Source organism: Rhinichthys klamathensis, unplaced genomic scaffold, assembly GCF_029890125.1.
Source record: "Rhinichthys klamathensis goyatoka isolate OS25496 unplaced genomic scaffold, OSU_Roscu_1.1 h1tg000275l_1, whole genome shotgun sequence".
Lineage (NCBI taxonomy): Eukaryota > Metazoa > Chordata > Actinopteri > Cypriniformes > Leuciscidae > Rhinichthys > Rhinichthys klamathensis.
In genome coordinates, this window is record NW_026606794.1 from 2264177 (window position 1) to 2325124 (window position 60948).

A 60948-nucleotide genomic window follows, 5' to 3' on the forward strand; every position below is an offset into this window, starting at 1 on the left:
TTTCATCATTCAATATTCCAGGTATTCCTCAATTAACTTGTTTTAGATCATTACAAATCCTTATTTAAATTTTTCCTTTCTTACTTTTCGAATAAAAATAATTTTTGTTTCACTACCCTTCTAATGCGCAACATGGGTCTAAAAAGACCCGTATTCATGTTTCTTTGCTGAATATTTGAAATAAATATATTTTATCATTTATTAATCCAGGTATTCATTAAATATCTTGTTTTTGATTTCCACAAATCATTATTTTTATTTTCTTTATTCTCTATTATTCTTACTTTATAAACAAACACGGTTTTTGTATTTCTACATCAATTTTACACACATGGGTCAAAAATGACCCATATAGGAACCTTTGATATTTATAAATAGTATAAATATATTTACTGCAGAAAACTATTCACCTGCCACACATTTCACAATTCAACATGGCTGCTTTTGTATATTTCATGCGTGTAAGTTTTATTTAATACATTTTTTGTCACAGAAAATATTTGATATTTTGTGAGACATCTAGATATAGCCTAAAATTTGAACGTTTTTAGGCTAAGGTTACCTTGACCTTGAAATCCATTACTAGTGCAAAAGAGAAACATGTCCAATACTATTAGCTAGCTTGCGGTCGACATATTTTATTTTATCTAATGTTAGCTAGGTCAACAAAATAAAAGTTGCAATAGAAAGTTATATATACAAGTATATATTGGTGCTGTTGGGCAGAAACCTTACCTGGGCAGTACCTCCATATTAATTTTTATTTGTGGTCATAAATCAATGCTATCGGTCACATAAGCCGTCGTGTGGTGGCGTTCTGGTGCACTATGGCTGCTGTCGCATCATCCGGGTGGATGCTGCACATTGGTGGTGGGGAGATCCCACAGTTGCACTATACACTACAGTTCAATTTCAGTGTTATCGGTTATATGTGTGTTATGCGTGACAAAGTGGCCAATAAACATATTTCAAGTGTTACAGTAAATGTGTTGATCTAAACAACTGTGACAATGGTTATTTTAACAAAAAGTTTTCTTTATTCTTTTGTTTTATCACACTTGCATAGATAGGTCATTTTTAGATTCATTTTAGATTTTGATGTACACACAAAACCTAGGAAATATTAAAATATGAATTTGTGATAATTGAAAACAAGATATTTTGAATATTCATAAATCATGAAATGTATAGATCATGAAATATAAAATGCTCAAATAAAGTGATTTCAAAAGGTGAAACAAAAAAAAAGGCCGAGCCATGCATGAAATAACATAGGAAATGAATACGGGTCTTTTTAGACCCATGTTGTGCATTAGAGGGGGTATCCAAAGCTTGTGCATCAAAGAGTAAACGCAATAGATAACAAAAAATACTTTTCCAAGCATTTATTATCTTGATCAATGCTCATTTTTACATACTGTTCAAAAGTTTAAGGTCTCCAAGATTTTTTAATGTTTTTGAAAGATGTTTCTAATGCTCACAAAAGCTGCATTTATTTGATCAAAAATACAGTAAAACAGTAATATTGTGACCTATTATTACAATTTAACATAACCGTTTTCTATTTCAATATATTCTAAAATGTAACTTAATCCTTTGATGGCATGAATTTGCAGCATCATTGCTCCAGACTTCAGTGTCCATTGATCCTTCAGAAGTTATTCTAATATGCGGATGTGATGGTCAAGACATTTTTCTTATTATTAGCAATGATGAAACCAATTTAAAAACTTAATTTTTGGTGGAAACTGGTATACAGTATCTAAAGAGATTTTAAAGAGATAAAGTTCAAAAGAACAACATTCATTTGAAATTCAAATCTTTTGTAACATTATAAATGTCTTTACTGTCACTTTTAATCAATTTAACGCATTCTCTCTGAATAAGTTCATTTCTTTCAAAAAAAAATTTCTGACTCCAAACCTTTGAACAGTGTATTCAATTAAATTTCTAACATCTCAATTGGTACAATGAACACTAGTTCATGTATTATGTAAAAACATGGATTAGCAACAAACAACAGTATATAAATGAATAACCTAGATTTATAAATGCTGTAAAAATAGTTAATTTTTTTTTTTTACACCTAACACATTTACAAATTTGAACAAAGTTAAACATTATTGTAAAGTGTAACTCAATCTAGATTTGAATCAAATCACACCCACTGTGCATGTACAGGCATGAATACAAGCAGTACAGTAAGTTTGTTAAATCTTTTCCCGCACCTGTGTGACTTCCTTGTGTGACTGTAAGACCGTAATCCCATTAAGTTCCAAGGCCTTTGCAATCAAAATGATGCATCAGCTTTTTGCAAACAGACGCAAAAGTTTCAGTTGCAAAATAACACTTCACATTTTGACATTTGGGAAGAACAAACAAAGCACCAAACCAAACTAAATCCCTTTATTAATGCAAGTGTCTTTAAGCACACAGATTTACACACACACACACACACACACACACACACACACACACAAACCTTTTCAGGTTTTGTTTATAAATTACACAAAACTACTACTTTTAATCTGAATGCTGCATACCACATACAGATGATTCAGTAACACTTTACAATATAAAGTCATTACCTAATATGATATAGCACTTTACAGATCAGTATGTACATTCAGATCTGTTAAACATTATATAACATAATGTTGTTTTTTATAGGCGTACTAATCAAAGTATACAACAATTCTTGTGTATCTGATAACTGAATGATCCATTACAATATGGATTACAATAATGAAGTGTGTGAAGAAAAAAGGTGATCTTTTTTTAATTGTAAGTTTAGCCTGGACAAAATACTTTAGCGTACTTAAGAGAGAGTTGACCTTGAATCATCAAGCTTTAGTGGCTCACGTTGATGGGCTGAACCTGATTCGAATCGTCATTTTCAGGGCGCCTCTTTTTACAGGCATCATAAAAGTACAGTGCATGCGTTATCAGAGAACATGGGTGGATTCTAGTGATTCCCATCAGTTCTTGTCACATGCAGGACAGAATTAATTTAGCATCAGAAGTAATACTTGTGAGCACTGATTCGTTTTCCTCAAGTGTCATTATCTCAGTGGTTTTGTTAGTTACTAACTTGCTTCATAACTGGACGACTGAAAAAAAATTCAATTATTACTTCAGTTATTTTGTGAATGTCATAGCAATACAGTAAAAGAAAACTAAACTTGTTTATGTGTCTATTTTTTTTTTTTTTTCAAAATATAACAACAATATAGTCACATGAGGTTTCCGTTTTACCTGTATTAGTGTTTACACGACAACGATGTAGCTAAAAACGGAAAAGTTTTTCCTTTGCGTTGTTCACATAGACGACAATGTTGTCAAAACAATCACTGTTCACACGATCCGCGGAAATGACTAAGGTTGGTTATTATTGTCACATATAAAGTCCAATGAAGAAACTGAGATGCAAATGCTTGATCAAAGTGCATCATATTTATTAAAGTATAAAATCCAATACGAGCTGTAATTAAAAAAAATTTTTCTGTAATCAGTTACTTCTGTAATTGCATTAAATAGGCTATATAGACGATTTTATATAAAACAATAGTGGATTAAACATACAAAAAATAACATATAATGTTAAAATGTATGTTTTTAATGTAACCTTTCAAGTTCAACAATAATTTATGCATTTTTATATTATTTATTTGAATGGATTAAAGGAGCAGTTTCATGTCTATCTTTGTATTGTTCAATTGGTCGAAGATTATATGGGATTTAGAAAGTAAAGTAATGCAATACTTTTTTAGAGAGAGTAGTAAGTAGCCTACAGCAATCCAATTACACTGTTGAAGATGTAATTAACTATTAATTAATTTATTTATTTTCTTTAGAGTAGCCTACTTATACCCAACACTGAATAGCAAATACAACAAAACAGCATGCAGAGCACAATACCAGACATGGAACAGAACAAACTGAGCGACTTGAATACACAGGATAATGAACTAAACACGTGTGGGTACTGCGTTATTATTTTAGTATAAACCCCCAAAAGTCGAATTTGTGAAAACAGTGACGTCATGAGCACGCGTCTTAGTTCCCGTCTCCGCTTTGTCCCTGTTCATTTGTTGTCATGGGCTGTGTCCGAAATCGCACCCTATACCCTTAAACGTGGCACTATAATTGAGAGGACAGCCAATCGTAGTGGTGTCCGTTATCGAGTGCACTCATTCAATCTCATTATGCACAGCAATAACGAGTGTAAATCCGGTGTGCGCTAGACTAGAGAATACCCATAATGCACCGTGAGGGTCGTGTCGAATGAATGGGCTATATGCTATGGCTATATGCACGCATAACTTCCGCGTTTGACGCAAGGATGCTCGTGCGTTTCCGGTTGGGGAGATTTAAAGCGGAGGAAAACCAAGGAAAACGGGATTATGGGAGAGTCTTCAAAATGTACTGTCCTCTCGTCTTTGAAACGAAACTTTAATACGTTTAGATTTTATTTTATATATAGTTATGTTTATTTAATATAATAAGAAGCATAAACAAAATGAGGAGTGTCTGTTTTGTCTGTTTTTGTGACTAACGTTTCTTTAGTATAGCAATAGAGTATAAAAACCAATATAAATTCTCGGTATAGCATTGGACTCTACGATCGGCGGAAGTAATCCAGCATCCTTAGACCTTCACCGGAAATACCGCCGTGCATAGAGCCCATTCCTGTCTCACCCATTTTTTACAGTCTCACCCATAGGTCTCACCAGAAGATGCCACCTAGCTGCGGCTGAATAATCCATTCATCCATTTCCCAAACCGCTGTTCCAGTCAGTGCAGCTACAGTCAGCGTAATATCATACAGGTATACATTTCTTTTTAATTGATTATTAAATAGTTTAATTAAGGTATAAATTATAAGTTAAATTTCCATGACAGAGTTCAAGATCTCTTCAGTGGAGCTGCCAGTTTGCTAAGTTTCAAATGATTATTAAACGGCAAGCACAAACTATGCAAAGCGGCAACCCTTCCAGCACACTCAGTTTCCTTATTCGTTCACTTGTTTTCAAACACTCCTTTAGCTGGACTTTATTAATGGACTAACGTAGGGAATAGTGAATGAGGAAATAAGTGGCGATTTCAAACACAGCAATGGTTTCTACTAGGCATGCTCCCATTCGTTTTTGTGGTTACTCATTTGTTCATTTATTAATCCCACTTGTTCCTTGTTTTCTCCCTTCACTGAGTCTATTATTTATAGCCTTCATTTTTTGTTGTTTCTTTGTCCATTCTCATCAATGTTAAGTTGGTTGTGTTACTCCTGCATGTTTGTTATTTTGTTTGTGTTGTTAAATAATGTGACTGCTCCGATTAGATCCAGTCTGACAGCTCTCATAGCCTACAACCGACCGTGACAATAATTAAGCTTTCTACACACATGCTAATTCTATAAACAATCTATATACAATTTAAACTTTTTTTATATTTTCAATATCTTGAATTTGGAAAAAAACAAATGTTTAATTCATATCAGAGCTTAATGATATCAGTAATGAACTCCTACACTCTCTGAATAAAATGTTCTATGTATTGAAGAACCTTAAAGGGTTCTGTCAGGCACTTCATGTATAGAACCTTTATAGGGGTAAGGTTTATTCCATCAATTTATGAATTTGGTTTTAATTAAAAGATTGAATTCATTTTTAATTTTAATAATTTTTTTATGAATTAAACAGCTTGTTGAAAAGTTTAAATAATTCCTTAAACATGAAAACATTAGGCAATCATTTAAGACATTTCTCCTTATATATCCTTTTTGGCATAAAGCATTCTTTAAAATTGAGTCAAGAACCCTTGGGCTCTATATACAACCCCATTAAACCTAAGAGTGCGGTGCTATTCAGAGTCAGACTAGTAAAAAAAAAACATCGTAAAAAATTTGTGATAAACCACATGGGGGATTCCTGCTTTGACAGTTCAATTCAAAGGTCTATGTACTGTATGAGCTGAAATTCACTGCATCTTCTGATAAACGTTTCAACCCATAACACCTAAGAAAACAGGGGGAACACACCCTGGTCATAATCACAAACAGTTACTGATTCACTAATCTGGTTTTGCAATGAGCTATGTAAAAGAATATTCATGAAAGTGATAAAAACTGATACACACCTTCTCATGCCCTGCCCCACCGACCCTACATCGACCGACCGTTTATAAACTCACAGATCTTTCTCGCTTCTGTCTTTGTGAACCTAACACCGTCCATTAATCCAGACATGGGACATCTGGAGTTAATACTAGTAGTAATATGGATAACAGGTTGCTTTACCATAGACAACAACGAGAATAGGTGAGATTCTCATAATTATTTAGTAATTTGGTATAATTTCAGCAGTAATGTGAATTTAAACCTAATTTTGGTTTTAAGTATAGATTCAGTAAAAGATGATTATTGTATGTACTGGCGGAAATAATACAAATATATGCATATTCTAAATATTAATGTCTATACAATGAACATGATTTATCCAATACTTGTTAATCATTTGCAGTATGCATTTAAATAGAGCAACACATTACTAACAATTAAATTAGGAAAACAGGCAAAGACCCCCAAAATTGTACGGGGAAATGCTCGATAACACATCAGAGTTTTGCTATTTCTTAATTTTGTGCACAACATTAATGCATTATTGTCACTTTCTTACAGTCTTAGTTTACATGCAATTAAGCATTTACCATCTCATTTAAAAAGCAACTTTGATTTTAGACATTAATCATAATGATGGGAACAGATGATAAATGTTATGGTGATGACTACTATTATGTAACTGAATTACACTACTTTTCTACCTGTGTATAAGAAATTCTTAAATGATTATCCAGTTAATTTAACATGAATATTAAAATATAGCCAGCTCTTTTGTCTTTTTCTGGTATTAGTTAACTCAGACTCAATTATTTCATGTTTTTATAGATATGACGTGACAGAGAGAGATGCTGGTAAGTAAATCATCATATAAAATGTTAAAAAGGACAATGATTAACTAGAGAATTAGCGCTATTGGAAAATTTCCTGACTTTATTTTGTTCTGTCACATAAAAAAAACACACAAAATGTTCACACTTGCAATCAAGCAAGGACACATATGATTACAAAATGACTTGAGAACTGGTTGTAAATGGGTGGAGTACGGTAGGCCTCCATAAAGCATATCTAAGGTCCATGTCCATTACCAACACATTATGAACATAAATAACATTTATGGCATTGTAGTACAACTGGAAAACAATACAAAAAAGATTAGCATGATTCATTCCTCATTTAAGGACTGTTTATGACGTAACACCATATCCTTAAATAATTCTAAATTAACTAGAATTCCATGTGAAGTCAATTTTAGACAATTTCTACCACTGAAAACTAAAATGTCATGGTTTTCTATCTTTTAAGTAGTTTTGGCCTCCTGTGACTTCAACAAAAATGAAGAACCTTTCTGCAACTTCCAACAAGACATCACAGATAACGGTGATTGGACACGCCATACTGGACCCACCCCAACTCCAGAAACAGGACCTGATGGAGACTATCCAGATGGCTGTGAGTATGAGCGCCAAACCAACAAACATTAATCCAATGATCAGTCACTAAAGATGCACATTCATTGCCGAATGTTTTTCAGCAGCACTTTTTGAAAAATACTAAAATTACAGCAACCACAAATGTTTACAAAATTACAGTGCACTAATTATGTTACACTAATTAATTAAATATGTTTTGTCAGGTAACCTATGAAATGGTAAAGCACTTTTTTGTTACTGTTCCTTGCTCTCATTCATTGTTAAATTGATCCCCTTTCCCCCATAGCTGGCTTTTACATATATCATGAGGCTGACAACAGCATAAATGGACAGAAAGTACGCCTCCTCAGCCCAGTTATTAGTAATGGACCTGCTGAGATCTGTGTACAGTTCTACTACTACATGTATGGCAGTGATGGCAGTAACACTCTGACTGTGCTGGCCAAACATTCTGGCTCTGAGGAACAACTGTGGCAAAAAACTGGGATTCAGAGCCCGTCATGGCTTGGAGCTTCTGTCACAGTTCCCATACCAGCCGGGCAGACTCAGGTACGTGGGTCTGCTTAAAAACAGCAAAAGATTGCTAGTAGTGCTAATTCAAGTGTTCATGTAAGGCTCTAGAATTATTCAAAGGCTCTAACATGCATTTTTAAATGAAATGGGTGCCGTCCTGCCATACCTGACCAAACTGCCAAAAGGATCGAGACCTTTGTAGAAGATTTTAGCTGTTACATGTCAGTGGGGTCACTGTGCTTGTGGCTACAAGGCTTATGCATTACAGATTGTCTAATCTATATGGTCTTTATCTTCATCATCAGTTATAAAAAAAAGTTAGACACAGCTAAAGCATTTACTGACAGAACAACTCCCACAGCATGACAGAAAATTCCTTTTCAGCCTGCTTTAATGTTATTGTTCTCTTCTAGATTGTTTTTCAAGCAATGCGTGGGCTCTCTTCATCATGTGACACTGCCCTGGATAACATTGTCATCAACGAGGGAGCATGTGCTGGTACTTTATTCTACCCTTATTGCAGGTTACAAAGATACACATTTCGTATTAATATAATAATAATAATAATAAAAAAATATATATATTTTTTTTTTACAGGCTGTATAGCTGGGTGTGATTTTGATGATAAAGACTATTGTGGCTGGATGAATGAGGTATCAAATGACGATATCTATGGTTGGGAGACTTGGACTGGACCGACAGAGACACCAGGCACTGGCCCTGATGATGATTACTCCAAACCAGGACGTGAGTCCAACATTCCACCCTGTGACTTTGTTCAAGACAACAATGATTTTAAGGACTTCCCTATTTCCCAAAATTCCCTATTTTCTCAAACTGTTTCTTTCCAATGCAGTGGGGTCATACTTGTTATTGGACTCCAGCTATAGCATTGAATCAGAATCCGCTCAGCTCTGGAGTCCCTCTACCTCAGTCTCTGGTTGCCTGCAGCTGGACTTTCATTACTACATGTATGGCAGTGCTGCCAACATGGAACTTAATGTCCATGCAGTCACCACTGGTAAGAGTCATTCTATAGAGTGAAGATTAAGAGTTTATTTAAACATCTTTAAGTTCAAAAGACAATTATATTACAATATCATGAGGATCATATGCACATATTAAAGCAATGAATCAACTTTTAAAAACTGAATGATCAATGGTTTCTGAAAATTTTACAATACAGATTAACTACTGAGATTTTAGCTCAGATTTGTTTATTATTATTTTGTTTTAGGTGGGGCACTTGGAGTCCCTATTTTCAGCCTCACAGGGAATCAAGGTCAAGACTGGAAGCCTGCAAGTGTTCGTTACATTGGCACAGCTGGTACAGTGCAGGTCAGTTTTATTCTCTTAGTTAGGAATTTGTGACAGAGCTTCTTTATATTTTTTTAAAGAATATATATTGCCAAAGGAGCATGTGTTTACATTGTAATTCATTTTTTTTTATTTCAGTTTGTAATTGTTGGTGTTTATGGTGAAACAGACAAGACAGATATTGCTATTGATAGTGTCTGCATTACCAGTTGTACAGGTAGGTGGCAGACTGTATCATTTTAAGGTTATATGTAGCGATTGTCAAAAAATGTCCAAAAATATGGAGAAACCACCAGTCTATTGATTGTTTTCTTGCTTGATTTTAGCAACTCCAACAACACCTAAGCCATCCCCACCCCAACCCACTACACCTAAACCAACAACACAGGGTCCATCAACTCCTAAACCATCTACACCCCAACCCACTACACCTAAACCAACAACACAGGGTCCATCAACTCCTAAACCATCTACACCCCAACCCACTACACCTAAACCAACAACACCAGGCCCATCAACTCCTAAACCATCTACAGCCCAACCCACTACACCTAATCCAACAACACAGGGTCCATCAACTCCTAGACCATCTACACCCCAACCTACTACACCTAAACCAACAACACAGGGTCCATCAACTCCTAAACCATCTACACCCCAACCCACTACTCCTAAACCAACAACACCAGGTCCATCAACTCCTAAACCAACTACACCTAAGCCAACTACTCCAAAACCAACACCACCAGGTAAGTTAAACTTGTTCTATTTTCCTTATAAAAGTCTATCAAGAAATTACAACATTTGTATAGCTAAATAACTCTTCATGTGTTCCAACAGTGAACTGCCCTCCAGACTCTGAATACATTGATTGCGGCCCAGCCTGTATTCCTACCTGCGCAGAACCCTCCACCAACTGCTCTGGTTCTTGTATCAGCGGCTGCTTCTGTAAACCAGGATTTGTTTTCCGTGGCCGGCGCTGTGTTCCTATTGAGCAGTGTGGGTGCCTGGATGAAGAAAACAATTACTTTGAGGTACAAGAGTTGTCGTTGATGTGAGGCTGTATTTTTATCCATTTCTGGGACCTAAGCCTTTGCTCTAAACTTGTTCTGTATTTACACTCAGCCTGGTGAGATCATTTTTGGAAATGGCTGTTCCAAGTTGTGTCGCTGTGCTGGCAACTACACTTTCGACTGTGTGGACAACACCTGTGACTCTGTGACAGAAGAATGTCGGGAGGTTGGTGGAGTGCATGGCTGCTACCCTAAAGGTAATGGACAAAACAACAACATTATTTCCTCTATTTTTTTAAATATATATCTTTGACATCAAAATATTTTTCACTCACAGGAACTTCCACCTGTATTTCTTCTGGTGACCCCCATTACACCACCTTTGATAAGCGGCGCTACGACTTCATGGGAAACTGTTCTTACCTGATGTCTGAACTTTGTAACAGCACAGATGTGCCTTACTTTGCTGTATACACAGACAATGAGAATCGCTACAACAATCCTTATATCAGCTATGTAAAAGCTGTTCATGTCCATGCGCTGGGAGTGATAGTGTCCATTCTGAAAGGAGGAACTGTGCAGGTAAGAGAAAAGAACATTAATTTCAATATTACTGCTAATGTACATATACTGTAGACATCTTATTTAGAGGCACATTCAAATGGACAGTTATGTTTTCTGACTTTTCTCAGGTCAATGGTACCAAAGTGAACATTCCTCTGACTCCTGTCAGTGGTGTTGACATTTTTATGTCTGGCAAGCACTACACAGTGGTCTTGAACTTTGGAGTTACTGTACGTTACGATGGAAACCACTTTATGGACATTAAAGTTATCAAGGAGTGAGTAGGGTTCTTATAAAAGTCTTTTTAATAACTATTACAACTTGATCCACTTTTAAATGTTTCTACATGCTTGTGATCATTTTACAGCTATGAGGACAAACTTTGTGGACTGTGTGGGGACTACAACGGAGACCCTAAGGATGACTTCCAGACCCCGACTGGTGAACTGGTCCAAAACCCCAATGACTTTGGCCACAGCTGGAACACAGACCCTGAGTAAGGCAATATGCAATGCACATACTGTTAGTCCTAAAAGACTCATCTACAGTATGCTATCTATTAATTCATATCATAGATGACTTAACTTTGATTCTGCATTTCAGGTGTAACAAGCCAGAGGTCAACCCAACCCCAGGATGTACAGATGCTGAGCAGGATTTGTATGAAGGGCCTGCTTACTGTGGTCTCATATTGGACACCAATGGCCCATTTGCTGCTTGCCATCCAAAAGTCAACCCAAATGTGAGTGAAGTCAAGTCAGATTATTTGAAATGCTTTAGTGTGTAATTTTAACCATATAAAAGATACTTACAGATCTTAACCCTGTGTGTATAGGGTTTCTTCCAAGACTGTTTGTTTGATGTGTGTGAGCTGGATGGAGCTCATTCTGCATTGTGTGAAGCAATAGAGTCGTACGTCAACGAATGTCAGGACCGTGGCGTCACAATTGGACCCTGGAGAAACAGCACCTTCTGTCGTATGTCTGAAAAATACATATTCCTCAACCATAAACTCTAACATACTGTCAGATAGAGTGAAGTTTATGACAAGCACTAATACACATTCTTCCTCTCCAGCTCTGAAATGCCCACCCAACAGTCATTTTGAGTCATGCGCCCCAATTTGCCAACCTTCCTGTAACCCAATTCCACCAAATCAGTGCACTGGGCCTTGTTCTGAAGGATGTGTTTGTGACCCTGGATACATCCTCAGTGCTGGTCAGTGCGTGAAAGAAGACACATGTGGCTGCAGGCATAATGGACATTATTATCAGGTGAGGAAACTGTATGTGGTATCATTTAGGACAGCGATGGTTTGTTATAGTCAATCAAGTAGTATTTTTTATCAAACTAACATATTTCTTCTCTGCATGGATTTAGCCAGGTGAAGAGTTCTACACCAAGGACTGTGAGCTACTGTGTAAGTGTAACCCCCCATTCGTTTCCTGTAGTGCTGCTGACTGTCCACCAAAGGAACAATGTGGAGTACAGGATGGTGTAATCGGGTGTTACCCAGAAGGTGAGTACCATAGTTAGGTAAACTCAGTAAGTGTCTTAAAAAATAAAATAAATAAAAAATTCCGACTTAAAATCATACTAGTCCAATTTTGCAATGTTGAGCTAACAAATTTAGATGTAATTATAGCTCGGCTTTGTCCAGCATGTATATGCATTAATAAGAAAAAAACTGGTCTTGGTTTGCAAGACAGATGCTGTTTGTAATTAATCCTTCTTAATATTTGATTACACATTGTATCATGTATATTTGGCTATAGAAATGGAGACTGTAGCTTGACTATTCGTGTGAACTTACTTTCATATAATAGCATACCTTTGTAGTAGGATGTTGTATTACATGCAAACAGATTATTACATCACAAACTTTTTAATGTTTACAAACTGAGTCCAACAATATACTATTGCACTTTATGCAAACTTTAGTGCTTAAAAAATGGTTGATGTAATTAAAAATACTTAATCATTCTCTTTTCACAATCCCCCAGGATCTCAAGACTGTATTATCTCTGGTGACCCTCATTATAACACCTTTGATGGCAAATACTACAGCTTCATGGGCACTTGCACCTACACTCTGGCCCGCACCTGTAAAAACAACACTGGTAAGCAATGTCCAAAACCATGTTAAAACCATCCACAAACAGCAGTGACATTAGAATGCTTTGGTCGTTAGTAGGTGTTATGGAGAAACACAAAATCCTGACATTCCTAATATTGATTCAATGTACATTAAATGTTCCCAAAATTTACTTAAAAACTGAAGTTTAAATAAGATTCTAAGTGTACAGCTTTAAAATAACTACTTAACTATGTCCTGGGTCTACAGGCCCCTGGTTCTCCATAGAGGGTAAGAATGAAGAGAGAGGAATTTCTGGTGTTTCTTACCTGAGGAAACTGTACGTGACTGTTGATGGTGTCACTGTGACAATGATGAAAAACAGGAGAACTCTGGTCAGTATCCACAGCAGCTGCCATCATTAAACCACCACTGAAGTCATTCTGTAATCTTGAAATGAAGAATTGAGAAATATGATTTAGTCTCTCTTAGATTATGGCATTAAGTAAATAAAGACAATAGTTTTGAGACACTCCTCTTAAGACACTCCTCTTATCCAAAATATTTTGTTTCAGTTGTTCCTAATCTGTTCATAATTACATTTCTTCTAGTCAAAGATAACATTAGTCTTCAATCCATCTCTATTGTTTATCTCTTTTTCACACATCCAGGTAAATGGACTCAGGGTGTCCCTCCCCCACTCGCCATCTCCGCTCATTTCTCTGTCTCTTGCTGGCCAATATGTAATCCTCACAACTTCGTTCGGCCTAGAGGTGAAGTGGGACGGCAACCATTACGCCAAGATCTCTGTTCCTAGGTACTAAAACTCTGAAAACAGCCTCATTGAAATACACAGTACATAACTCTGACCTGAAGTATTGGTCAGGAAACACTAAGATCCACCATGATTATTAAGGGTTATAGGACTTGAGTAAATCCTGCAAAAGAAAAAACAAAAAGTGTCTCTAGGGAAACGAACATCTTTACATTAATCTCTCTCTCTTTTTTCCTCTCTCTCTCTCATTTTATCAGTTCCTACTATGACCAGATGTGTGGCCTGTGTGGGGACTACGATGGAAACCCTAATAATGACTTCACTAAGCCAGATGGCTCCCAATCTGACAGCTCACATCAGTTTGGCGACAGCTGGCAAACTGATGAGGACGAGGATGCAACGTCAGTATCTCTTTCTCTTCTTCATTTTATCAACTGCACATGCAGGTGTAATGGACTTAGGCCAGTAAGAGCTGTGCATGTAAACCTCACTCCCCTAGCCTCAAGAGGCATGTTAGCGACTGATGCTAGGCTGCTGCCGTTAGCGTCCTTGTTAGTGCGCCCGCCTCCCACACCGGTTCGAATCCCCCTCGGAGCGGGTCGAGTAGGACAGGTTACATTTGGTGCAGTTGAAACGGATAAGAGTGAGGTTTAGGGGAGCGAATGTAACGCATGTAGGCCAGTGAGAGCTGTGTGTGTAAACCTCACTCCACTGGCCTCAAGAGGCGCACTAGTGACTGATCATAGAGTCTGCGATCTTAAGTGTCCTTGTTAGCACGCCCCCCTCTCACACCAGAGACCCCAGTTCAAATCCCGCTCGAAGCGGGTTGAATAGGACCGGTCACACAGGCAGCACAATGTTTTGAGGATTAGGTCGATTTCATATGTTCGATGATGTTGTGTTTTCAGGTGCAAGCCTGACCCTGGACCTCAACCACCCTGTGATCCTGTGCTGGAGGGTGTGGTGTCAAACCCAGAGAACTGTGGGAGAATAACTGACACAAATGGACCTTTTAGGTTAGGATTTACCAAACTATGACATTTCCAAATACTGTTAATAAACAATGATGAAAAACTTTTAGTGCTTAAACATTGTACACTTTCTCTTACATTTGCTCCTCACAGGGACTGTATAAGTGTGGTGGACCCGTTGCCGTTCTTCCAGAGCTGTGTGTTTGATATGTGCCGTTATCAAGGGCTGCAGCAGGTCCTTTGTGACCAGCTTCAAGCTTACACTGATGCTTGCCTGAGTGCAGGTGCACCTGTCCATCAGTGGAGGGAGCCAGACTTCTGCCGTGAGTCATACTCTCTTATAGGTTGTATCGCATCGCACAGTGTATAACGTTTTAAACATATACTAAAGAAGTACAATTTGGCAACTTACATCCATGCAAGAATAACATTTCACATTCCCAGTGACAAGCCTTCTTTAAGCTTTCTCTAATGCACAATATTAATTATTGTCATGGAGTTTAGGAGGTTGGAAAAAGACAGCTAGAGTCGATTACTTATGTTAGCTTTAGTCTTTTTGCTTTAATTATTTATTAGACTTCTATGACAGGAATGCCGTCACTGAGGGAAGAGGACATGAGACTGGGAAACTACATACTCCACATTGCATCCTCACTTCAGCCATAATTTCACAGTCATTTACTGATGCTTTACCCCTTTTTTCTACAGCTCTGGTATGCCCTCCGAACAGCCATTACTCCATATGTGTGAGCTCCTGTCCGGAGACATGTCTGGGTATCAATGGACCACCGGGCTGCAGTGAGAAGTGTGTAGAGGGCTGTGAGTGCGACCCTGGCTTCATCCTCAGTGACAACAAATGTGTTCCTGCTAAAGACTGTGGCTGTGTGGACCCCTCAGGCTCCTACCACCCAGTGAGTTTAAAACCAGGGCCGCCCCGTGGGCTTCTGGTGCCATGGACGAGATTATGAAAATAAGATCCAAAACTTTGATTTCAACATTCATGAAACCACTCCAGAAATGACAGACATTCCTCTCACTGTGGCCATGTTTAGGTGAATGAGAGCTGGTATCTGGAGGGCTGTAAGCAGAAGTGTACATGTGAGGGTGGAGGAACTATTCAGTGTTACGACACCAGCTGTCTTCCTACTGAGAGTTGCCAACTTGAAGATGGAGACTATGTCTGCAAACCAAGTGGTAACAATTATAGTACTGGTTTATACATAATAATGTTATGAACACATGGGTACATTTATTTACACATATTAACATATCCTGAATATACACACATGCAGTTATACACAAACCAATTGAAACTTCTGACAGATCTGGAACTTATATTTCTAAATTCATTTTTATCTTTCTCTTTAGATATAAGAATTTGTTTTGTCTTTATTGACCCTCATTGCCTCCTCTGATAATAAAGTAGATCACTTCATGAGTACCTGCTCCTGCTCTATCAGGAAATTACAACATTTGTATAGCTAAATAACTCTTCATGTGTTCCAACAGTGAACTGCCCTCCAGACTCTGAATACATTGATTGCGGCCCAGCCTGTATTCCTACCTGCGCAGAACCCTCCACCAACTGCTCTGGTTCTTGTATCAGCGGCTGCTTCTGTAAACCAGGATTTGTTTTCCGTGGCCGGCGCTGTGTTCCTATTGAGCAGTGTGGGTGCCTGGATGAAGAAAACAATTACTTTGAGGTACAAGAGTTGTCGTTGATGTGAGGCTGTATTTTTATCCATTTCTGGGACCTAAGCCTTTGCTCTAAACTTGTTCTGTATTTACACTCAGCCTGGTGAGATCATTTTTGGAAATGGCTGTTCCAAGTTGTGTCGCTGTGCTGGCAACTACACTTTCGACTGTGTGGACAACACCTGTGACTCTGTGACAGAAGAATGTCGGGAGGTTGGTGGAGTGCATGGCTGCTACCCTAAAGGTAATGGACAAAACAACAACAACAACATTATTTCCTCTATTTTTTTTAAATATATATCTTTGACATCAAAATATTTTTCACTCACAGGAACTTCCACCTGTATTTCTTCTGGTGACCCCCATTACACCACCTTTGATAAGCGGCGCTACGACTTCATGGGAAACTGTTCTTACCTGATGTCTGAACTTTGTAACAGCACAGATGTGCCTTACTTTGCTGTATACACAGACAATGAGAATCGCTACAACAATCCTTATATCAGCTATGTAAAAGCTGTTCATGTCCATGCGCTGGGAGTGATAGTGTCCATTCTGAAAGGAGGAACTGTGCAGGTAAGAGAAAAGAACATTAATTTCAATATTACTGCTAATGTACATATACTGTAGACATCTTATATAGAGGCACATTCAAATGGACAGTTATGTTTTCTGACTTTTCTCAGGTCAATGGTACCAAAGTGAACATTCCTCTGACTCCTGTCAGTGGTGTTGACATTTTTATGTCTGGCAAGCACTACACAGTGGTCTTGAACTTTGGAGTTACTGTACGTTACGATGGAAACCACTTTATGGACATTAAAGTTATCAAGGAGTGAGTAGGGTTCTTATAAAAGTCTTTTTAATAACTATTACAACTTGATCCACTTTTAAATGTTTCTACATGCTTGTGATCATTTTACAGCTATGAGGACAAACTTTGTGGACTGTGTGGGGACTACAACGGAGACCCTAAGGATGACTTCCAGACCCCGACTGGTGAACTGGTCCAAAACCCCAATGACTTTGGCCACAGCTGGAACACAGACCCTGAGTAAGGCAATATGCAATGCACATACTGTTAGTCCTAAAAGACTCATCTACAGTATGCTATCTATTAATTCATATCATAGATGACTTAACTTTGATTCTGCATTTCAGGTGTAACAAGCCAGAGGTCAACCCAACCCCAGGATGTACAGATGCTGAGCAGGATTTGTATGAAGGGCCTGCTTACTGTGGTCTCATATTGGACACCAATGGCCCATTTGCTGCTTGCCATCCAAAAGTCAACCCAAATGTGAGTGAAGTCAAGTCAGATTATTTGAAATGCTTTAGTGTGTAATTTTAACCATATAAAAGATACTTACAGATCTTAACCCTGTGTGTATAGGGTTTCTTCCAAGACTGTTTGTTTGATGTGTGTGAGCTGGATGGAGCTCATTCTGCATTGTGTGAAGCAATAGAGTCGTACGTCAACGAATGTCAGGACCGTGGCGTCACAATTGGACCCTGGAGAAACAGCACCTTCTGTCGTATGTCTGAAAAATACATATTCCTCAACCATAAACTCTAACATACTGTCAGATAGAGTGAAGTTTATGACAAGCACTAATACACATTCTTCCTCTCCAGCTCTGAAATGCCCACCCAACAGTCATTTTGAGTCATGCGCCCCAATTTGCCAACCTTCCTGTAACCCAATTCCACCAAATCAGTGCACTGGGCCTTGTTCTGAAGGATGTGTTTGTGACCCTGGATACATCCTCAGTGCTGGTCAGTGCGTGAAAGAAGACACATGTGGCTGCAGGCATAATGGACATTATTATCAGGTGAGGAAACTGTATGTGGGATCATTTAGGACAGCGATGGTTTGTTATAGTCAATCAAGTAGTATTTTTCATCAAACTAACATATTTCTTCTCTGCATGGATTTAGCCAGGTGAAGAGTTCTACACCAAGGACTGTGAGCTACTGTGTAAGTGTAACCCCCCATTCGTTTCCTGTAGTGCTGCTGACTGTCCACCAAAGGAACAATGTGGAGTACAGGATGGTGTAATTGGGTGTTACCCAGAAGGTGAGTACTTTGGTTAACTCCGTAAGTGTGTTTCTATTCACATTAAAATAGGATTTCAGTCAGACTAAAGCAATAATATGTCTTTTTAACATGTGAACAATTTAATCTGAAATAATTTTTTGCATAATTTTGTTATCAAATCATACATGTGATTGTAGCTTAACTTTGTCTAGCCTGTACTTGTTAATCAGACTACAACTGGTCTCAGTGCTGTGTGCATGCTTTGAAAGATGTGACATGCAATGTGTATTTAATTCTTCAAATACTCGATTACGTATTGTGTCATGCATACTTGGACAAAGAGAGGTAAAATGTGGCTTGACTATGCATGTTAACTGTACATGTAAATGTACTTTTTGTAATAGTATACTGTGGTCAGGTCATAGCACCACATACTTTATTTTTATTTTATTATTCTTCCTCTTCTTTTTTTATTCTTTTTATTATAAATAATGCACTATATACAATATTACATTATTATACAATATCCTAAACCAAACTGCATATTCTTTAGCCCTTAACAAATGGTTGATTCATTTATAAAAAACTTAATTTCTTTTCACAATCCCCCAGGATCTCAAGACTGTATTATCTCTGGTGACCCTCATTATAACACCTTTGATGGCAAATACTACAGCTTCATGGGCACTTGCACCTACACTCTGGCCCGCACTTGTAAAAACAACACTGGTAAGCAATGGCCAAGACAGGGTACAAAGATCCAAAACTAGCAATGAGTTAACAGTGCTTTGGTTATCAGTAGTTGTTATGGAGTAGCACAAAAATCCTATTCCGATTCAATGTACATGAAATATTCCTGAAACAAAATTCAAAAGTTTTAATAGTTTAAACTGTAAAGTATAATACACTTTTAAAACAACTTTGCTTTCCTCTCTCCTGGGTCTACAGGCCCCTGGTTCTCAATAGAGGGTAAGAATGAAGAGAGAGGAATTTCTGGTGTTTCTTACCTGAGGAAACTGTACGTGACTGTTGATGGTGTCACTGTGACAATGATGAAAAACAGGAGAACTCTGGTCAGTATCCACAGCAGCTGCCATCATTAAACCACCACTGAAGTCATTCTGTAAACTTGAGATCAACAATTGAGATTTTAAGTCAACAGCTAAACTATATTTTAGTTTTTCTGAAATTTTCATTTCTGAGATTAAGTAAATGGACTATGGACATAATAGTTTTCATCTTAAATATTTTCTTTCAGTTGTTCCTAATCTGTGTTCATAATCACAATATCTCTGTCCATTTTTCATTTCTTCAATAATATTTCCTTTACAACAAAAGAAAAAAAATCTCACAGTTATTCTAGTCAAAGATAACATTAGTCTTCAATCCATCTCTATTGTTTATCTCTTTTTCACACATCCAGGTAAATGGACTCAGGGTGTCCCTCCCCCACTCGCCATCTCCGCTCATTTCTCTGTCTCTTGCTGGCCAATATGTAATCCTCACAACTTCGTTCGGCCTAGAGGTGAAGTGGGACGGCAACCATTACGCCAAGATCTCTGTTCCTAGGTACTAAAACTCTGAAAACAGCCTCATTGAAATACACAGTACATAACTCTGACCTGAAGTATTGGTCAGGAAACACTAAGATCCACCATGATTATTAAGGGTTATAGGACTTGAGTAAATCCTGCAAAAGAAAAAACAAAAAGTGTCTCTAGGGAAACGAACATCTTTACATTAATCTCTCTCTCTCTCTCTCTCTCTCTCTCTCTCTCTCTCTCTCTCTCTCTCTCTCTCTCTCTCTCTCTCTCTCTCTCTCTCTCTCTCTCTCTCTCTCTCTCTCTCTCTCTCTCTCTCTCTCTCTCTCTCTCTCTCTCTCTCTCTCTCTCTCTCTCTCTCTCTCTCTCTCTCTCTCTCATTTTATCAGTTCCTACTATGACCAGATGTGTGGCCTGTGTGGGGACTACGATGGAAACCCTAATAATGACTTCACTAAGCCAGATGGCTCCCAATCTGACAGCTCACATCAGTTTGGCGACAGCTGGCAAACTGATGAGGACGAGGATGCAACGTCAGTACCTCTTTCTCTTCTTCATTTTATCAACTGCACATGCAGGTGTAATGGACTTAGGCCAGTAAGAGCTGTGCATGTAAACCTCACTCCCCTAGCCTCAAGAGGCATGTTAGCGACTGATGCTAGGCTGCTGCCGTTAGCGTCCTTGTTAGTGCGCCCGCCTCCCACACCGGTTCGAATCCCCCTCGGAGCGGGTCGAGTAGGACAGGTTACATTTGGTGCAGTTGAAACGGATAAGAGTGAGGTTTAGGGGAGCGAATGTAACGCATGTAGGCCAGTAAGAGCTGTGTGTGTAAACCTCACTCCACTGGCCTCAAGAGGCGCACTAGTGACAGATCATAGAGTCTGCGATCTTAAGTGTCCTTGTTAGCACGCCCGCCTCTCACACCAGAGACCCCAGTTCAAATCCCGCTCGAAGCGGGTTGAATAGGACCGGTCACACAGGCAGCACAATGTTTTGAGGATTAGGTCGATTTCATATGTTCGATGATGTTGTGTTTTCAGGTGCAAGCCTGACCCTGGACCTCAACCACCCTGTGATCCTGTGCTGGAGGGTGTGGTGTCAAACCCAGAGAACTGTGGGAGAATAACTGACACAAATGGACCTTTTAGGTTAGGATTTACCAAACTATGACATTTCCAAATACTGTTAATAAACAATGATGAAAAACTTTTAGTGCTTAAACATTGTACACTTTCTCTTACATTTGCTCCTCACAGGGACTGTATAAGTGTGGTGGACCCGTTGCCGTTCTTCCAGAGCTGTGTGTTTGATATGTGCCGTTATCAAGGGCTGCAGCAGGTCCTTTGTGACCAGCTTCAAGCTTACACTGATGCTTGCCTGAGTGCAGGTGCACCTGTCCATCAGTGGAGGGAGCCAGACTTCTGCCGTGAGTCATACTCTCTTATAGGTTGTATCGTATCGCACAGTGTATAACGTTTTAAACATATACTAAAGAAGTACAATTTGGCAACTTACATCCATGCAAGAATAACATTTCACATTCCCAGTGACAAGCCTGCTTTAAGCTTTCTCTAATGCACAATATTAATTATTGACATGGAGTTCAGGAGGTTGGAAAAAGACAGCTAGAGTCTTTTTGCTTTTATTATTTATTAGACTTCTATGACAGGAATGCCATCACTGAGGGAAGAAGACATGAGACTGGGAAACTACATACTCCACATTGCATCCTCACTTCAGCCTTAATTTCACAGTCATTTACTGATGCTTTACCCCTTTTTTCTACAGCTCTGGTATGTCCTCCGAACAGCCATTACTCCATATGTGTGAGCTCCTGTCCGGAGACATGTCTGGGTATCAATGGACCACCGGGCTGCAGTGAGAAGTGTGTAGAGGGCTGTGAGTGCGACCCTGGCTTCATCCTCAGTGACAACAAATGTGTTCCTGCTAAAGACTGTGGCTGTGTGGACCCCTCAGGCTCCTACCACCCAGTGAGTTTAAAACCAGGGCCGCCCCGTGGGCTTCTGGTGCCATGGACGAGATTATGAAAATAAGATCCAAAACTTTGATTTCAACATTCATGAAACCACTCCAGAAATGACAGACATTCCTCTCACTGTGGCCATGTTTAGGTGAATGAGAGCTGGTATCTGGAGGGCTGTAAGCAGAAGTGTACATGTGAGGGTGGAGGAACTATTCAGTGTTACGACACCAGCTGTCTTCCTACTGAGAGTTGCCAACTTGAAGATGGAGACTATGTCTGCAAACCAAGTGGTAACAATTATAGTACTGGTTTATACATAATAATGTTATGAACACATGGGTACATTTATTTACACATATTAACATATCCTGAATATACACACATGCAGTTATACACAAACCAATTGAAACTTCTGACAGATCTGGAACTTATATTTCTAAATTCATTTTTATCTTTCTCTTTAGATATAAGAATTTGTTTTGTCTTTATTGACCCTCATTGCCTCCTCTGATAATAAAGTAGATCACTTCATGAGTACCTGCTCCTGCTCTATCAGGAAATTACAACATTTGTATAGCTAAATAACTCTTCATGTGTTCCAACAGTGAACTGCCCTCCAGACTCTGAATACATTGATTGCGGCCCAGCCTGTATTCCTACCTGCGCAGAACCCTCCACCAACTGCTCTGGTTCTTGTATCAGCGGCTGCTTCTGTAAACCAGGATTTGTTTTCCGTGGCCGGCGCTGTGTTCCTATTGAGCAGTGTGGGTGCCTGGATGAAGAAAACAATTACTTTGAGGTACAAGAGTTGTCGTTGATGTGAGGCTGTATTTTTATCCATTTCTGGGACCTAAGCCTTTGCTCTAAACTTGTTCTGTATTTACACTCAGCCTGGTGAGATCATTTTTGGAAATGGCTGTTCCAAGTTGTGTCGCTGTGCTGGCAACTACACTTTCGACTGTGTGGACAACACCTGTGACTCTGTGACAGAAGAATGTCGGGAGGTTGGTGGAGTGCATGGCTGCTACCCTAAAGGTAATGGACAAAACAACAACAACAACATTATTTCCTCTATTTTTTTAAATATATATCTTTGACATCAAAATATTTTTCACTCACAGGAACTTCCACCTGTATTTCTTCTGGTGACCCCCATTACACCACCTTTGATAAGCGGCGCTACGACTTCATGGGAAACTGTTCTTACCTGATGTCTGAACTTTGTAACAGCACAGATGTGCCTTACTTTGCTGTATACACAGACAATGAGAATCGCTACAACAATCCTTATATCAGCTATGTAAAAGCTGTTCATGTCCATGCGCTGGGAGTGATAGTGTCCATTCTGAAAGGAGGAACTGTGCAGGTAAGAGAAAAGAACATTAATTTCAATATTACTGCTAATGTACATATACTGTAGACATCTTATATAGAGGCACATTCAAATGGACAGTTATGTTTTCTGACTTTTCTCAGGTCAATGGTACCAAAGTGAACATTCCTCTGACTCCTGTCAGTGGTGTTGACATTTTTATGTCTGGCAAGCACTACACAGTGGTCTTGAACTTTGGAGTTACTGTACGTTACGATGGAAACCACTTTATGGACATTAAAGTTATCAAGGAGTGAGTAGGGTTCTTATAAAAGTCTTTTTAATAACTATTACAACTTGATCCACTTTTAAATGTTTCTACATGCTTGTGATCATTTTACAGCTATGAGGACAAACTTTGTGGACTGTGTGGGGACTACAACGGAGACCCTAAGGATGACTTCCAGACCCCGACTGGTGAACTGGTCCAAAACCCCAATGACTTTGGCCACAGCTGGAACACAGACCCTGAGTAAGGCAATATGCAATGCACATACTGTTAGTCCTAAAAGACTCATCTACAGTATGCTATCTATTAATTCATATCATAGATGACTTAACTTTGATTCTGCATTTCAGGTGTAACAAGCCAGAGGTCAACCCAACCCCAGGATGTACAGATGCTGAGCAGGATTTGTATGAAGGGCCTGCTTACTGTGGTCTCATATTGGACACCAATGGCCCATTTGCTGCTTGCCATCCAAAAGTCAACCCAAATGTGAGTGAAGTCAAGTCAGATTATTTGAAATGCTTTAGTGTGTAATTTTAACCATATAAAAGATACTTACAGATCTTAACCCTGTGTGTATAGGGTTTCTTCCAAGACTGTTTGTTTGATGTGTGTGAGCTGGATGGAGCTCATTCTGCATTGTGTGAAGCAATAGAGTCGTACGTCAACGAATGTCAGGACCGTGGCGTCACAATTGGACCCTGGAGAAACAGCACCTTCTGTCGTATGTCTGAAAAATACATATTCCTCAACCATAAACTCTAACATACTGTCAGATAGAGTGAAGTTTATGACAAGCACTAATACACATTCTTCCTCTCCAGCTCTGAAATGCCCACCCAACAGTCATTTTGAGTCATGCGCCCCAATTTGCCAACCTTCCTGTAACCCAATTCCACCAAATCAGTGCACTGGGCCTTGTTCTGAAGGATGTGTTTGTGACCCTGGATACATCCTCAGTGCTGGTCAGTGCGTGAAAGAAGACACATGTGGCTGCAGGCATAATGGACATTATTATCAGGTGAGGAAACTGTATGTGGTATCATTTAGGACAGCGATGGTTTGTTATAGTCAATCAAGTAGTATTTTTCATCAAACTAACATATTTCTTCTCTGCATGGATTTAGCCAGGTGAAGAGTTCTACACCAAGGACTGTGAGCTACTGTGTAAGTGTAACCCCCCATTCGTTTCCTGTAGTGCTGCTGACTGTCCACCAAAGGAACAATGTGGAGTACAGGATGGTGTAATCGGGTGTTACCCAGAAGGTGAGTACCATAGTTAGGTAAACTCAGTAAGTGTCTTTAAAAAAATATATAAAAAAAGTCTGACTTAAAATCATACTAGTCCAGTTTTGCAATGTTGAGCTAACAAATTTAGATGTAATTATAGCTCGGCTTTGTCCAGCATGTATATGCATTAATAAGAAAAAAACTGGTCTTGGTTTGCAAGACAGATGCTGTTTGTAATTAATCCTTCTTAATATTTGATTACACATTGTATCATGTATATTTGGCTATAGAAATGGAGACTGTAGCTTGACTATTCGTGTGAACTTACTTTCATATAATAGCATACCTTTGTAGTAGGATGTTGTATTACATGCAAACAGATTATTACATCACAAACTTTTTAATGTTTACAAACTGAGTCCAACAATATACTATTGCACTTTATGCAAACTTTAGTGCTTAAAAAATGGTTGATGTAATTAAAAATACTTAATCATTCTCTTTTCACAATCCCCCAGGATCTCAAGACTGTATTATCTCTGGTGACCCTCATTATAACACCTTTGATGGCAAATACTACAGCTTCATGGGCACTTGCACCTACACTCTGGCCCGCACCTGTAAAAACAACACTGGTAAGCAATGTCCAAAACCATGTTAAAACCATCCACAAACAGCAGTGACATTAGAATGCTTTGGTCGTTAGTAGGTGTTATGGAGAAACAAAAAATCCTGACATTCCTAATATTGATTCAATGTACATTAAATGTTCCCAAAATTAACTTAAAAACTGAAGTTTAAATAAGATTCTAAGTGTACAACTTTAAAATAACTATTTTCCTCTCTCCTGGGTCTACAGGCCCCTGGTTCTCAATAGAGGGTAAGAATGAAGAGAGAGGAATTTCTGGTGTTTCTTACCTGAGGAAACTGTACGTGACTGTTGATGGTGTCACTGTGACAATGATGAAAAACAGGAGAACTCTGGTCAGTATCCACAGCAGCTGCCATCATTAAACCACCACTGAAGTCATTCTGTAATCTTGAAATGAAGAATTGAGACAGCTAAAATATTTTTTAGTCTCTTTTAGATTATGGAATTAAGTAAATAAAGACAATAGTTTTAAGACACTCCTCTTAAAACACTCCTCTTATCCAAAATATTTTCTTTCAGTTGTTCCTAATCTGTTCATAATCACATTTCTTCTAGTCAAAGATAACATTAGTCTTCAATCCATCTCTATTGTTTATCTCTTTTTCACACATCCAGGTAAATGGACTCAGGGTGTCCCTCCCCCACTCGCCATCTCCGCTCATTTCTCTGTCTCTTGCTGGCCAATATGTAATCCTCACAACTTCGTTCGGCCTGGAGGTGAAGTGGGACGGCAACCATTACGCCAAGATCTCTGTTCCCAGGTACTAAAACTCTAAAAACAGCCTGATTGAAATATATACACAGTACATAACCCTGACCTGAAGTATGATCCACTATGAAACACTAAGATCCACCATGATTCTTAGTTAACCCCAAAATTAAAATTCTGTCATTCATTTCTCACCATCATGTCGTTCCAAACCCGTAACACTTTTGTTTATCTTCAGAACACAAATAAAGATCTTTTTAATTAAATCTGAGAGCTTTCTGTCCCTCTATTGACAGCCTACACACAATTACCGCCTTCAAGTTCCAGAAAGGTAGTAAAGTAATCCATGTGACCCCAGTGGATTAACCTGGTTATGAAGTGACGTGAGTGCTTTCTTTGCACCAAAAAACTTAATTTACCACTCTATTTATAAAAAATGAATGTCTAACGCATGGTCATGTAACAACGTCAGCTCTCGCGTCAACACGAATGCGTCATTGTGCTCTCGTGAACACGGGTTGGAGATTTATATTTTGTAAATAAAGTGGTAAATTGTGTTTTTTTGCTCAAACAAAGCACTCACGTCACTTCATAAAATTGAGGCTAAACCTCTGGAGTCACATGGATTACTCTAATGATGTCTTTACTATCTTTCTGGGGGTTTAAAGTTGCGTAGACTGTCAATGGAGGGACAGAAAGCTCTCAGGTTTCATTAAAAGATGTTCATTTGTGTTTCGAAGATGAACGAAAGTCTTACGAGTTTCAAACGACATGATGGTGAGAAATTAATGACAGAATTTTCATTTTTGGGTGAACTAACCCTTTAAAGGTTATAGGATTTGAGTAAATCCCACAAAAAAAAAAAAGAAAAGAAAAAACCATCTCTGGGGAAATGAACATCTTAATATTAATCCCTCTCGCTTTGTTCTTCTCTTTCTCATCAGTTCCTACTATGACCAGATGTGTGGCCTGTGTGGGGACTACGATGGAAACCCTAATAATGACTTCACTAAGCCAGATGGCTCCCAATCTGACAGCTCACATCAGTTTGGCGACAGCTGGCAAACTGATGAGGACGAGGATGCAACGTCAGTACCTCTTTCTCTTCTTCATTTTATCAACTGCACATGCAGGTGTAATGGACTTAGGCCAGTAAGAGCTGTGCATGTAAACCTCACTCCCCTAGCCTCAAGAGGCATGTTAGCGACTGATGCTAGGCTTCTGCCGTTAGCGTCCTTGTTAGTGACTGATGATAGAGTCTGCGATCTTAAGTGTCCTTGTTAGCACGCCCGCCTCTCACACCAGAGACCCCGGTTCAAATCCCGCTCGAAGCGGGTTGAATAGGACCGGTCACACAGGCAGCACAATGTTTTAAAGGATTAGGTCGATTTCATATGTTCGATGATGTTGTGTTTTCAGGTGCAAGCCTGACCCTGGACCTCAACCACCCTGTGATCCTGTGCTGGAGGGTGTGGTGTCAAACCCAGAGAACTGTGGGAGAATAACTGACACAAATGGACCTTTTAGGTTAGGACTTGCCAACTATGAAATTTCCAAATACTGCTAATAAGCAATGTTTGAAAAACTTTTAGTGCTTAAACATTGTACACTTTCTCTTACATTTGCTCCTCACAGGGACTGTATAAGTGTGGTGGACCCGTTGCCGTTCTTCCAGAGCTGTGTGTTTGATATGTGCCGTTATCAAGGGCTGCAGCAGGTCCTTTGTGACCAGCTTCAAGCTTACACTGATGCTTGCCTGAGTGCAGGTGCACCTGTCCATCAGTGGAGGGAGCCAGACTTCTGCCGTGAGTCATACTCTCATATTGCATTAAGTGTTGAATGGATTGAGAATATGATAAAGCAGCAAAATTTGGCAACATGCATCCGTGCAAGAATAACATTTCATACTCCCAGTGAAGCTAGCTTGCTCTCTCTAATGCACAAAATAAATTATTGAAGTAAATGCAGTTCAAGGGGTTTTAAATAGGACAGCTAGTTGAACTCTTACGTTAACTTTAGCCTGATTGTTTTTATTATTTATGAAGCTTTTATGCCTTTAAAGGCCAGAGTGGTAGAGACAGGAATGCTGTCACATGGGGATGGGGACATGAGACTGGGAAACTACATACTCCACAAACAATGCATCCGCACTTTAACCTTATTTTCACCATCAGTTCATGATGTTTTTCCTCATTTTTCTCCAGCTCTGGTATGTCCTCCAAACAGCCATTACTCCATATGTGTGAGCTCCTGTCCAGAGACATGTCTGGGTATCAATGGACCACCGGGCTGCAGTGAGAAGTGTGTAGAGGGCTGTGAGTGCGACCCTGGCTTCATCCTCAGTGACAACAAATGTGTTCCTGCTAAAGACTGTGGCTGTGTGGACCCCTCAGGCTCCTACCACCCAGTGAGTTTAAAACCAGGGCCGACCCGTGGGCTTCTGGGGCCATGGACGAGATTATGAAAATAATTGTCATAATTTTGATCAAAACATCCACAAAACCACTGCAACCATGACAAGTTATTTAAAAATGTCCCATGTTCTCGGATCATCCATGATGTTATTGATGTATTTCTCTGTTAATGAGGTCTTATAGAATAAATAAATATTCAGACCTCTTGAAGAGCAGATATTCATAGAAACTATAGTTTGCATATTAATTGCTCGTTTTTTTCACTCTATGACATTTTGTTTTTCATAGTTTTTCAAGTGTGTCATATTATTCTTCAGAAAACGTGACAAACACATTGTGTCTGTCATTAAAAATGCTTTAAACACTAAACAGCAAGAGCACCAACTCAAAAAGCCACACTATAAAAACTATTCATGACTTACCTTCTGTATGTCTGTCCAATCTGAGCACATTTGAAACAATACTGTGATTAATGCGATGCGCAAGTTCCCAGCCATGCACTGCGACGTGAATAAATTATGCACATCAATACTTTAATGGAGATTGTTTTCTGTTTTATTTATGCTGTTGTTGTTGTGTTTGTCACTTTCAGATAGTTTATTGGAATTAACTAGAAAAAATTATAAAATTAAAAATACATAGTTATTAGAATTAGAATTAAAATGGATGGTTATATCAGACAAATTATAATAAAGGATAAGCAAATATTCAGTCGACTGGATGTTTTAACGAATAGGTTGAGTAAATAATTCAACAACACAACACAACGGCTGCATCGGAAAGCTGAAAAATGCCAATTATAACCAACTGCAGAATGGCAGAGAAATAATGCTGCCTCTGCTATGCGAGACACGTCTTAATCCAATGATCGTATCACATTCCGCAGTCATTAGGTGCATTCGTTCAAATTGTAGTGGTGCCCTGAGGGCCGGTTGTTGTATCGCATGAGCGATTCAAAAGCATACGGAGCCATCTGCTCTCTAATCGCTCTCACGGTACTTTGATGTCATACACCGATCAGTCTGTGCAGCGCCTCTTCAAGTCAAACACACCTATTGCCTGATTGGGCAATTTGCCTAAGTTGCCTAAGCTTTCGGACGCAGCCAGTAAGACGCTTTTCGCTACCTACTGGCGTAACACAGTCACTGAACAAATCATTTGGCTTAATTAACCTTTTTGGTGAACCGATCAAATGAATCGAGTCACTGGGATAAATCAAAATCCATTCTATTAGCGTTCATATAGTCTATAGGATTGCTTAAAACATAGTGAAGATTTATTTTATTAAAATAAGGCATTCATGTTTTAAAAAAGAAGAAATGTGGTTGATGTTTTAACACATTCCTCTCAATGTGGCCATGTTTAGGTGAATGAGAGCTGGTATCTGGAGAGCTGTACTCAGAAGTGTACATGTGAGGGTGGAGGAACTATTCAGTGTTACAACACCAGCTGTCTTCCTACTGAGAGTTGCCAACTTCAAGATGGAGACTATGTCTGCAAACCACTTGGTAACAAATATATACTGGTTTACACTTAGTACAGTTTTTAGCACTGGTATATTTGTTTACACATCTTATCACATACACACATGGAGTTCTGCACAAACCTGTTGAGACATGGAACTAATTTTTTTTTATCTCCCCATTTTTATCTCTTTTAGGTACAGGCATTTGCTCTGTTTCTGGTGACCCTCATTATAACTCCTTTGATGATAAAGTACATCACTTCATGGGTGCCTGCTCCTACACCCTCACTAAGCCCTGTAATGAGACCTCCGGCTTGCCATACTTTTCTGTGGAGACACAGAACGAGCACAGAGACAATAATAAGAAAGTGTCTTATGTCAGATCTGTTATCATCAATGTCCATGACACAAAGGTCATTTTGGGCAAGGGTCGCAAAGTTCAGGTAAGGGACATTTCTGAGATTTGTGAGATCTAAATAACAGATTAGAGAAGATCAGACCTGTGGTGCATACGTAAGCTTACCTTATTCCTACATCCTGCAGGTGAATGGAGTTCAGGTCACTGTGCCTGTCACACTTCCAAACGGTATCAAGATCTTCCTAAGTGGCAAATTTGTGGTGCTTGAGACAGACTTTGGATTGCGCGTCCGTTTTGATGGAAATCATCATGCAGATGTCACCCTGCCTTCCTCCTACAGCGGACTGTTATGTGGACTCTGTGGTAAAGACTGCAAATTCAATTTTATCCCACTTTATTGATGATTATAATGAAGACTCAAGAGCTCAAGAGTTGCTACTACCAAATATTAATAGTCTTATATGATTCATTTAAATGATGATAATATATTACAGGAAACTATAATGATAATCCTAATGATGACAACATCAAGCCAGATGGAAAGCCAACAGACAGCACCAATGAGCTTGGAGAGAGCTGGCAGGTGCCCGATGACCGACCCGAGTAAGTTAAAAGCAAATTTGACTGTGCACTGCACAAGTAATAGTAAGGTTTTGTTCATTTATTTTAATATACATATGCTCTTTTTATCATTGAAGCTTTAATCATTCATACCTTTCGTATCTCGCATAGTTGTACTCATGGCGGAGGAGACATTGAATGTGATGACAAGATCCAGAGTGAAGCTACGAAACCTACTAGCTGTGGCATGATCACCGATCCAAATGGTGGGACACACATACACTCAAACATACATTTAAAACACTTTGATGATGAGGTCACTGATCAAATACATAAAACATTTAAAAGGCTTTATCACAATTAAAAATTTCTGTTCTATTTTTCGTAGGTGTTTTATTTAATTTGTTTCTTATTCATTATGTGCTTTTTCCCCCCAAATAATTTCAAATAAGCATATGATTTGGTTGCAGGATATAATAATTTAACAGTGTTTTGGGGCTTAGTGTTTCTTTTCTCAATCACCTATAATTATTGTCCACTTTCTTCCCCTCAGGTTGGATTGTTTGTTATACTTAGAAATTGTGGATTATGCCAGAGTTATTATAGTTAACTGATATTAAAAATTGTAGCTTTAAAAAAAACTTTATCTGAAATAAATCAAAATATTTAAAAAAAAAACTTAAACTTATTTATTTCAGCTAATTGCCTAGGCAACATTTATCATCTATGCTTCGATTCCAGCACATCTGTTCATTTCATTGATTTTCTCAGTTTTATAGAGCCGTTCTTCTGACACCTGTTTTTTGCACCATTAAAGCTTTATTCATTATTATTTTCCCAGGAATCTTCAAGCCATGTCATGCAGTGGTGCCTCCCGAGCCTTACTTTGAGAACTGTGTGTTTGATCAGTGTGGCACCGGTGGCGCCACAGTGGCACTGTGCCAAGCTGTTCAAAGCTATGCTGACCTGTGCGCTCAAGCTGGGGTGCCAATTAACTGGAGAAATAACACCTTCTGCCGTAAGTGTTTGAGCCCTACAGGCATTCTGTAAAGCGCCCTTTAAAACCTGCTATTAACTGTATCCTGGTATCCTTTTTAAGACTTTGTAGTTTGCACCCTTCAATTAGGGAGCCATCAATAGGTGCTGTTTCTCTCTTTTGTTGCTAAAGTGGCTGAGTTGTACTTTTGTCTCTCCTTCTCCGGCCATTGTCTCCAGTTTCTCGTCTATCCTATTCCCAGTATTTTCATTCATTTGTTCTCATTGTTCTTATCTGTTTATTGAACACCTCTCCTTTATTTCCATTTCTTGCAGCTATTAAATGTCAGGTTGGGAGTCACTATGAGCCTTGTGGTTCAGCGTGTCCAGCCAGTTGTCAGGACCCTGGATCTGAAGGCACTTGTACTGAGCCCTGTGTTGAGGGATGTGTGTGTGACCCTGGATTTGTCCTCAGTGGAGACCAATGTGTGCCCTTCAAGGAGTGTGGTTGCACTGACAGAGACAACAACTACAGGCCTGTGAGTGGTTCTTTAGAAGATTGAATGAAACTTTTACTTTTTCGGTAACGCTTTAGATTACAGCCCGGAAAGTACTGCGTAATTAAAGCGATTTTACAGTGTAACTTTCTGTAATTATAGTGTACCTATAAAGAACTTACATGTAAGTATGAGGGAACAATATGTAAAGTTTGGGGAATAAAAGGGTAAGCGCCAGGAGAATAAAAAAATCATTTATACTGTAAGTATTATAGAACTAAGGGGTACTTATTCTACTATTATGATACAACAATCTTACATTTGAGAGCAACTTAGCAAGAACATACCCTTTTTTAATAATGGTGAACCAATACATGCTGTTTAGGCTTTTTAAAAATTACAGGGTACATGTGTAATTTGCATTTATACAGTAATCTTTTTAACAAAAGTGCACTGAAACCTAAACCAATTGCAATTTTTGCTTAAATATTGGGGAAAGATACTCTTGTTTCATGTAGTGGTGCGTGTTACCCTCTTGTTCCATGTTCATCTGTTTTGAATTAAGTTGTTTTTCAAATAAAGGTTTCCGAGTCAGTGATATAAGATTGTGTATATATTTTTATTGTACTTACCCTGTAACTACATGGAAGAAGAGGGTAACAAGCACCACTTTAATTTACGGCCCGCAATGTCACACTTACCCTGTAACTACATGAAACAAGAGGGTAAACAAGCACCACTTACATGGAACAAGAGTATATTTCCCAGTATTTTACAAAAAATTACAATCGTTTTAGCTTTACTTGCCTTGAAACAAGAAAAAAAGTAAGATTGTTGTATCATAATAGTAGAATAAGTACTAGTTATATAATACCCTTAGTTATATAATACTTACAGTATAAATCATATTTTAATTCTCCTGGTTGTTTTCCCTTTATTCCCCAAACTTTACATATTGTTCCTTTATACTTACATTTAAGTACTTTATAGGTACACTACAATTACCGAAAGTTCCGTTGTAAATTCATACTTTCCGGGCTGTAATCTAAAGCGTTAACACTTTTTCAAGTTTTAAACAATTTTATCACAAAAAAACTGTATAGTTTAATTCAGTTAATTTTTGTTTCTAGTTTCCTTTGTGCAATCAAATGATTAATTAATTTCAATTTGTTTTTTAGGTTGGAGACAGCTGGTTCACAAAAGATGACTGCACAGAGCGCTGTGTTTGTTCACCTTTCAATACCGTGAAATGCGAGGCATGGCAGTGTGGTCCCGCTCAGGAATGTAAAGTCAATGATGGTCAGCTGGGCTGTGTGAATACAGGTACATACTCTACCAAAAACATCTCTCTGTATCTGTCAGACAGACTACTAACTGGCCTTCTTTGCAGGAAAGGGCATTTGCCACATTGCTGGTGATCCTCACTACTACACCTTTGACGGGATCATGCATACCTTCATGGGTACCTGCACTTACACGCTGGTGGCAATATGCAACCCCTCTATGGTGACACCCTTCACCATTGTGGCCAAGAACGAAGAACGCGGCCAGCCAGAAGCTTCGTATGTTCGCTCCGTGACCGTCTACCTGCCCACTGCCAACATCACCATCAGCAAGAACGGAAGAGTACTGGTGAGAGTCCGAGAAGGAAAGAGGAAGAGCTGGAGTAGTGGTTTTAACTATGTTGCATTTGGATGTCTTATGCATTTGCATGTCCTGTTTAGACACAGTGAATATTGCATAATATAATAGATACGATTTTAAACCATATGTATTCAATGATATTATTGTGCTAAATCTCTGGCCTGTACTCTCGTTTGTTTTCTCCTCCGACTAGCTGAATGAACGCAGGATAAAGACCCCCTACGACATCACTGCAGCCAAGGCACGGGTGTTTACCAGTGGAGTAAACACCATACTAGACACTGACTTTGGCCTGATTGTGAAGTTCGATGGAGTGCACCATATTGAGATCACAGTGCCTGGAGACTATTTCAACAAGGTATGAAACTACACAAAAACATAACTAGAACATCACTCTACTTTGTTTTTGTACTAAATATATTATTTTGATACTGAAATTTGATTAATAAACCAGACGGTTCCCTTTTTGTCAGAATATCTGAACTGCATTAAATCCACAAGAAGCAAATCACACTTTTTCTGTCCTTCAACATTTATTTTATAGGTGTGTGGAATGTGCGGTAACTACAACGGCGATTCATCTGACGATAACTTGATGCCTGATGGCAAACCAGCTGAAAATGCCATTAAACTTGGTGACAGCTGGAAAGCAGAGGGAGACAGTGATCCTGGGTGAGTGTTAAATTATTTGGTGCCTCTAAGCACCTCTCCATAATTCAGAAATAAACAAACCTAGATAGATAGCAGCATTATAAATGCACTTATGATGCATATGAATTTGAGGCATCATGGTGAAAAATGAATAGAGTTTCACTTTTTTCATTCTTCTGTTGTGTTCATCCGTTCCTTGTTCCTCCATCCGCAGCTGCAAACCTGATCCAAGACCTGAAGACACACCCAACTGTGACGAGAATGAGGAAGAAATCTTCCAGTCACAATGCGCAGCTTCGATCCTGTCTGATCTCTTCAAGCCCTGTCACTCTCTCATTCCTCCAGAAGCCTTTCTGGGGAACTGTGTTTATGACATGTGCGAATATGATGGCATGGAGTCGACTCTGTGCAATAACATTGAGGCTTACGCCCAGGCTTGTTATAGTGCTGGAATCACGATCAGCTGGAGGAACAGCACATTCTGCCGTAAGTGAAAGAGAAAGAGGGAAGAAAAGAGATGTGCTGAGAATGTTATGCTGAGCTGGGTGACAACTGGGAGAAATGGTCTCTAAATATGTCAGAGAATCATTGTCATTTTAAATTCAATGCATCATACCTCTTTCCTTTGTGTGTTTTTATTTCCAGCTCTCCCATGCCCACCAAACAGTCACTATTCTGACTGCACAGCACCATGTCCTCCAACTTGTGCCGACCTCTTCCCCATATTCTGCCCATTACCACCCAATAGCTGTGTTGAAGGGTGCCAGTGCAATGCAGGCTTTGTGTTAAGTGATGGCAAGTGTGTTCCCCTCTCAAGCTGTGGGTGTGTTGACAGCAATGGAGAGTATCATGAGGTGAGTAAACTTTGGGGCTAAAAAAATAAATAAAAAATCAGCTTTCCTTAAAGGGATAGTTCACCCAAAAATGAACATTCTGCCATCATTTACTCACCATCATGTTGTTTCAAACCTGTATGAGTTTCTTTCTTCTGTTGAACACAAAAGATATTTTAAAGAATCTTGATAACCAGACAGTTGACGGTAGCCATTGACTTCCATTGTATTTTTTTTCCTACTATGGAAGTCAATGGCTACCGTCAACTGTCTGATTACCAAACTAACATTCTTTAAAATATTTTCTTTTGTGTTCAACAGAAGAAAGAAACTTATTTAGGTTTGGAATAGGGTAAGTGATGACAAAATGTTTGGGTGAACTATCACTTTAACCCTCTGGGGTACTTCGGGTCAATAATGACCCGAAGCGTTTAAATAAAAAAATGTTAAAAATCGTAGCTTCATCGGAATGGTCCAAAACTTGGTGACTTTTTTGGTACTTGGTATATGAACACCCAAAAAAATTGGGGAAAGGATTTGAAAAGTCTAAGTGGTCTTAAAACAAAATAGTCACACTCAGGACCTTCGGGTCAAAAATGACCCCCATAGGAAATGAATGGGAAATTGGCAAAAATTTGAAAATACAGAGTTTTTTTGTGCATACAATCTACAAAACAGCCAGGATGCAGAAAAAAGCACACAACAGTGAAGGGGTGAATCTCTTAAAACAATGGGTGGCAAAATGTTCTCTTTATAATGCAGTGTTCAGGTTTGACTGTATTATAAAGTAAAACTGCCACTTCAAATTACCATTTAAACCAACCAAAAAAAAAAAAAAAAAAATTAAAAATTAAAAAAAATGACAAAAATAGTCTTTGAGAATCTGTTATTATATATTCAAATCAACAACCTAAAAAAAATTAAACAATATGTGAAAAAATCACTAGAGTGTTTCTACCATAGGTTTCTACAGAGAGCTGTAAATCCACTAGTGGTAAAAATGTGCTATTGCGTGATAAATGCTCAGTGTGTCCACCAGATGGCTCCGATCTCATTTCAAAAATTGCTTTCATGAGGCCTAGACTTGACTCTAAAATGAAATACAGCTTTAATAAAAAAAATTTTTTAATTATATATATATATATAAATTTTCTATTATATTCAATGGGAAAAAATGGGTCTTAATTATTGCATAAATATTAATTATAAATCATAAAATTATCTCAAAACACCAAAAAAGAAAAGAAAAAATATTATTGAACAAAAATATATTTCATTGATTTTACTCAAATAAAATGTATCTTAATGCCGCCCTTCGGGTCATTTTTGACCCGAAAGTCCTGAGTGTGAGTCATAAATGAAGTACCCCAGAGGGTTAATACTAGAATGCCATGTTGGTTGACTGAAATATTGAGATACTACACTATTGTTCAAATGTTGTTGGTCTGATATTTTTTTTTGTGTGTGTGAAAGAAAATGTATATTTTTATTCAGCACATTAATTTGATCAGAAATTCTGTAAAAATAAAATAAAAATAATGTTACAAATTATTCTGAACTTTCCATTCTTTAAAAAATCCTGAAGACAATTATCTTAATTATTTCCACAAAAATAAGCAGCACAACTGTTTTCAACATTGATAATAAACATAAATGTTTCCTAATTTCTGAAGGATCATGTGACTATGAAAAATGGACTAATGGCTGCTGAAAATTCAGCTTTGCATCACATGAATAAATGACACTTACTGTTATTTTTTTGTTTTGTTCAAATAAATACAGCTTTAGTGAGCCTTCTTAGAAACTTTTTCTAACATTAAAAATCTTACTGACCCCAAATCTTTTAATGGTAGTGTATATATTGAAGACTTCTATTCTTCAAATCTATCCTTTTCTATTCTATTCTTCAAAACTCTTCTATTCTTCATCTCATGATCGATATCATTTTCTATGTAAATGTAGAATGTGCAGAGACATGATGCTTAAAGAATATATTAGAAAAAGGTGCTGTAAAGATGGCTGTGCTTTTATTTTATATGTCACATAATAGTAATGCCTGGTATACATTTCAGGTGGGAGATTCGTGGATAACTGACCACTGCGAACAGAGGTGCAGCTGCAGCCTTGGAGGACTGCTGTCCTGCACATCCTTTGAATGCAATGAGAACTCAATCTGTGATCTTGACAGCAATGGAGACCGTTACTGCAAACCTGAGAGTGAGTTTTACAATGTGAAACACTAAGAATGAGGGAAAAATGTCAAAATAAATTGCTTAAAGCTGCAGTCCGTAGCTTTTTTAAGTTAAAGGAGCTGTATGTAAGAAATTTATTTCAATTAATCATAAAATGGCCCTGATATGTCACTAGACATTAAGAAATCATGTTCATTTCAAATACTTATATCACTGACAACAGTAGTCCGGCCAGGATATTGTCATTTAAAAAGTGAAGTTGCAGCCCTCAACTGATGTTGATGTTGTCATGTTGTGTTTTGGTCTGATGCTCCACCCTCCACCTATCTACCAATCACAAAGTCAGTAGTGTTGCGGGATCCGGGTTGCCAGCTCTGCTCTAGTTACCACTTCTTGGAGCAGACTACGTTCCTGCTGGATCCTGCAGCCTATCTGGCAACCTCGAGTCAGGGAGGAGGGGGAGGGGATACACCGCTCTACAGTAATTTGAAAGTGATTGCAGTACCAGTTTTGGCCACAATCTTACATACAGCTCCTTTAAAAATAATCCAAAATAATTATATTAAAAAAAACGTATTCTGGCAGTGGTCAAAACTATCTGCTTGCCATAGCTAGAGTCAAAACGGTTAGCTTGTAATAATGATTTTAATTCCAGTGGTACTGGTGGGTTTCCGCGGGAAATTCGAGCATGTCTTTGCGTCATTACGTCACACCCGTACACATAAAGAAGGAGTTTCGGCTAGCCGGCTATACTGCGCGTGACGAGATGTTTAGATGTATAGGCTTTTCTCGCAGCACTTTACATAATTAAACTTATGGCATCCAGAAAGATCCAAACAACAATCATCAGTGTCAACTGGAGATTCAGCAGTTATAAAACCCAAAAGACTTCTTACCTCGGATTTAAGGTGCCTTGAGAAAGAGAAAGAAACCGTCTCATGCGAACACAAGGATTTAAACATCGGCGGGGCTTTTGAAAAGTGCTTGAACTCCGTGTTTTGAAGGGGTTCGAAACGGAAGAAGAGACAGCTTTTTTCTGCTGAACAAGTAAGTTAAGACATTTCAATAGTTCAATCGTGTAACAGTACGTTTTCTTAATTCACACAGTTATGGAGTTTCCTTTGTTGTGCCTTTCTCGTTTTGCTATTATGGAGAATATGAATTCTGAACTACCCAGGTAATCATAAAACACATTAAATTTAACATTAGTCACGCAATGCTGATGTGATGTTGTTAACATGAACAATTTGAGAACAAAGTAGGCTATAATTTGCACGGTTGCTGTAAATCGCGTTGATTAAATCTAACGAAGCTTATCATGTCGAATGCTTTTTCCCCCTTAGTTGGTCAGAACAAAAATGGATGTTACTTGTTCAGAAGACATTTTCTTATGAAAATTCTTATGTTGGTCAAACTTTCAAAAAGTGAATCTGTGATTCTGTATGACAGTATCCACACGGCGCGGTGACTGACAGCACCACTCGCCTCAAAACACTGTGTTCATCCGCGCTGTTTCATGCCGATTTACAACCCACGTAAAGATGATAATTCCGCGAATCACTGCAGTTACAGATTTCGAACAGAGAGATGGCGACAAAGAGGAAAAGCTACGGACTGCAGCTTTAATTCAGACCATCTGAGCTGAATTCTGAATTCAAAACTTACATTTAAAGACAAAAAAAAAATTGGGAAGATTTTGACTGCTAGTCTTGTCAAATATAATATTTAAATATTTACATTTGCATATAGCAACATTGCTATATCACACCCAAAAGCGAGTAGATATTTAGTCCAAAATAATGGCATAATGGACAGCTAAGCCACATTATACAGCAAGGAATACTTAAAGTTTTCGGGGTTAATGACTGGGCCTGGTGGGCATCTAAAGAAATGCATCTCTAAGCAGTTTCCAGATTAGTCTTAATGTCCACCTCAGCCTGGGATGAACTAACTCAAACTTATTTGACTTTTCGCAGAATTCGATGACTGCAATATTGCTGGGGACCCTCACTATCGAACCTTTGACAATTACAATCACCACTACCAGGGAGCGTATACGTATGTATTAACCCAAGGAAACAATCTGCCAAGCTCCCTCACCCCTTTCAGTGTCCGCGGCAAAAACCAAAGGCAGGGAGGAATCAGTCGGGTGTCCCTTCTGCACGAGGTCTATGTGGACGTGTACGGCATTAGTGTTCGCATGCAACAGAAGAAGAAAGTGCTGGTGAGAGAATCATGGGATATGTAGTCAGTCCTAATAGCTGTATCTAACAGACTTTCAAACCACTGCTACTTCATACATGGATTACACTATATAGTAAAATGCCACATCATAGGAGTCTTCTGCATTGTTTTCCTCCATCAGGTCAATGGCGAGAAAGTTGGTCTACCATACAGTCCTGTACAGGGAGTTAACATAAAAACCAAGTCTCGCTTTGTTATGCTCACAACTGACTTTGGCCTTTCTGTGCGATTTGATGGCAGTTCCCAAGGAGGTACAAGACCCAATCTCAAACTTAAAATGAACATTATAACAATTCATCAAGGATATAATCACAAACACTCTCTCTCTTTCTCTTCCTCTCACCTAAAGTGGTGAGTCTTCCTAGTGTATACAGATCTCGTGTGCTCGGTCTGTGTGGTAATTATGATGGACGCACCAGTAATGAGTACACAAAACCAGACGGCACAGTTACGCGCAACCTCAACGAGTTTGGAGACAGTTGGAGAGTAACTGACAAAAATGGGGCAAGTCTTCGTATCACACCCCTACCGAAGATGGTGCACCTGCACAAGTACGGGAGAATCAGATTATCTGTTATGCTATTATGCATTATAAATCAGCTGGGATGAAAATTCTCATGGAGTTCACCCTAACCATATAAAATAACCTGAAACTAATCATCTGAATTCATCCTACTCCTAAAAATCCTGTCTTTACGATTAGGCGTGAAGTGGAGGCCGAGCCAGATTCAGGGTTTGAGACGACGGGCTGCACAGACGCTCAGCTGACTGAGCTGAACGGGAATAAACAGTGTGGGGCACTCAGTGACCCTGCTGGTCCTTTCGCTGCCTGTAATGCTGTGGTCGAACCAAACGTGTTCCAGGAGTGAGTAATCTGTGCATTTGTTTGTGTGTGAGGGTGTGTAAACTCTAGCGACAGCAAGTACTGTGTGAGTTAGAGAATAACATAATGCGTAGTGGGTGTGTATTGCACTAACTCTGAACGAGTGCATGTGTTATGTGCATTGTGCTTGACTGAGATAAACGCTTGATTTATGGGTGTTGGTACGGATTCACAGTTCTTCATGACCGTGTGTGTGTGTGTATTGCAGGGATTGTGTGTTTGACCTGTGTGCTGAGCAGGGCAGTGAAGTACTGCGCTGTGAAAATTATGCCGTCTACGCTCGGGCTTGCCAAGATCAGGGTGCCCAAATAAAGCAATGGAGAGAGGCGCTGAAGTGTGGTATGAAAAAATGAAAAAATAAACATAAATAAATGCAAACTTCATCCAGCCTGTAGCACACACTACCTTTCCAAAAAGTTTGGGATCAGTAAGATTTTTTCTCGCAAAAATATTAAGCAGCACAACTGTTTTCAACATTGATAATAACACCATGTGTAACTACACAGGAACAAATGAGTAATGCACTATTAACATTCTAGTAACTACTATTAACTAACAAGAAACTCTGATTAACGAATTAGTAAGTAATAGCACTCAGTCGAATGTGGTAGTTCACTATTAATCATTAACTACTATTTTTCATACCTCACTGAAGACTACTAAGAACTACTATATACAGGTTGATAATAATATTAATAATCCATAATGTATAATATAAGGTAATGGTAACCCATTAGTAATGAATCAAGTGTTACTACATCCTTCTAAAGGAACTATTAATAATTTGGATCAGTATTCTAAAGTGAAAAGCTTGATAACTACCTAATATTGACTGAAGTCATAAGCTTTTGAGGTTTTTGTAAGGTTTTGGATAGTAACGACTCAAGTGTTAATACATCTTTCTAAAGGAACTACTAATCATTTGGATCCGTATTCTAAAGTGAAGATCATGGGAACACACTAGTAATGATTGACTAAAGTGTTACCAAATCCATCGGAGGGAATTACTATTCAAAATCTTACAAAAATCTCAAAATCTTACAAAGACTTCAGTCAATATTAGGTAGTTATCATGTTTTTCACTTTAGAATACTGATCCAAATAATTAGTAATTCCTTTAGAAGGACGTAGTAACACTTGATTCCTTAGTAGTGGGTCACCGTTACCTTTTTATTATATATTATGCATTATTCATGTTAATTATAAACCTGTATATAGTAGTTCTCTGGGAAGCTAATAGTGAGCTACCACATTCAACTTAGCGCTATTACTAAATACTTAGTTAGCATCTTGTTAGTTAATAGTGGTTACTAGAATGTTAATAGTGCGTTACTCATTTGTTCCTGTGTAGTTAATTATTAATGAAGGAACAGTATTCTAAAGGCTTACCAATACTTCTTTCAAAAACATCGAAAAATCTTACTGACCCTAAACTTTTGGTAGTGTATGTAAAAAACTGTAACTGAATTCGACTTGTATATCCACGTTTCCTCTTTCGCATATACTTTCCTGATTGTGTGTGTTTGTGATCACATTTAGATCTGCAATGTGGGGCCAACAGCACCTACTCCTTCTGTATGACTCCATGCCCGGCGTCCTGCGCAGACCTTGCGGCTCCTTCGGATTGCGAGCAAACAAAATGTGTGGAGGGATGTCAGTGCGCCTCTGGCTTTGTCCTGAGCGACCAAGACTGTGTGCCTTACAGCCAGTGTGGATGCACTTACCTAGAGCGCTACTATCTGGTGAGGCTTTTGATGCATGTTAATACTACAGGTTAAAGGTTATGATGTAAGATGATTTGCACCGAAAGATGAAACAAGACATTGCACTTGCTGAACATGTTTCTCTGAACCCTACAGCTCAAGGAGACATTTGTGACAGACGATTGTTCACAGAGTTGTGAGTGTACTACAACTGGGGCTGTGTGTCAAACAAAGAGCTGTGGAGACAACGAGATCTGCACTGTGTACGAGACCAAACGCGACTGTTATAAAAGTGAGCTTTTGATTGAGATTACTTTACTCTTAAAGCATTTTTATCAATGAATATTGGACATTCTAGCTCAAAATATACTTGATAAATATATCATGCATAGCTTGAGACCTTTCTTAGTCTACAAATAATATCGGATAGGATATTATGTGGATTCATTATCATATTACAGATGCTTCAGAAGAGTAGTGCACTGATTTTTAACTTCTTTTGCTCTCTATCTCTCTCAGTGAGTCCATGTTTGAGCTCACCCTGTCAGAACGATGGTACCTGTGTGGTAAAAACAGAGGGTTCTGGGTACACCTGCACTTGCGCTGAAGGTTTTGAAGGCACAAACTGTGAGCTCTTTAAAGTCCCCACTGAGGATGAGGAAGGCCTGGGTAAGTGATTGTGAACATACTGTATTCTTTAATGCTTAAAAATGAAACCATATATGCCAGTGATGTGTAATCAGAGTTTTTACCTGCTTGCTGTTTTATAGATAAAACATCTATCATCTTGATTGGAGTCCTTGTGCCGCTTGGCGTCATCCTCATAGTCACTGCAATTGTGTGCATTTACAAGAAGTGCTGGTAAAGCCCATTTAAAGAATAAACTCTTATCAAAAACACTGATCATACAATGATGTCAAAAACGTAGAAAGCCAAGCATTTACTTAAAATATATCATATAATGTATGATTTTTTTATCTCTTTTTACACAGCCGCAAGAAAATGAGTTATGAGTCAAGTAAAATTGAACTGAGCAAAACGGGTACGTGATAACTGATTGTCTTTCCAAAACAAACTATGAGAAGTATAATATGAGCTTTAATATGAGTGTTTTTGTTCACAGAGCATCCCTATGACAATCTGGATGATAGTAAGCAGGGAGCAGACAACAGCGAGCTGAAGGCAACAACATTCTGAACTGTTTTTTGACATTGATTTGCTGATATTTATTCACTTTATATGTCTTTGTGAAGTAACTGGCAAAACCTCTGTTAATAGTTTATCAACCTTTCAGTAACTTATTTGTAAACTTTATTGTAATTTTTGGTGTGAGGTGCGATATGATTGGGGAAAAAAGTGCAATTTTCAAATGTCTGTGAACATCTGATATGAAATAAATTATATTTTCTGTCCTTTTATGCCAATTTTTTATTATTATTTTAAATAAGTTAACAGGACGATTTATGCCCTGACTGCTTTTATTCAACTTGTTCAAGTGCAACAATCCAATATCCAACAACACACATTTCCAACAACTCTGAACACTTTTGTTAACACTTTAAACAGCATTGTAATTAAAGCTGTATAAAAACAAAAATGCGCAAAGCAGCAGTTCATAGAGCAGAAAAGTAAAAATTGTCTTTGTCGACTAGTTATCTATATGATTGAGTGCCACAAGGAACGTCCTCCAGAAGAGCTTCTTGGCAAGTCTTTGCCATTCAAAAAATGCAAGTAGTCCAAAAACACAATACAAGCGCAATACTCAACATATATTGCCTCAACAGCTCTGATACCTTTTGCACAACTTCTAACCTCAGTATATTTATACAGACAGAGTAAATCCAGTGGTTAGAGTTGGCATTTCTCATCCCCACCACTTCAATTAATAATTGTTCCGTGTGAAAAAAAATGTTTTTAACTCAAAGCATATGGTCCTTTGTTTGAACATTCTTTTCCCCCCAATAAAATAAGTTACAAAAATGTAAATAAAGTGCTCACAAAAAACAAGATCGTCTCCAAAATGAAATGTGATAAATTGATGCCTTGGAGAATAGTATACCAAACGTTTTCTGAACATTTCCTTCTGCAATAAACGGTCTAATTGTGCTAAGTGACCTTTCTTCACAAGTTTTCACTATAAAATAATAACAAATACATAGTCAAAAAAATTAAAAAAACCTGGCCAAGATGCAAATAACAAGTGAAATGAGAATTTGAAAATTAAAAAAACATCACAGTGTTTATATTAAAACATTTTATCCACATCCACAATATGGTTTTGGATCAGTGTGTTACATTTCTGCAGAATAAGAAGTCTGCCCAAAGATTTTAGTTCGAAAAAATTAAACATTCAAGGTCCTATATTCAGAGACAATATAAAACCATGTGCAATATTCCACAACAAAAGAAAAGCTTTTTCAGTCCTAAGGATGATTCAGTAGTCCTCACATGTAAACATTGATGCAAAGAAATCAATCATAACCCCATTAAATGGCTCGATGGGGTGACACTTTACACCAGTTGATAATTGATTATCACTACAGCCAAAGGGGTTGTAGATATGAAGCTCTCTGTGAAAGTCAAATGTTCAGCTTAAATGCATAGAAATCAATAGTACTGTATGGCCAGAATCTGCCCTGACACTAACCGGGAATTTGTTCCTGGATATCTAGCGGGAGAGGGATAAGATCATTCTCATTTGAGAGCACACACTGCAGTAGCAATGTGACAGAATGTTTCTAAATCCATAAAAGGAGGAGCAGAAATAAAATGGCACCAGCCAATAACACAAGCTCCACCTTCAAGAACCAGAAATGACTTGATTTTCCCGCTCTCAGGCAATGAAAGGTTGTGAGTGATTACATGGGAAACCTTTATAAGTTGAATGCAGCTTGATGAACCGGAGTGTTAACATTACAACAGTGAAATAATTCAATGAAAACATCAAATAAATATGAATTTAACAACACGTGTGTATGACTATTGACTGGATAAGGAATATTTGTGACAGTTACACTGCACGGTATAATAAAGGCCAGACCAAAAAAACATTTCAGTGTACAGGACTGGAAATTAAAGAAACCTTCTGATTGCCCACAGGCACAAAGTTGCGACCCATCTTTCAAGTATTTAAGAAAAACAATAAAAGCACTTTTAAAAAGTGGAATGCAAATGACAAAGAGGAATCAAACATGGGCAGGGAAATGCTGGCAGTGTTGACAAATGAAATGTAAAAAAAAAAAAATGTATCCAAAACTAAGCAGCAAACAGAAACCGTACATTCGCATGTTACATGCTTTCACAATAGGATTGTAAAATTGACTTCATATTGTCTGCACTGATTTTTGAGGACAGTTTTACAGAATGGATTTAAAGAGCAAAATGGGTTTCATGGAATGTTAGACTCTAATTGGTAGCTAAAAACGTTACCAAAATAGCCAAACTATTTAACTATTAAACCAACATCCTTTGAGAAATTTTAGTTTCTTCAGAAATCTGAAATTTCTGAGCGCGCAGATTCCATGTTGATCTGTGCATGACTACCCAGACAGCAACATAGTGTCGGCCCAGATCCGGGCAACATCTGGTACATGTGGATTCCATCCGTACCAGATGTGGGTGGGATCTGGGCCGACACTATGTTGTTGTCTGGGTAACCATAACCATCCATTCTTCCCTTAAACAGTCATAAATACACTTTTTTACTTTCAGAACTTCTTGACTCCAGCGAAACGTCCTATAAACAATAAAAACCCTGTGTGTTTATGCTTTCTTTTCATTCCTTCAGTCAAAATTGTCAGTAGCTGAACATAAATTGCATCGAAATTATTTAAAATAATCACACTGCACAGCATGTAAACAATAAATGCTGGTAAAAAGAACAAAATAAATACCTATAGAATAGAAACTGAAAGACAATGGACATTAAACCATTTTTCCAATTACACTACTTCATGACACATGATTCTCCCCCAAAGTTTGAGAATATCCGTAACTCCTCTCCCTGGGTGCGTGTGCATTTAGGTGTGTGAATCCAGAACCAGCACCTTGCACTCACGCTTGGCTATTTTGTCAAGTGACAAAATGTTCCTGTCTGGAGGGAGGTACAGCGGCCGACCAACAGGAGAGCCCACGGGAGGGGTGATGGCCCTGCGCTCCATAACACTGCCTGTCCTGTAAGACACAAACAAACATGAACATTGATCAGTGCTGCAGAAATGAGACAGTCATGATTTGACAAAGAAAACATAGTGAAGAGAGGGTTGTAAGAGGATGTACCAGTTTGCCATATGCTATATCAGAGTTCCTGAATATGTAGAAAATTCTGAATCAGTCAACTAAGATGTTCCATTTCAGTCAGGATGCTGCCGTAGAACAGTAGAATTTTGATATCAAGGACCTACAAATATTCATAGCACATAAAGGCAGCTAAATATTTAGTATAAATAAAAAAATCTTTATAGAGAAATTATGAAGGACAACTTGTTTCTACTATTAATTTAAAATATTTTGAAATAGTAATATATATATATATATATATATATATATATATATATATATATTACTGTTTAAAAGTTTGGGTTCATTAAGATCACCAAGGCTGCATTTATTTGCTCAAATACAGCAAAACAATAATATTATGAAATATTATTACAATTTCAAATAACTGTTTTCTATTTTAATATGTTAAACATGTAATTTTTTCCTGTGATGGCATGAATTTTCAGCATCATTAAGGCCCTTGCACACAGTGATTTCGGTGATTTCGGTGGCTCTGAATTGTCAAAACACCATTTAAACACCATTCAAACTGCTTGCTACAGATGCGAAAAACGTTTTAAACGTATAAAAAAAAAAAAAAATGTATGAATAGAATAAAGAATGTACTATTTAAAAAACACTTTTTAAATGGTTGTCTATTGTTATTGTATATTAACTAAATATATGAACTATTAACTAAATATTAAAATATTATCTGGAATGTATTTAAAACGTTGTTTGGCAGTTCATCTTTGTCTTTCCACTGTGTGAGTAAAATCAAATCTAAATTAAATATTTTAAATTAATTATTTCTTACTGTTAAAAAGACTGTCAACCGAAATAAAAATATGTTTTATACATACAGAATAGAATAAAATAGAAAAAGACTTTGAATGAGACTTTAGTAAAATTATAATATGAAATGAATATCTAAAGGTAAAGTCCCCCAAGAAAGACAGCTCGATAGTGTACTTGTGTATAGTATGTGTGTGTGAGTGAGAGAGAGAGAGAGAGAGAGAGAGAGAGAGAGAGAGAGAGAGAGAGAGAGAGAGAGAGAGAGAGAGAGAGAGAGAGAGAGAGAGAATGAAAGCTCAGCAGAACCTCATCCTCTACACACACTCGCTCTTCAACTCGTCCATCAGACTACTCTCCCCACTGACCACAGCTACAGCCCCACAACTACTGTTAAAGAAATACACACATATCTAAAAGACACTCATGATCAATCACTAAAAGCTCATTTTGACCTCCAGAAAAAACTCCAATGTTACTCGACCCTCAATAGAACCACTAAATTGGCCAGTTATCTATTTATTAAACATTTTAAAGACAGACAAATCCTCTCCAAATACAGATTGAGTGACCATGATCTAGAGATAGAGAGAGGAAGACATAGACAGACATGGACAGAGAGAGAGCAGAGGATCTGTAGACACTGTGATCTACAGCACATAGAGGATGAGGAACACTTTCTGCTTTTCTGCTCTAAATATACCAGTATAAGAGACACTTTTCTGCCCAAATTTGAAGCCTTGATCCCATCATTCTATGAACTGAGCGACACTGTCAAAATGTCCTTCTTACTGGGAGAAGATGTTAATACAGCTGCACTAGCGGCTAAATATGTGCTAGCTATTCACAACGCCAGAGACAGCTAATTCTCCAGAGTGATCAAATGTATTTATTTATCTATTTATTAAGATAGATTGTGTTTATTTATCTATATATTTACAATGCTACATATGACATGATTTATACATATATGTTCACTGTTTGTTTTATTATTTATATTTAATATGCTTTGGCAACATTGTGTTACACAGTCATGCTAATAAAGCTAATTTGAAATTGAAATTGAAAATTGAGAGAGAGAGAGAGAGAGAGAGAGAGAGAGAGAGAGAGAGAGAGAGAGAGAGAGAGAGAGAGAGAGAGAGAGAGAGAGAGAGACAGAGACAGAGACAGAAAGATTAAACCATATTTACAGCATGTAAAATATGTGAAGATCATCATGTGTAAATGTGTATGTGCATACCTTGTGAGGTGAAACTTGGATGGTTGCTGGTGAGAGAAGGACTGAGAGCGGCCCAGACTGAGACTGGCCTGATGTCGGTCCAGAATGTCTCTGACCGCTGGACTCGACGGACTGTTCTTGCGGGACAAAGGACGGGCATCAGGGGGAGGGTTGGACACGGATGCTGTGAACTGTAGCTTCAGTTTCATGTGCTGACTCAACTAAAGACAGAGGAGATAGAATAGCGGATACTGAGGTGTTCACATCCAGTAATTCAGTTCATTGGTTTTGTTGAAGGAAGTGAAACAGAACAATGAATTGCTCACATGCAACACAGACTTAATGACTAGTCTTTACCTCAAAAAGGCCTGCTCTGAGTATCTGGAAAGCCACACTGACGGAGAGGGTACTGCCTTTTCGACAGTAACCCAGGTTACTGAGAGGAGAATGACACACCACTGCATTCACCGCAGGATCCTCTTTCTGTCCACGACCTGCGAAGACAAAAGGAGGATCAAAAACCAAAAGGACATGCAATAAAAAGCGATGTAAAAAACAACAACAACACTTCAGCCATTATCAAGAAGTTAGCACACATGCATCAGGCACATGGAGCTATGAGCAGCATACTCATGCAGGAGATGCGTCTCCCCATCATTTCCTGTCCTCTCTGCACTTTCTTTATGAATAAAAAAGCAAAATGTCCCAAAAATGAAAAAACAAAACAAGCATAAAAAAGAAGCAAAAACTCCAATAACCTTAAAGACTATTTCCATAAGAATAAAAGAAAACCTACAATCAAAGACAAATGAGTTAAAACAGGCTGATTTGTCCATCTGCAATGCAGTCAGGAAGGATTCTTTTGCTTGTACGTCTTTGATGTATTAACTGACATTAGCTCATCTGGCATTACAAATACTCACATAGTCACAGCTGGAGACTCAAACTCTGAGCTATCTACATCTACAAGAAAGAACCACACCCTCTATGAGCTAATGACATTCAGAAATGTTCACCTTCGCTCTCTACTTTGCCTTTATCAAGCCAATAACTGATAGTGTTGCAAAACATTTTTTCTCAACTTCACAAACAACACTTCTTGATTTATTGGCAATCTCTCATTCCTTAAAGCCCTCTCACCTTTATTGCTATATTCAGGTGCAGTGTTGCCAGATTGGGTGGGTTTCCGGTTTTGAATTAAAAACATTTTTTGTTAATTGAAATAAATCTGAAATAAAATATAAATATGGGGGAGATTTTAATATTAGAAATATTGCCTTGGCAACTAACTGAAATAAGATAAGTTGAAGTACTAAACTTAAAAGTGAAATAAAAATAAATTAAAGCCAATTCTAAATGTAAAAAAAAAACGAATAAAATGACAAAACCTCGTAACAAAACTTAAAACAAATACTGAAAATATCTAATTAAAAGCTAATTCAAAATATTTACAAATACTATAATAGTATTTAAACAAATTGCTAAAAAACACTGCTTCAAACATAATATATTGGTCCATATACTTACCATACAGTATATCAAAGCATCTGACACTAACCCTGGCCACTCTGTTCTTCAACTTAAGCCACTCTTTTTTTTTTACTATTTTACCAGTCCTCAAGGTTATTATAGTTTTGCATTTTTAAATTAGTTTTTATTTTAATATCATTTTAAAATTTCCTATAAATTTAAGTTGAGTTTTAGTTAGTTTCATTTATGGTTTTGTTAGTTTTAGTTTAGTTTTTATTTTGTGAACACATTTCTATTTAGTTTTTATATATTTAGTTTCAGTTTTAGTTTTAGTAATTATAGTTTAGCAGAGTTAACAGAACACTTCCAGTTAAAGACATTTCATTTCAGCAAAGTTTAATTTTTGCAGTTGCAGTTTACAGTTAACTCTTGTGCAAACCTCTCAATAATAAAAAATAAAATAATTGTTTGAGATTGAACAAAGAACCAAACAAATGCAACTTAAAAGCAAAAATTATTCATTCATACTCATTCATATTAAAAATTAAATCTTGTTAAACATGGTGTATAAGAAAAAGGAAAAAATATGCGTATGATTATTCTTTTATGGTTATTTCTATGATTAACCCTTTCAAACATTATTCTTGTATTAATCCATTTATGCTTTTTGTCTATTGCATATTTTAATATCATATACTCATAGTTATACTCATATTCATGTGTTCTATTCAGACCAGACATTTAGTTTACTTTTATTACTTTATTAGTTTACTATTTGTGGGCTAGACATGCTAGGCTATTTGTTTTTTGCGTTTTCTGCTCAGTGTGGTATCCTGTCTAATATGTGTGCTATTTTGTTCAGTTTCACATGAGATGGTTATCCTACTTGGAATTAAGGTACAGCTGTATTTGGATAAGCCTAAGGTCTAGACATGATGGAAATATGTATTTGGCCATTTCTGCTTCTTAGGGCTGGTTCACACAGAAAGCGGTTTTGTATTTGTTTTGATTATTTTAATTTCTTCTATGTAAAGCACTTTGAATTACCATTGTGTATGAAATGTGCTATATAAATAAACTTGCCTTGCCTTGCTTTAAAGAAACGGGGAAAAGACACGGGCAGTGAAATGGAAAAATGCGCTAGGTCTCGAGACGAGTCTTTTAAAAGTTGAACATATTTTAACTATCACGCTCAAGACGCTGCAAAAGACGCGAGACTCGAGCGCAACGGTCAAACATTGAAAAATAAAGTAGCGCAGTGGAATGGAAAAAGCGTTATTGTCCGGTACAGGATGAGAGCTTATTAATTACAAAAACGATGATTTATTTTTGCTAATTATTATTTTATTTCAGTTAGTTTTTCAGTAACTGTTGTTAGTTTAGTTTTAGTTTTAGTTTTTCGTTTTTGTTGAAATTTCTATTTTATTTCAGTTTACGAAAATGTTCTTTGACCAATAGTTTTAGTCTTAGTTTCAGTTTTTGTTTACGAAAATAATATAGGTCCTCACCTTCAGGCGTCCAGACTAGTCGGACTGCCAGAAAGTCCTGCAAGTTGTTGAGGAGGGTATATCGCACTCGGAAATGCTCACGGGCCTTGACCGCACTGGGACAGCTGGCGGTCATAATAAAGCGCGGCCGGTCCAGTCTCACGCTGGGGAGACTATAGTGAGTGTAGATAAAGTTGGTGAAGGGCAGTTTAGAAGTAGACCACTGTAAGACTGCAACTAATGGCACCTCCAGTCCCTGCAGCAAACAGAAACATGACATTTTATTAAAAATATTTATTTTGTTTTTAAATAACATCAAAGTTTTAAATTATCAGAAAGAAGATACACAAAAAACAGGCTGTGAGATATATATGTTTTAGCCTGTACCAAACAAAATTTTACCACATAATGTACTACATAATGATTGATGATCTACCTCAGTTGAATCATCTTGTGGCTGGTTATTGAGCTGCAGCTGGAAGAGAAAGTTCTGCTCCTCTAGAGCACTGAGCATGCTGGGAAGGTGGCTAGACTCGCTGTCCATTCTATAAAATGATGCCATGGCAACTTCTCCTGACTGATGACTGAAGAAGATAAATGTAATATCAAAAACCTTTCAAACATCCAAAAAATGATATGCCATGGCAACTTCTCCTGACTTATGACTAAAGAAGATAAACATAATATCAAAAACCTTTCAAACATCCAAAAAATGTATGCCATGGCAACTTCTCCTGACTGATGACTAAAGAAGATAAACATAATATCAAAAACCTTTCAAACATCCGAAAATTATATTTCTTGAACGTACAGAGAGACTGCGCCACATTTTTTTTAAAAAGCATGCAAATATGATGTTGACGTCCTCATGACTGGTTACATTTTGAATGCTGAACATTTTATAACTTTTATAAACTTTTATCTTAAATTTCTTAATAAGTATAAGTCAATATATAGTCCAACAGATCTTGTGTTATCTACAACACAATTTTTTAATGTTCTGTTAAGTGTTTCAAGTTGAATTAATAGCAGATAGTTTTCTTAAGAACAAAACCCTAAACTTTGTAAAAACAAGACTTTATAACAAACCCTAACCAGAATGTTTGAGGACATTATCATTAGACTGATAACTGCACTGCAATCACACTCACAGGTGTGTGAGGTCACGCATAATGTTTTCTCTTACCAAACATTGTCCACCAGCAGCACCGAGCCATCTGGCATCACTGGTAAGTATGAAGCATTGAAGTTGGGAAAAATCTTGACGTCACGCACACACACTTCTTCTTGAGAACTCCCGTTTAACACTGAAACAGTCAGATGTTTGCATACATGAACAGGACGTCTATCACATAAAGAGACAGGAAGCCACAAAGATCAAAAAGAAAGTGCATGCAAAAGCACAACAGAATGCCTACTGCCCGTCTCACACACACATACCATTTTAGCACAAAGATGTCTACTGGTGTGCTTACACTATAGCAGTGACGACAAAATGTATGTAGTGCATCAGCTGAATGAAACTGTCACTGTTTGAACATAGTTGGCAGATTTAAAGAAAGGACAGTGTAATAAAGTCATACAAATATAACATACAAACATATCCATGCATCCTCCCTTGAAGACTGTGTGAATAGATATGGGAATAATTCTATAATGAGATATGAATATATATTTCTTCACTCCCTTACATTAGGGATTACTAAGGACCCATTACATCATACTCAGAAGACACAGACACTCACAGTTCTGAAGAACTCATAAGAGGCCTTCTTTTTTTAAGAGAATCACAATTATATTAATAAAGCCTATATTTATATATAATGTATATATATATGCTCATCAACACTTTTTATTTGATCACAAATACAGTAAAAATGGTAATATTGTGCAATATTATTACAATGTATATGTGTTCTACTTGTATATGATTTTTCAGCGTCCTTACTCCAGTCATGTCACATGATCCTTCAGAATTCATTCTAATATGCTGATTTGATGCTCAAGAAACATTTTTTATTATTATTATCAGTTGCAAACAGTTGTGCTGCTTTATATTTTTGTTGAAACGGTGATCCATTTTCCCCAGGAATCTTTTGATGAATAGAAAGTTCGAAAGAAAAGCATTGTTTTTTAAATAGAAAGCTTTTGTAACATTATAAATGTCTTTAATGTCACTTTTGATCAACTTAATGCATCCTTGCTGAATAAAATTAAAACAATTTCTTTAAAAAAAAACAAATCTTACTGAATCCAAGCATTTGAATAGTGGTGTATATTTATCATTTGTGCTCATACAATGTGAGAAAGAGAAATAGGGCTGACATTACCTTTGAGCACAGTTAAGTGTCTCCCAGAAACTGTCATTTGCTGACACTTCACTGCGGGAGGGGGCAGGACGTTGAGTGTGGTGCTGACTGTTAGCAAACAAGAGAAAATTATACCAATTTAAAAACACCATTCTAAATTCTAAACAGCATAGGTATCAGGTATCTAAAAGGAAAAATGCCTTTTAAAATACATAAAACACAGCAGGAAAAACAAAACAAATCTAAAACCATGACACTGACAAGCACACAACAAAATAAAAGATAAAGAAACAGAGAGAGGAGAAATACTGCAATGAAAAAGAAAACTAGGTGATGAGTGAAAAAGGCAGATCCCAGAGGTCCTGATTCAATAATGACATCATGCAGTATTGTGCTGAAGGAAGCAAGAGCTCACCCTGCGCTTTGAAGGTGTTTAGATCCTGGCGGAACGTTTGGCAGGGGCTCTTTTGCTGGAGGATGCTGAGGTAGCCATGTTCTTGGATCTCAGCTTTCTCCTCTTCTTGCTTCCACACAGTCACAATTATCTTCATCGAGGTAACACACAAACATGAACACATAATCAGAAGTGTGATCAGCAACACATGCAAGGTGATGTGGCATAGCGTGAGCACTGGTGTTTGCACATCATTTTTTGCACTCCCTCCCTATGTATTAAAACCTTGCACAAACATGTACAAGTCAGCACCACAACCGTGTGCCAAAAATGCGTGTGATGTTCTATTTATACCACAATATCAAATGCAAAACACATAACCACATGCATGAATGCCAGAGTGAAGATAAAAACAGTAGCCATACCTTCACTTTGAGAGTGTTGACAGGGAGCTTATCCAGGGATACAGTCAGAGGGAAGATGACCTCATCGCTTAAAACAACTGGCTCATCTACAGGAGACTGAGAAACAAAGTGAAACATGAGACATGGGACGAGTTAAAGCACCCCTATAATGCCATTTTAAAGATTCCTAATTTTGTTTTAGAAGTCTTCTACAATAGGTTTACATGCATCCAAGGTATACATTTTTTTTTTTTTTTTTAATACAAATTAATTTTCTCCTAATATACATTCCTGGGCAAAAAAAAAATGGGCCAAGCAAAAAAATGACACAATACTTAGTGGTCTTTTAATGGTCTTAACAATTTTAATCACAAATCACTGGTCAGGAAATTAGCAAGAATTGCACAAATAGTGAAGATAAAGTAACTTAGCACAGAATAGCCTTCCCCAACTTGCAGACGGCTTTTTACAGGAAGAAGAGTCCGTGTTTTTCCACTCCTTGGCTTCAACCAGTTCATGAGCAGTTGAAAAAATGTCTCCCAGTTCAATTGAGTTTAACGTGAGACCAAATATTCACTATAAGGTTCAAATCTGGACTTTGGCCAGGCCAAAACATGAGCCTGATGGACTTGTTCTCAAGCCACTTCTTGGTTGTCTTTTCAATTTGGGCAGGAGCATTGTCTTGTTGGAAAAAAAAACCCATCTGATCATTCCTCTTTAGATAACAACTTTTCATTAGTGGGAAGCAAGCCATTCTGTAATGTTCTCCTGTACTCCAAAGCATTAAATTCCTTTTCAGAGGGAAGTAGCTCACCAAACCCAGCAGATAATAAGGCTCCCCACACAATGACACCTCCTCCTCCATGCTTCACTGTGTTAGTGAATAATGATGCATTTATTATTATATTTCACACCAGATTACCGAAGGCACCACTCTGGAGCATAGCCACGCAACTCGTGTTTCATTATGATTCATCACTCACCAACACACACAACTTTTCATATTCTGGCAAAAACTTCATTCTGTCTTTGATGCTTTTCTAAGACAGCAATGGCTTTTTAAGTAGTGTATTTGCTTAAATGTTTGCTAATTTCCTGAACAATAATTTGTGGTTAAGACAATTAAATGCTTAGTGTTTAACCAAGCCCAAAAATGGTTAAACACTAAGCTTTTTACTCTACGTGTAGAGAGTACCTACTACCTAGGCTATGTGTTCTTATGCTTCAGGGATAATAACATTGGTCAGATAGCCACACAACCTTGGTCTAAAGCTTGAGCATCATGGCTCTGTAATGTCTGACTTCTACAACTGGTACATATAAAATTATTTGCACTATGGGGTGCGACTACCAAGAAAGCAGAGCAAATAGCACTAAAAACTAAGCCCTCATTTCAATAGTGGGCTGTAGGCTACCTCCCTAACTTGCACAATCTGTTTGGAAAACTAATCACCATGCTTTGCTTCTTATAAGAGTTTCAATATGGAAAAAAACACACACTTGCATTGCATGCAACACATGCTTGACAGGCTATCAAACTTTCATTAGGTGTGAAGAATTTGTCCTAAACTCAAATAACTGTCAGCAACCATGTTAAAGAAATGACTTGATTACAATGACCATATATGATTCTCTAGAGACATAATTTACTATCTGCAGATGTTATTTAACCAATAGCATCTGTATGCGAACTACAAAAATACAGATATTTGAGAGGGTGGGGGCTGGGAAAAGCTGAGTTTGTGTAAGAAAAATATTCATATTTAAACCTTATTAAAGTAAAATAACTAGCTTCTGGCCAAACGAACATACGGATTCGTCTTAAGTGTAAAGCGCAACTTATGCGACCAATGGGACGTAGTACGTACAGCTGATATTTACTCGCCATGATGCACTACGCTACTTCTGACATCACAAGTTGCGCAAGTAGACTGCGTATGGCTGTTTGGCCAGAAGCTGGAATTTTACTTTGTAATGTGTTAAACATTAATATTTTTCTTACACAAACTTATCGCTTTGCTTCACAAGGCCTTATTAACCCCCCAGAGCAGTGTGGAGTTCTTTTATAATGGATGGATGCACTTTTTTGAGCTTCAATCTGATGGTTGCAATCCATTGCCATTATAAAGCTCAGAAGCGCCAGGGTGTCTGAAAGAAGAAAGTCATGTACACCTAGGATGGCTTGAGGGTGAGTAAATCATGGGCAAATTTTCATTTTAAAGTGAACTACTCCTTTAATAATCTGTATTATAATTATAAATGCAGTTGATTTCTTTTTGTGTAAAATCTTTCTTAGTTAAAGTTGGCATAGAAACGGAAGTTGCAATAGTATTTAGTCTTTTCTTCCCTATTGTAACATATCCGAGTGAAACAGCTTCTGAACAAGACAACACAGGGCGGGACTTGATTATGTCAATCAGCAATTGATTGGATCGCTGTGGTTTGCTATTGGTGGATCTCATGTGAGTGGCAGGTTATCCCATCCTCGCACCAGTAAACATCTCATCAGAGAAGAGAAGAGAAGATGAGAATATTCTGCAATATTCTATAATAAAAAAAAAAAACTATAATAGTTATTTTTTTATTTCATGGTGACTTTTTTAAACAAAATTTAACCGGTGTACCGGTAGGTGTTGAAGTCAAGACCTTATAGAAATATACTGCATGGAATACACATGGTAGCATTTTGGCCAGCACTAAAACAGGAAGTTCTTTCCAGTAATAATAAGACTACCCTCAATTATAAATTAGGAATGTGTTCTGCGTGGTTACCAGCAGCCAAGACACACACATCTCTCAAACAGTACAGTAACAGGAAATATCACCACTTCCGTGTAATTATAGATAAAGTCAAGTGTATTTGCATTCATAGCAGTGAACTTTACCTCTACAATGAACAGCTATAATCCAAAAGACTAGATTGTTTGTTTATGCACCTGCACAGGAGCCTTGCGGAATTCCCTCACGCCGTTGCCGGGGTTGTTGTGAATGAGGAGCGGCTTGCATTCCCTGAAGCCCCGGTACCTCGGGCCCCCTCTACCTGCGCAGCCCACCTCCGCAGCATCATCATCGTCCGTATCCTCCACACACTCGTCCCCGCTGCTGTGGTAGTCGTGATACAGAGGCTGTGTCCGCTGTCGGTTGTCGCCCGGGCTAACGCTGGCCACGGCGCAGAGAGAGCCGGCCAGCTCCCTCCAAGAGCGGCTGTTGTGATGCTCCGAGCCGCTGCCATCAGCTGCCGTAGTGCTCGAGCGCAAAACCAGGAGAAAGCGCACAGTTTCCCCCAGATAAAGGTGACTGCGACGCGGAAGCGTCCGGTATTTGGCCGGGTCCGACAGGTCTGAGATGGGGACGGCCGGGAAATACATAAAGTATTCGCATTGCGATTCCATCATTAACACCATAACCATCACACTGCACTGCAAGCAGACAGACAGCGAAGGTTATCCGTTTAGCCTGTGCAGTCTGCAAATAACACTCCCATTCAAATTGGAATCAATAAATTCAACAAACCCGCTTTACCTTTCTGCTCAGTTCATATTAGAGTTGCCCAGATTGAAGAAAAATTACATTCATCTTATTTTGCCACATTTCGGTTGTCTGCCAGTTGACGTATACAATACATTCAAGTGCGCTATATGGCAGGCATGCGTATCGAGTTCAGATGGAGTAGAGCGCGATGATAACAAGGCGAGAATAGTCGCTTGTCGATGAAGGTAAATAAGGGTCCAACTATTTTGGATATTTCTGCGAATATGTTATATTCAATTACTTTATTTGTACTTATATTCAATTGATTTCCAACAAAACAATATTTTTTCCAACAAAATATTATTTCCAACAAAATAATATTTATTTATATTCAACCATGAATGCATGTGGGAAAAGTCCAGTGTTCTGAAGTTGCTGTGTCTAATGTCTTAATTTAAATGTAACTGCAAACACGGCAATTGTTTGAGCTAATTAAAATAATAACATGGTAAATATGGTCAATGTGTTGTCGTTGAGAAAACTTTCAACTAAGAGTTGATTAAAAACCACTCCTTATTGTCATGCAATGTAGCCCCTTTCTTCACCCCTCTTGCTAGCTTTGGAAGTCAGTGAATGCTTCAATATTATTTTATTTTCGCATATATCATTTAAGGCAACACAGATTAAATTGACTGATTTGAATGTTTGCATATTGAACTTGAATCAATGCAAAACTGAATAAAGTTGCCCATGAGAGTAGTACGTTCTTAATTTACATGCTGCAACATGAAAAAACATATGCAAACTTGCAGTTCCAGCCTATTTTTCCATTGTTTAATCTAGTATAACAAAATATCTGTGTAATGACCTTATCTCATTCAGTTCAGAGATCAATGATAAGGGCACCAATAGCTATTAGAAAACTTCTGAAACAAATTCATCACAAAAGTTGTAAAAGTTTAAGTTGTTTTATTTTACTACATACAATAACCCAAATCAGGTTGATCACAATCAAAATATTTACAGAGGTTTCCCCATATATTCAAGTAACAAAAAATAATAAATATGGTAAACAGGTTTGAAAAATCTCAGCCAAAGAGAAACCCAACCAGAAACATCATGTGAATCGCATTATGGCCTCAAAAGTGCAGAGCAGACATTAATGAGTTTACTTTTCCTGCTCAAATGAAACTGAATGACACGTACTGATTTATAGATTGTGTTGTAACAGCAGTGTAGCATTTTTCTCATTTGGAAAGCACAATTTTTAATTAACTTTCTGCCCGTGTCTTTTTATTCCCTTATGAGATGATGGTTGATGTCAGTTGCATCAAATCTGCAAAGATGCAGAATGTGGGCTGCATTTGCCCCTTTGCACGCCTTCTGAATTAATTTTCTAGTCAATGAATGTAATGAAAAACTGTGTGCCAAATCAAGATTCCAAGCACAGAAACATCAGTACCTCTTTGGTTTATCTTTAAATTGCAGTACCACAGATAATCTACCTAAAGAGTCATGAGGACACAAAACCTTCTGATTTGTATGAGACGCAGGTATCACAGCACAATATTGCCAGACTTATTACAGTCTCATTAAAGAGTATTCACTAAAATGAGGTGAATGAATGTAAAAGTTATTATACATCTCAAGCTGAACAGGAAACCAATGCTTAAATTCAATTTAGGGTGAATTTCTTCCAAATGTTTTACAGCAGTAGCATTGATGTTTTCTTTTTAATGGCAGAAGCATTAAATTAGCCAACATCAAAGTTTCTAAAGAGAAAGGGGTATTATCAAAATGAATCATTATGTCTTGAACACTTTCAAATCAAGTCTTTTTTTGTAAAATATAATAAGTTTAATGCATTAAGTTTAATGCACTTCATGCATCAATTAATTTTGAATTTAGCTCCATCAATAACTACTGCATGTGATCTGCAAACACAGAAGCTACTTAAAAACAGTTAATTAACTGGCGATAGGACGATTCAAACTAAAATGAAATGGGGTATTAAAATGCAAGTAAAAATATGCAGTTTTTTATCAATTACACAAGGAAATGATTGCTACTTATAGCCATGCATATAAATCCTAACTATACAATAAATGACACATGAATAGGCACATGACAGTGAGCATACCTAATGTTTTCTTCATTTCAATAACGTCTGCATTAGAACAGAGGAAATAAATTAATTTATAATGTAAGATATCGTCTTGCTCTGTGCATTGAAATTTGCATAAAGCTGGCTGTTCATGGGGCAATTTGCACAGTGCATTCCAGTCAAATTTCTACACTACGTTTTCTCAGCACTCACAATAAGAGAAAAAACATTTAAGTTTGAGAGTATAAATGCAGTAGATACACAGAGAAATTTATACAAAAGCATAATAAATACAGCAAGCTTTGATATTAAAGCACTGCTTCACAAAGGTACTAATAGTAAGGCAAAATAACCATTGAGTTTTGGAATTTCAGGAGGAGTATTTTCTGGTCA

General features: G+C 37.8%; 2 protein-coding genes across 4 annotated transcripts; one reads left to right on the plus strand and one right to left on the minus strand.

Annotated features, from left to right (window-relative positions):
- Positions 1–6200: 6200 nt before the first annotated feature.
- Positions 6201–44057, plus strand: zanl (zonadhesin, like). Of its 3 annotated transcripts, none has more exons than XM_056268768.1 (85): positions 6201–6316; positions 6944–6969; positions 7421–7567; positions 7835–8097; positions 8475–8559; positions 8659–8808; positions 8918–9082; positions 9299–9399; positions 9517–9595; positions 9705–10127; positions 10219–10412; positions 10504–10648; positions 10729–10973; positions 11084–11232; positions 11323–11451; positions 11559–11697; positions 11791–11932; positions 12033–12229; positions 12336–12474; positions 12959–13075; positions 13300–13424; positions 13701–13846; positions 14062–14205; positions 14713–14820; positions 14929–15098; positions 15484–15686; positions 15828–15969; positions 16285–16478; positions 16570–16714; positions 16802–17046; positions 17157–17305; positions 17396–17524; positions 17632–17770; positions 17864–18005; positions 18106–18302; positions 18409–18547; positions 19121–19237; positions 19457–19581; positions 19932–20077; positions 20439–20582; positions 21090–21197; positions 21306–21475; positions 21838–22040; positions 22182–22323; positions 22639–22832; positions 22924–23068; positions 23155–23399; positions 23510–23658; positions 23749–23877; positions 23985–24123; positions 24217–24358; positions 24459–24655; positions 24762–24900; positions 25383–25499; positions 25724–25848; positions 26132–26277; positions 27170–27313; positions 27645–27752; positions 27861–28030; positions 28430–28632; positions 30006–30147; positions 30300–30547; positions 30648–30825; positions 30957–31065; positions 31195–31289; positions 31865–32041; positions 32335–32537; positions 33674–33818; positions 33886–34127; positions 34333–34497; positions 34684–34811; positions 35005–35276; positions 35436–35644; positions 37696–37840; positions 39792–40039; positions 40181–40310; positions 40409–40610; positions 40763–40924; positions 41151–41281; positions 42482–42684; positions 42802–42937; positions 43165–43314; positions 43416–43506; positions 43638–43687; positions 43769–44057. In XM_056268768.1, exons 1-85 carry the CDS (start codon positions 6243–6245, stop codon positions 43840–43842), a joined length of 13308 nt encoding a protein of 4435 aa, XP_056124743.1. In that variant the 5' UTR covers positions 6201–6242; the 3' UTR covers positions 43843–44057. The 3 variants fall into 3 exon arrangements, with proteins under 3 accessions (XP_056124743.1, XP_056124745.1, XP_056124744.1); XM_056268770.1 differs by having other exon boundaries at positions 10068–10127; XM_056268769.1 differs by having other exon boundaries at positions 7424–7567.
- A 1862-nt stretch (positions 44058–45919) lies between these two features.
- Positions 45920–58641, minus strand: trappc14 (trafficking protein particle complex subunit 14). Its single transcript, XM_056268771.1, has 11 exons — positions 58503–58641; positions 57917–58399; positions 55002–55097; positions 54598–54727; positions 54204–54290; positions 53060–53180; positions 52310–52457; positions 51895–52129; positions 49274–49410; positions 48938–49137; positions 45920–46818 (listed from the first exon to the last, which is right to left on the minus strand). Exons 2-11 carry the CDS (start codon positions 58388–58390, stop codon positions 46665–46667), a joined length of 1782 nt encoding a protein of 593 aa, XP_056124746.1. The 5' UTR covers positions 58391–58399; positions 58503–58641; the 3' UTR covers positions 45920–46664.
- Between the last annotated feature and the right edge of the window lie 2307 nt (positions 58642–60948).

Coding starts and splice junctions, on each gene's coding strand:
- zanl (XM_056268768.1), top strand. CDS start 6,243: ATGGGACATCTGGAGTTAATACTAGTAGTAATATGGATAACAGGTTGC. Junction 6,970..7,420: donor CGTGACAGAGAGAGATGCTG/GTAAGTAAATCA, acceptor CTATCTTTTAAG/TAGTTTTGGCCTCCTGTGAC. Junction 11,233..11,322: donor GACATTAAAGTTATCAAGGA/GTGAGTAGGGTT, acceptor ATCATTTTACAG/CTATGAGGACAAACTTTGTG.
- trappc14 (XM_056268771.1), bottom strand. CDS start 58,390: ATGGTTATGGTGTTAATGATGGAATCGCAATGCGAATACTTTATGTAT. Junction 53,181..54,203: donor ACACTTAACTGTGCTCAAAG/GTAATGTCAGCC, acceptor TGACTGTTTCAG/TGTTAAACGGGAGTTCTCAA. Junction 46,819..48,937: donor TCCAAGTTTCACCTCACAAG/GTATGCACATAC, acceptor TGTGTCTTACAG/GACAGGCAGTGTTATGGAGC.